This window comes from Anas platyrhynchos, chromosome 30 (assembly GCF_047663525.1).
Source record: "Anas platyrhynchos isolate ZD024472 breed Pekin duck chromosome 30, IASCAAS_PekinDuck_T2T, whole genome shotgun sequence".
Classification (NCBI taxonomy): Eukaryota; Metazoa; Chordata; class Aves; order Anseriformes; family Anatidae; genus Anas; species Anas platyrhynchos.
This window is the reverse complement of record NC_092616.1, coordinates 3,729,664-3,800,120: the sequence shown is the minus strand read 5'-3', so window position 1 is coordinate 3,800,120 and position 70,457 is coordinate 3,729,664. Positions and strand designations below refer to the sequence as shown.

Below are 70,457 nucleotides of genomic sequence, written 5' to 3'. Positions count from 1 at the left end.
GATTCTTCCTCCTCAAGACACTGTAATCCCTTCCTTTCTTACATGCAGCCCCCTGCTCAATTATCAGTTCTCACTAATCACATTATCCCCCATTGATCCTTAGTTTGCTATACCTATACCCACATTTGGTAATTCAGATACCATTGCCTACATCATCTGGGCCTCTAACAGGAAGGAGAGGACAACATTTCACAGATCTGCTCTGTGCCAGGAGTGAGGGGTGGCATGACAAACTGCAGGGCAGGGAGTGTTTTATGGTAACTGGGCTCCATGCAGGAGAGAAAATTGTTATTTTATGGCTGTAGGCCTGAGTTAGGCTGAGGACCTGAGCTGGGCTGTAGGCCCACTGCCTCCATTTTTTTTAACCATTTCAATTATTTCACTTCAATCAGCAGACTTCAATCAGCTGAAATGATTGAACACTTCTAATACAATGTTTGAGTTGTCCCATGACATTTTTTTCCCTTGGATGTTTATTGCAGCAAGAGAAAAAATACCATTCTTGCCCTTTTCTCCCTGCAGGCTACAGGCATGCACTTCACTTCTCCACTTTGCTCTCACCCTGGTATTTCCTTACTTTCACTGAGGTCTCCTGTCCTGGTTTCAGTTAGAACAGAATTAATTTTCTTCCTAGTAGCTGGTGGAATGCTGTGTTTTGGCTTAGGATGAGAAGAGTGCTGATAACACCCCGATGCTTTAATTGTTGCAGAGCAGTGCTTATACTAAGCCAAGGACATCTCAGCCTTTTGCTCTGTCCTGCCAACGGGCAGGCTGGGGGTGCAGTAAGAGCTGGGAGGGGGCAGACCCAGGACAGGTGACCCAAACTAGCCAAAGGGGTATTCCATACCATCTGACGTCATGCTAAACAATATATAGGGGTGGTAGCCGGGGGAAGGGGGCCGGACTGCTCGGGGTTAGGCTGGGCATCGGTCAGCAAGTGGTGAGCAATTGCATTGTGCATCACTTGTTTGTACATATTATTATTATTTCCCTATTATCACCATATTATTATTATTGTTATTATTGTTATTATTATTTTGTTATTATTATTTTCCTGTCTTATTAAACTGTCTTTATCTCAACTCACGGGCTTCACTTTCCATTTCTCTCCCCCGTCCCAGAGAGGGAGGGGGGAGGGTGAGTGAACGGCTGCGTGGTGTTTAGCTGCCGGCCGGGTTAAACCACGACAGTCTTTTTGGCGCCCAACGTGGGGCCCGAAAGGTTGAGATAACGGCAGATCTGACCAGAGTGTGTTAAACTAAAATTGGTGTAAGGATTAGACCAGCTTAATTGTCACTTGTCATAATGCTGATTGCTTTAATCTCAACTCTGCTGCGCCTGTTTTCCAAATTGAGTATTATAGTACATTATTTTCCGTATTTGCTCTCTGTCGTGTTGTTTATCCTCTCCGGGCCCTGGTTTCAGATCATTATGGTACTGTGTGTTGTAGCAATGGCTTATGAGACGATGAAATATGTGGTCATGACTCTAACTTGTTATTTGTATTCAGTAACATCGTCGACTCTGTACTTTGGAAACTGTATCTTGGAAACTATTAGCAATTATACCTATTGTTTTTTTTCATTAGGGAGTCAATCTGTGGAGGGGAAAGGGGAGGATATTTTTCCTTACTTGCTTACTCTCCCTTTCTCCTTCACCCCCCCTGTATCCTCCTGGATCACTCTGCCTTCCTCCTTCACCACTCTCTTATCCCCTGAGCTTGTCACAATAGCTCTCCAAGATATTGAATATTTCTGGAATACTCAGAATACCATAGTCTTGTTGTTCTGCCTCATGAATGCACTTCAGGTTCTGCTTAAAGTTAAACAACTACTTGGGAAGCTCATCCGGATATCTGCCCGGAGGCAGGATAGTTGTGGGTGGCAGGGAGTATGGGCGGATATGGGCAGGCATCTAGAGCAGTTGGCACCCCCAGTGTGTTGGAAATTCACCCCTGAACAATGGCAAAATCCTCAAAAACTGGCAGAATGCTTGAAAAAAAGGTGTCATGATTCTGGCAGTTCCAAAGTAACACAAATCATTGTAACGTGCTGGGGCCTGGCTCATGCCTATCGAGCTGCCATTGATACTGCTATCAACTTAGTGACAGACCCTGCGGCCACTCCAAGCCCTGTGACAGATCCAACGGCCACTGTGACCCCTACGGTGGACTCGGAAGCCGCTCCAGATCCGGTTCCTGCAGCCGCTCCAGCCCCAGCTCCTGCAGCCACTCCAGATCCGGTTCCTGCAGCTGCTCCAGCTCCAGCTCCAGCTCCTGCAGCCGCTCCAGTCCCAGCTCCTGCAGCCGCTCCAGTCCCAGCTCCTGCAGCCGCTCCAGCTCCTGCAGCCGCTCCAGTCCCAGCTCCTGCAGCCGCTCCAGTTCCAGCTCCTGCAGCCGCTCCAGTCCCAGCTCCTGCAGCCGCTCCAGCTCCTGCAGCCGCTCCAGTCCCAGCTCCTGCAGCCGCTCCAGCTCCAGCTCCTGAAGCCGCTCCAGCTCCAGCTCCTGCAGCCACTCCAGCTCCAGCTCCTGCAGCCACTCCAGCTCCAGTTCCTGCAGCCGCTCCAGCCCCAGCTCCTGAAGCCGCTCCAGCTCCAGCTCCTGAAGCCGCTCCAGCTCCAGCTCCTACTGCTGCTCCAGTCCCAGCTCCTGCAACTGCTCCAGCTCCAGCTCCAGCTCCTGTAGCCGCTAAAGCTCCAGTTCCTGCAACTGCTCCAGCTCCTGCAGCCGCTCCAGCTCCTGTGGCCGTGTCAGAGAAACGAGCTGTAGCAGTGCAAGTTGACCCTGCAGAGGGTATTCCAATCCCTGTAACGGGGTCAGAGAAACGAGCAGTAGCAGTGCAAGCTGCCCCTGCAGAGGGTATTCCAACCCCTGTAGCAGACTCTGTAACAAAGTCAGAGAAACGAGCAGTAGCAGTGCAAGCTGCCCCTGTAGAGAAGGTGAAAAAATGGTATAGAAATTCAAGTCGTTTAGAACGCAGAGAGTCTCCTGCCAACCCAGGTAAGGCTTCTGCCAAAACTAGGTATAGAGATGACGAAGATGACGACGACGCTGGGCCATCAAGGATTCAGGAGGAGGAAGATGAGGATGCCGAAAAAGCAACAGTAACTACCCGAAGCCTAAACGAGCGCGAGCTACGAGATGTGCGAAAAGATTTTGGTCGCTGTATAGGTGAGCAGCTTGTCACCTGGCTGCTCCGGTGCTGGGACTCTGGAGCCAATTGTGTGGAATTAGACGGCAGGGAAGCCAAGCGGCTGGGATCCCTTGCTCGAGACGCCGGCATTGACAAAGCAATTGCAGATGGAGCACAATCCACCAGCCTCTGGAGGCGTCTCCTCTCAGCTGTGAGGGAAAGGTATCCCTTCAAGGAAGAACTTTTATGTCTACCAGGCAAGTGGACCACTATGGAGAAGGGAATCCAGTACCTGAGGGAATTAGCCGTACGGGAAGTGATTTATGAGGATCCAGACCAGAGACAAACATCCAAAGATCCAGATGAAGTCAAGTGTACACGACCCATGTGGCGGAAGTTTGTACGGAGTGCACCATCATCATATGCCAGCTCATTGGCAATAATGGCCTGGAAAGAGGATGAGGAACCCACAGTGGATGAAGCAGCTAAACAACTCCGGCAGTACGAAGAAAGTCTCTCCTCTTCCTTACAGGCCTGCGTCTCAGCTGTGGAGAAACTTTCTGAAAAGGTTCACCAACTTGAAGAGAATCTATTGTCCTCCCCACCTGAACCAACCAGTGTCCACCGACCAAAAGAGAACACTTGGGAGAAACTTTCTGAAAAGGTTCACCAACTTGAAGAGAGATTATTCTCCTCCGCACCTGTACAAAGCAGTGTCTCAGCTGTCAGGGGTAGGCGTTCACCCACACAAGGAAGACGATATGGTGGGTACTCACCCCGTGCCACCCTGCGGTTTTACTTACGAGACCATGGAGAGGACATGAGAAAATGGGATGGAAAATCTACCGCGACCCTAGAGGCACGGGTACGTGAGTTGCAAAAGAAAACAATCAGGAAAAAGGGATTCTCTGAAAAGTTTGCTGCTCCAACTTCCAGCAGACAGTCCTTCAAACACAGAAACGAAGAAGATTCTGACCAGGATTAGGGGGGCCCTGCCTCCAGCCAGGGGGAGGAAAGGGACAATCGAGTTTATTGGACTGTGTGGATTCGATGGCCTGGCACATCACGCGCACAGAAGTATAAGGCTTTAGTAGACACCGGTGCACAATGTACTATAATGCCATCGAGCTATAAAGGACCAGAGCCCATCTATATTTGTGGAGTGACAGGAGGATCTCAGCAGTTGACTGTATTGGAGGCTGAAGTGAGTCTGACTGGGAATGAGTGGGAAAAGCACCGCATTGTGACTGGCCCGGATGCTCCATGTATCCTTGGCATAGACTATCTTAGAAGAGGATATTGCAAGGACCCAAAAGGGTTCCGGTGGGCTTTTGGTATAGCTGCCTTAGAGACAGAGGGCATTAAACAATTATCTACCTTGCCTGGTCTCTCAGAGGACCCCTCTGTTGTGGGGTTGCTGAGGGTCGAAGAACAGCAAGTGCCAATCGCTACCACAACTGTGCACCGGCGGCAATATCGCACTAACCGAGACTCCCTGATCCCCATCCATAAGCTAATTCGTCAATTGGAGAGCCAAGGAGTGATCAGCAAGACCCATTCACCTTTCAATAGCCCCATATGGCCAGTGAGAAAGTCTAATGGCGAGTGGAGACTAACAGTGGACTATCGCGGCCTGAATGAAGTCACGCCACCACTGAGTGCTGCAGTGCCAGACATGCTGGAACTTCAGTATGAACTTGAATCAAGGGCAGCCAAGTGGTACGCCACAATTGATATCGCTAATGCATTTTTCTCCATCCCTCTAGCAGCAGAGTGCAGGCCACAATTTGCCTTCACTTGGAGGGGAGTCCAATATACTTGGAATAGGCTGCCCCAGGGGTGGAAACACAGCCCTACCATTTGCCATGGGCTGATCCAGTCTGCGCTAGAGCAGGGGGAAGCTCCTGAACACCTGCAGTACATCGATGACATTATTGTGTGGGGTGACACAGCAGAGGAAGTTTTCGAGAAAGGGAAGAAGATAGTCCAAATCCTTCTGAAAGCCGGTTTTGCCATAAAACAAAATAAAGTCAAAGGACCTGCACGAGAGATCCAGTTTTTAGGAATAAAATGGCAAGATGGACGTCGTCAAATCCCAATGGATGTGATCAACAAAATAACAGCTATGTCTCCACCAACTAACAAAAAAGAAACACAGACTTTCCTAGGTGTTGTGGGGTTTTGGAGAATGCACATCCCAAATTACAGTCTGATTGTAAACCCGCTCTACCAAGTAACCCGTAAGAAGAATGAGTTTCAGTGGGGCCCTGAACAACGACAAGCCTTTGAACAAATCAAGCAGGAAATAGTCCATGCAGTAGCCCTTGGGCCAGTTCGAACAGGACCAGATGTAAAGAATGTGCTCTACACTGCAGCCGGGGAGAACGGCCCCACCTGGAGCCTCTGGCAGAAAGAACCTGGGGAAACTCGAGGTCGGCCCCTGGGGTTTTGGAGTCGGGGATACAGAGGATCTGAGGCCCGCTATACTCCAACTGAAAAGGAGATATTGGCAGCATATGAAGGAGTTCGATCTGCTTCGGAGGTGGTCGGTACTGAAGCGCAACTCCTCCTAGCACCCCGATTGCCAGTACTAGGCTGGATGTTCAAGGGAAGGGTCCCCTCTACGCATCATGCAACTGATGCTACATGGAGCAAGTGGGTTGCACTGATTACTCAGCGGGCTCGAATAGGAAACCCCAGTCGCCCAGGAATATTGGAAGTGATCATGGACTGGCCAGAAGGCAAATACTTTGGGATATCATCAGAGGAGGAGGTGGGTCGTGCTGAAGAAGCCCCACTGTACAACCAGTTGCCAGAGAATGAAAAGAAATATGCCCTGTTCACTGATGGGTCCTGTCGTATTGTGGGGAAGCATCGGAGATGGAAGGCTGCTGTATGGAGTCCTACGCGACGAGTTGCAGAAGCTGCTGAGGGAGAAGGTGAATCGAGTCAGTTTGCAGAAGTGAAAGCCATTCAGCTGGCTTTAGACATTGCTGAACGAGAAAAATGGCCAGTTCTCTATCTCTACACCGATTCATGGATGGTAGCAAATGCCCTGTGGGGATGGTTACAGCAATGGAAGCAAAACAACTGGCAGCGCAGGGGCAAACCCATCTGGGCTGCTGCATTGTGGCAAGATATTGCTGCTCGGGTAGAGAACCTGGCTGTGAAAGTACGCCACGTAGATGCTCATGTGCCCAAGAATCGCGCTACTGAAGAACATCAAAACAACCAGCAGGTGGATCAGGCTGCTAAGATTGAAGTAGCTCAGGTGGACCTGGATTGGCAGCATAAAGGTGAATTATTTATAGCCCGATGGGCCCATGACACCTCAGGCCATCAAGGTAGAGACGCAACATACAGATGGGCTCGTGATCGAGGGGTGGACTTGACCATGGACGCTATAGCACAGGTTATTCATGACTGTGAAACATGTGCTGCAATCAAGCAAGCCAAACGGTCAAAGCCTCTTTGGTATGGAGGACGATGGCTGAAATATAAATATGGAGAGGCCTGGCAGATTGATTACATCACACTCCCTCAAACTCGCAATGGCAAGCGCCACGTACTTACAATGGTGGAAGCAACCACTGGATGGCTGGAAACATATCCTGTGCCTCATGCCACCGCCCAGAACACCATCCTGGGCCTTGAAAAGCAAGTCCTATGGCGACATGGCACCCCAGAAAGAATAGAATCAGACAATGGGACTCACTTCCGAAACAACCTTATAGACACTTGGGCCAAAGAACATGGTATTGAATGGGTGTATCACATCCCCTATCATGCACCAGCCTCCGGGAAAGTTGAACGATACAATGGCCTGTTAAAGACTACCTTGAAAGCAATGGGCGCTGGGACGTTCAAAAACTGGGATACGCATTTGGCAAAAGCCACCTGGTTAGTCAATACTAGGGGATCTACCAACCGAGCTGGGCCTGCCCAATCAAACCTGTTACGTACTGTAGATGGGGATAAGGTTCCTGTAGTGCATGTAAAAAATATGCTGGGTAAAACAGTCTGGGCTACTCCTGCCTCAGGAAAAGGCAAACCTATTCGTGGAATTGTTTTCGCTCAGGGACCTGGATACACTTGGTGGGTGATGCAAAAGAACGGAGAGGTCCGGTGTGTACCTCAAGGAGATTTAATACTGGGTGAGAATAGCCCATAAACTGAATTGTACCATGTTAATTAGTATATTACACTGTATGTTATCACTACCATGATTACTATAGGTGACTAATTAGAATGTATGGAAAAGAGTGTAACCTGAGCATGACATAAATGGTATGGAATAAGGGGTGGATAGATGTCCTGGTTTCAGTTAGCACAGAATTAATTTTCTTCCTAGTAGCTGGTGGAATGCTGTGTTTTGGCTTAGGATGAGAAGAGTGCTGATAACACCCCGATGTTTTAATTGTTGCAGAGCAGTGCTTATACTAAGCCAAGGACATCTCAGCCTTTTGCTCTGTCCTGCCAACGGGCAGGCTGGGGGTGCAGTAAGAGCTGGGAGGGGGCAGACCCAGGACAGGTGACCCAAACTAGCCAAAGGGGTATTCCATACCATCTGACGTCATGCTAAACAATATATAGGGGTGGCTAGCCGGGGGAAGGGGGCCGGACTGCTCGGGGTTAGGCTGGGCATCGGTCAGCAAGTGGTGAGCAATTGCATTGTGCATCACTTGTTTGTACATATTATTATTATTTCCCTATTATCACCATATTATTATTATTGTTATTATTGTTATTATTATTTTGTTATTATTATTTTCCTGTCTTATTAAACTGTCTTTATCTCAACTCACGGGCTTCACTTTCCATTTCTCTCCCCCGTCCCAGAGAGGGAGGGGGGAGGGTGAGCGAACGGCTGCGTGGTGTTTAGCTGCCGGCTGGGTTAAACCACGACATCTCCCCACCCTCCCTGGCTGTCCTTTGAAACAAAATGGCATGGGCTGACCACAGACTCCTTCTGGGTGATGTCAGGTCCCACAGCACTACCTTTTCAGTGACATTTCCTCCTCCTCATTCCCACTCTTCACCTGCCAAGCAGCACTTTATCCCACTTTTGACTCTCTCCTGCTATTTCCCACTGCCAGAGAATCCTCAGCAGGATCTTCCAAGACACATGCCTGCTGCTGGCCTTCCAGTTTCTCAGGTAGACATAACCAAGTTGTGTACCCATTCCTGTCCCACCATGTGCTCAGGCAGAAGGGATGTAAAAACCCACACCCAAGGCCTCTTCCTGCATGGGGCCTATCAGGCTCTCAGACAGAGGGCATCTCACAACCAGTGTGCCAAGCAGGTGCCTTCTGCTGCCTTATCAGGGATACTGGCAGGTGTAAGTGGGAAAGCACAGATGTCAGCCAGGAGGCAAGGGCTGACACATCAGCTGCTTCAGGAAGCAGTCACCTCACAGGCCTTGTCCCCAGCCATGTTACTGCTGCTGGCCTGTCAGCTCCAGAGATTGAGCTGACCAGAGGCTTCCTACTAGTTGTTAAGTTTCTGAGGCACCACAGATCTCAACTTATTCCCCCGGCACTGTCATTGTCAGCTAGGACCTGAGGAGATAAAAAAAAAAGTAAGCTTATCAAGTAAATTTTCTACCCTTAGTTTATAAAGTAAATTTTCTACTACTGCTTCAAATTGTTCTTTGCAGGATCTACCGTGGTCATAGTAACACAAGACATATCTCTGCCTCTGCCTCTCTCTCTTTTCTTCTTCCTCTGCATGCTATGTCTTCAGAGAGCTCTCTGAAAGACAGGTCATTGAATCACAATAAACAAATAAATGTTCCAAGAGACTTCTGATTTTTATCTTCTTCAACTCTTCTGATCAAGGTAGACTAAATAGATAAGATTGCTCAAGGGCTCCTCGGACCTTGACACCATCCAGAAAAGATCTGAAAGTGTGCTCCATCCGGTAATTCAGAGAGTCAATAACGACATTCAGCAGTGCTGCTCCAAGTGCTGATCGCTGAGGGATGATGCTAAGAACTGACTGACAGCACTATGTGTCATGGATGATATCTGGGCCTGATTGTCCAGCAAACAGGCACACCCACGGCCTCACCAATTTGTTAAATACACATAGCACCATTCTGGCTATAAGAATTCTTTGAGACAAAGCCAAAGGCCTTGCTAAAGACAGGTAGGCACCTTCTCTTCCCTTTGCTTCCCTTTGCTTCCCTTTCCTTCCCCTCCCCTATGGGTTCAGCAATCCTGTTTTTTTCCTTCAAGTGCCTGGAGGTGGCTGTGGAAAAGCTTGCCCCATCACCTTCACAGGGACTGAGGTGAGGCTGACCAGCCTTCGTTCTCCCAACCCTCCACAGCATGAGGAATGGACACTGGCTGAGGGCATTTGTGCAGCCTCAGGTTCACCTCAGCACATGTACACGATGTGTATGCTGAAGCCTTAACTGTACCAGGCACATCTGGACTTCTGACTGAGCCATTCTGTGTCCCACTGCGGAGGAACAAACCACCTCTCTGAGCTGGGCTGAGAGCCCTGGTCCTGGAGCTCCTCAGGCAGCTCCTGCTGCCGCCGAGCCCTAGCAGCCTGCTCCAAGCTGCAGAAGTACCCAGGGGTTTCTCTTTCCAGGGATCCCCTGCACACACACGGGGCCCCACTCTCCTCCCAGGACTTCCCACCTCAACAGAGAGCCTTTCCCAGGAAGAAGCATGCCTGTGCTGGCCTGGCCAACCATTCCTGCACCCTATCTCCGCACACCTCACAGCCCCAGCTGGTGGTTCTGCTTTGCAGAGCAAGGGGCCTGTGGTGTCCAGGACACAGGGGCACTCTGCAGGGCTGTGCTGGGCAGGCTGGGAGGCAGAGACAGCTCATAGGGCTCTTCCACTGACTGCTTCCCACACCAGCTCTTCTGTGGCTGTCGAGGGTGCTCAGAGGTAGCCTGCCTTCTTTCCAGTGCCACAAGAAGTGTTTGGGTGCTGCACCCTATGGCATTCCACTATTCACATTCCGCATTCGCCCACCAGACTTCTTTCCCCATTCCTGCTATGTCCCCTGGGTCACGGGGCTCTTCTTTTCCTGCTCACATCCAGATTTAACACTTCATTGCAGGGGGACTCCACCTGGAAGAGGCTCATGCTCTGTGGGCTCCATTCACTGCTGACCCCCTGGGACACACTGTCCCTGCAGCTCCCCTGGGCTCTCCTGATTCCTTCCAAAAACTGCTCACCTGCCACCAGCCCCAGCACATGTTGTAGTGCCCCAGGCAGGTTAATTGGAGACTCCTCACCATCTGCCTGAGTGCTGAACACCAACAAGCAACACCTGAGTGAGTCCCCATGCCCTCAAACACCCAGCTGGGGCTCTGATCACGTCACCCTGAGCCCATGGAGAAACAGGCAAAGCCAGGTCCCCCTTTAGAATCCATTTCTGGACTGCAATGTTCTTGACAGAAACTGTGAAGGAAGACTTGAACCCTAGCCGCTACCCTGAGCTGAATCACATTATGGGATGGAAATGCTGTTCTGGAGGCTATCTGTATCACAAAAATGCCCGTTGCCTGTCGGTGGGATTGGTCACAGATTGCCACACAGCAGTACTGTGACCAAGCTGCAGGAACAACCAGGCTTATGCCAACAGAAAAGGCTCAGGAGAGTGTGGAGATGGAGCAAGAGCTGCCCCAGACAGACCAAACACCGGTGCTTCCTGGCAGTGCTGTTCTGATGGGACTCTATTGCTTTCTGCTTCTACCCATGGGCATTACCATGGAACCCCCAGCAAAATTCTCAGAAAAAGCATCTCAGAAACACTCTTCAGTGCAGGTTCCTTTATTTTGTTTAAACACAGGAGTGGGATAAACAATGACAATTTATATGGATTACGTTGATGGCCCTCTCCCCAGTAACGAACAACAAAAAAAAAAAACACTCAAGAACAAAAGACAAGTTTGGCATGGCATGAGTTATATTACCAGTGCTATTCAGGAGAAGACAGGCAGGACATTACTTCTGATGTACACCCACTCATGAGTTTCTGCAGTGCATCTTTGAGCTCCTTGTTCCTCATGCTGTAGATGAGGGGGTTCATGGCTGGAGGAACCACCGAGTACAAAACTGTCACCACCAGATCCAGGGATGGGGAGGAGATGTAGGGGGGCTTCAGGTAGGTAAAAATGGCAGTGCTGAAAAACAGGGAGACCACGGCCAGGTGAGGGAGGCACATGGAAAAGGCTCTGTGCTGTCCATGCACATAGGAGAAAAGAATGAAAATAAAACGTGGATGCTAAAGAGAAACCAATCATAAGTACCCAAACATTCCTGAGGTAGGAATATGAGCAACAGATCCTGAGGATTTGCACATAGGGCAACAAAATGAATGCAAAACACCCCCCAAACAAAACAAAAACATTAAATGTGAGAAGCCCCATTTCCCTGAGGTAGGAGTCAGAGCAAGAGAGCTTGAGGATCTGCGGGACTTCACAGAAGAACTGGTCCACAGCATTTCCTCCACAGAGGGGCAGGGAAAATGTATTGGCAGTGTGCAGCAGAGCACAGAGAACCCCACTGCCCCAGGCAGCTGCTGCCATCTGGGCACAAGCTCTGCTCCCCAGGAGGCTCCCGTAGTGCAGGGGCTTGCAGATGGCAACGTAGCGGTCATAGGACATGACAGTGAGAAGAAAAAACTCTGCTGACATTAAAAAGAAAAAGAAAAAGACCTGTGCAGCACATCCTGCATAGGAAATGGCCCTGGTATCATGGGGGTGTGGAGGCGGTGGTTGCAGGCTACAGCTGTGAGGATGAGGCCGTTGCCCAGGAGGGCAGCCAGGTTACTTTCCTACAAAGTATAATAACAATCTATATTCTTTTATTTTAAGACTATTCCCCCTTTTCCTATCATCATATAGCCAAATAAGGAGTCCCTCTTCACCCTTTTAAATACTGAAAAGTATTTTTAAAAAAGTACTTTTAAAAAGACCTCTTTAAGGATCTTTTTTTTTTATAAAAAAAAAAAAGGAAAAAAAAGAAAAAAGAAAAAAAAAGGAGCCCTTTCCACTCTTTTTTCTCTGGCTGCTCCTTTGAGGAGGGTATGAAAGTGTGATGAATGTGATGTGCTGGAGTTCAGCTGCCAATTGGTGTGAAACCACCACACTGCTCAGCCGTGTTACTGGCATCTGGCATCAGCTTTGAAAGAAGAAGCAGGATTTCAGGCAGTCCGCTGGGGAGATCCTGTTTTATTAAGCAGATGTTAAGAGAGAGTACTGAAAAAGCAGTTTCATTCCTCAGTGTACAGTAGATATACATATTAAAAATAAATAATTCTAATAAACTAATGAACGGGAATGACAACAAAGATAAATGTAACAATAATGATCATGAAACAAATACCCAGGAAGTCATTTGTGGAGAAAAAGTGGTAATTTATCACTTTTCAGAAACATCCCTGAAATCATTTTCCTAATGGCACACTTGAGCTCCTGGTTCCTCATGCTGTAGATGAGGGGGTTCACTGCTGGAGGCATCACTGAGTACAGAAATGACACCATCAGGTCCTGGGCTGGGAAGGAGATTGAGGAGGGCTTCATGTAGGCAAAAAGTCCAGTGATGACAAACAGGGAGACCACAAACAGGTGAGGGAGGCACGTGGAGAAGGCTTTGTGCTGGCCCTGCTCAGAGGACATCCTCAGCACGGCCCTGAAGACCTGCACATAGGAAAAAATAATTAAAAAAAAGCACATGGATGCTAAAGGGACACCAATCATAAGTACCCAAGCATTCCTGAGGTAGGAGTGTGAGCAGGAGAGCTTGAGGATCTGGGGGACTTCACAGAAGAACTGGTCCACAGCATTTCCTCCGCAGAGGGGCAGGGAAAATGTATTGGCAGTGTGCAGCAGAGCACAGAGAACCCCACTGCCCCAGGCAGCTGCTGCCATCTGGGCACAAGCTCTGCTGCCCAGGAGGGTCCCATAGTGCAGGGGCTTGCAGATGGCAACGTAGCGGTCATAGGACATGACAGTGAGAAGAAAAAACTCTGCTGATATCAAGAAAAGAAACAGAAAGACCTGTGCAGCACATCCTGAGTAGGAAATGGCCCTGGTGTCCCAGAGAGAATTGGCCATGGCTTTGGGGAGAGTGGATGAGATGCAGCCCAGGTCGACGAGGGCAAGGTTGAGGAGGAAGAAGTACATGGGGGTGTGGAGGTTGTGGTTGCAGGCTATGGTGGTGAGGATGAGGCCGTTGCCCAGGAGGGCAGCCAGGTAGATGCCCAGGAAGAAAGCGAAATGCAGGATCTGCAGCTCCCACGTGTCTGCGAACGGCAGGAGGAGGAACTCGGTGATGGAGCTGCTGTTGGACATCTGATCCTCCTGGACAAAGGGGAACAATCCCAGGAAAATAAAAGACAATGATAATTAGGAAGGACATCTTTGATAAAAACCTGCTCCACTTCTCTCTGAAGTCCCCCACAGTGATTTTCCTCTTTCTGAGACATTTTTTCTGCTCCCTTGCTTGAGCTCCGGTTGGTGATCGTGGTAAGGGGTGCCACTGGCAGCAGGGGGCTCTGCTGTGGGCTCTGAAGGAGTCAGGCTTTCCCTTCAGGTCTAGGTAAATAAGAAATACGAGTGATCTCTGCTTAATCTATCTCTGATGTATGTGGACTTCACAGCATTACCACTGTGAATGCTCTTGACTGCCAAAATTTTTGGTTTACTTTCTTGCAGCTAGCTGTGTCATACTCAGGAGCATTTCTTAAGGGAAGAAAACCCCGGCACTTTTCAGGTATTCCAACTGAGATCTTCTGAGTCCCTCAAGACAAAGGCACTCTCCTTCATGCAGTGAGGTTGGCCAGTCTGTCCATCTACCCTCGTCTCAGCCAGAGTCCTTGAGGGCTCAGTCCACTGGCCCAATTACTGTGGCCTCAGGAACTGCCTGTAAGACGATTCAGATTTTTCCTGCCCCATAAACTGCATTGCCCTGAGCCCCACAGGTTTTAAGGGGAACTTTGGGCACCTTCCTCCTATGGACACATCTGTGTGGTGGAAGTCAGTGCTAGAGCTGCAGCTGAAAGCCAGACCTGCAGCAAGCCATAAAACAAGAACAGCAACAGCAGATGAAGGAACAAAGAGAAACAGCCCAGGGCTTCTGCCAGGGGAGGCAAGGCCAGGGAGGGACTGAAAGGATCTCAGGAGAGCCAGCTCTGCCGGAGGTTCCACTCATGAGGTTATGAGACATCCTGATTCCTGTGGGCTTGAGGTCGGAAAAGGAGGTACCAGACTATGTTCGCACTGTCCTGCCATTTCCAGCCCAGGGATGTGCTGCCTGCAGCTGTCCCTGCCTGCAGCTGGGTCTCTGTCCCCACGCCTCCTGCCTGCACCTCAGAGCCCCCATCCCACCCGCTGGGTGCTCAGCTCTGCCCTGCAGACACCTCCTGGCAGCAGGGCTCTGCCCAGGGGCAGCTCGCTGAGGGCACGTCCTAGAGACTACTTCCCACAGAACGTGCTGACACTGCACGGGTGGTGGTGGAGCTTTCTATGGGCTGAAGGGCAGGAAAGCAACTTGCTAGGGTTGCTTGTAACATTCCATGGGATGGATTAAGTGTGTCAGACTCATCTCGGAAATAACAGTATTTATTTCTATTTCCACTGAGCCAGATAAGACAAAACTGAAAGGTCAGGAGTCTCAGGAAAGCTGAGACTGATGCTGAAATCCCTTTCCTTAAACCAGCTCTTGCTAAGTCCCCTTTTATACACCCAGTTGTGCTGTGGAGCTGTGAGCAGGCTGCCCCAGGCAGCAGCCTCCCACCAGCAGCAGGACCCTGCCCTGCCGGGGGGACTCCTTCCACCCGCAGCTTCTCCCCGCAGTGCCCTGGGCAGCTCCCCGGGCAGGCTGAGTGCTGAGCCTGGCAGGCGGCAGAGGCCCTGCCCCGCCACACAGCCCCTGGGGCACAGCAGGGACCCTGCTCTGCACCACAGCCCTGGACACCCCTGCCTGCACCCCCGGCTTCTCCTGCCTCCACGAACTGCGGCTGCATTGCCCTCCAGACAGAGACTTACCGGGTGCAGGGCTGCGAAGTCTTCTCCCGCAGTGAGCTCTGGGCATGCTGCCACTGCTGCCTGCCTTTAAGCACTGTGTCTCTGCAGGCAGTGCCCCCAGCCCTGCTGCGCTGTGCACAGGAGCTGTGCCTGGGCAGAGCTGTCTCTCTGCAGCTCTGCCCGCTTGCCAGGAGCTCCCCTTGGGCCCAGGAGCCCGGCCCAGCTCAGCAGCAGAGGCCCAGCCCAAGGCCTCCCTTGCTCTGCCCCCCACCAGGCTCCCAGCACATGGCCCTGGGGCTCCAGGGCTCATGACTCCCGGATGGCAGCAGGGTCTCTCCTGGGGAAAACACTTGGAAGCAGACAAAGCAAACACTGACTGGCCCTCTCTAAACACTGTGCTGACTGATTCCTGTAGCAGGAAGTGCCCTACTTGGGTGTGCAGGGCTACGGGATGTGCCAAAGTTCCTCTCTTTTGTTCAACTTATTCATCAGTGAAGTGGATGATGTAACTGAGTTCACCCTCAGCAACTTTGTTGATGACACATAGCTGGGAGGAGTGGCTGATACCCCAGAGGGCTGTGCTGCCATTCAGAGGGACCTTGAGAGGCTGGAGAGATAAGCTGAGAGGAACCCCAAAAAGTTTAAGAAGGGCAAGTGCTGGGTCCTGTCTCTTTCCTAGGGAGTAATAACCCCCAGCACCAGTACAGGCTGGGAATGACCTGCTGGAGAGCAGCTCTGCAGAGAAGGACCTGGGAGTCTCAGGGGACAGCAGGCTGACCATGAGCCAGCAGTGTGCCCTTGTGGCCAAGAAGGCCAAAGGGATCCTGGAGTGCATTTGGAAAAGTGTTGCCAGCAGGCCAAGGGAGGTGATCCTCCCCTTCTACTCAGCCTGTACTGGTGCTTAGGGTTATTCCTCACAGGGAAGGAGACACCACCTTTTCTTTGTGATGTCAAATGCATAAGAATCCTGACAGGGTCAGAAAAGTGGCTAGGAGGGAGAGGAAGGTAATTGTCCCCTTCTACTCTGCTCTTGTGAGACCCCACCTGGAATACTGCATGCAGGCCTAGGGCCCCCAGCACAAGAACCTTGTGGAGCTCTTGGAACGGGTCCAGAGGAGGGCCACTCGGATGATCAGAGGGCTGGAGCATCTCCCCTTTGCAGAAAGGTTGAGGGAACTGAGCTTGTTTAGCTTGGAGAAGAGAAGGCTCAGGGAGACCTCAACAGGGAGGGAATGCCTGTTTACATGTGTTGATAGCAATAAGACAAGGGGAAATGGTTTTAAACTAAGATGGAGGAGATTTAGGTTAAGTATTAGGAGGAAGTTTTTCACTCAGAGGAAGGTGAGACACTTTGCACAGAGATGCTGAGGATGCCCCATCCCTGGAGGCATTCAAGGCTAGGCTGGATGCATCTCTGGGAAGCATGCTCTAGTGGTCAGCAAAACCTGACAGCCACAGGACCACCCCTTTGGGAAGGGGCTCCTGACACCCTCACCTTTGGGGGAGAGATGCAGGAGCACTGGGAACAGGGAAGTCATGTCAGAGGCGATGGTCACCCTCCAGCAGCCCTCCATCTCGCTTGCTGCTGGCCCTCAGCTCAGGACAAGGGATGCCCGCCCTGGCTCCTCAACCACAGCTCCTCTGCAAGGTGCCCCTGCTCCTCTGCCTGTCAGCGAGGGTCGCCCAGTGCAAGCTTGCTGCCTGCTGACCCCACTCCTGGCCACAGAAGGACAGCGCTGGGGAGCACCCAAGCAGTGCCCAGCAGGGACCAGGCCTTGCAGGGAAGTGCCGGCACTGCTGCTGCTCCAGAGACGATATCCTGGTGATGCAGTGCACCCCCTGTGACATCAGCACGTGACATTTGAAGTCCTATAAGGTCAGTAGCAAGGAGACAGAACAACCTGGGAGAGAAATGAGGGGTTTGCCTTCTTCTCCTGAGAAAAAAATACCTCCTTTCTACCCTGTTATATTCCAGCATTTCCTGACAAATCTGCCAGGAGCATCTTCAAATGTTGACAAAACCCACGGAATAAAGGAAGTGGAGCACTGGAGAAGTCCCTGCTGTGTACCTGCACCAACATGCCTCTGTTTCTGGGAGCCCTCCCAGGAAGTTGGGGTTTGAAGCTTGTCCTGGCACTGGGCTTTTTTCAAAAGATGGGAGTGAAGGCACCTGGGATGCAGCAGGCCCTCAGTATACCTGAATTCCTCTTCACTGCATGTCGCTCACTTGGAGAAGTAGTAGGTCTTATATGGAGGAATTGCAGCACATGCCAGGGCCTTCCTTCCCAGATATCACTCAGGATTCTGAGAATTCAGAAGGCCTCAGCACCATCCCCCGGTCTGCCATGCAGGAGGCAGAGGTGGTACATGAGGGAATGGCAAATGTATTCGCTGTTTATCATTCCTGCTTGTCTCTTCTGAAGAATCTGCACCCATCCAGCACAGCACCCCAGGCTGAGGGACCTGTCCCCCCACACCTCAGCAGCTCTTCCATCAATGTTCCAGCCCTGTGACAGCAGGCGGGGATCCAGCTCCTCCTGCCTGTGCCCCAGGCTGAGGGCATTGGGGCACATCTGGGCTGCAGCAGCTCAGCTGTGGCACAAGGGCCAAACTCAGACTTGTCCCAGACCTCGTGCCAAGAACCTGGGCATGCACAGACTTTCCATCACAGCTGCCGTGGATGCCAGATGGCCAGAGGAGGATGAAATTAGGGGTCCCATGGAGGGCAATCCCTGGTGTTTCTAAGAAGAGTCTGAGACTCACAATCTGTCAGAGTGAGGGTTACAAGGACACTTTCCTTGTAACCACCACCACCCTTGCAATGTCAGTAGAGTCTGTGTGCCCTGGGCTCTAGGACACGCTCCCAGCGAGCTGCCCCTGGGCAGAGCCCTGTTGCCAGGAGGTGTCTGCAGGGCAGAGCTGAGCACCCAGCGGGTGGGATGGGGGCTGTGAGCTGCAAGCAGGAGGCGTGGGGACAGAGACCCAGCTGCAGGCAGGGACAGCTGCAGGCAGCAGAGCCATGGGCAGGGAATGGTAGGACAGTGCTAACAGAGTAGTCTGGCACCTCTCTGCCTGTGCTATAGCCTACAGGATTCAGGAGATGACTCACAATCTCAGTAGCAGGACCTCACTCACAGCAGACATTTCTCAGTTCCTGTTGGTCCCCCGCCTTGCTTCCTCTGGCAGAAGCCCTGTGATATTTCTCTCTGTTCTTCGAGCTGCAGCTGCTGTTCTTGCTTTATGGCTCCCTGCAGATGGGGAGATGGGGCTACAAGTCAAGCACTGACCCTCTGGGTCCCACCACGTAGATGTGTCCATAGGAGGAAGGTGCCCACAGTTCCCCTTCTAACCTGTGGTGCTCTGGGCACCAAGGCAGGGAGAGAGCTGCATCTCCTTCCAGAGAGTTTTTTTTTCCAATTTTGCAATCATTGAGCAGCTCAATGTGGGTAACTCAACTGAGACCTAGAGGAGTTTGGCTGAGACCAGGGTAGATGAAAATTGGCTATCCTCACTGCACTAAGGACAGTCACTTTGCCTTCCGGGACTCACAAGAGCTCACCTGGTACACCTTACAACTGCCAGGGTTTTCTACCCTCTAAAAATGCTTCTGAGACACAACTGGAACAAAGTAAATCACAAGTACATCAGTAATGAGTGTTAAGAGATGTAATGCTGTGAAGTCCATATATATCAGAGAGAGATTTAATCAGAGATCACTCCTGGTTTCTTTTCATGTAGAGCTGTAGGACAGGTCTGAATCCTCCAGCACCCACAGCAGAGACCACTGCTTCCAGGGCTACATTCCTCCAACACCAACCAAACATCAAGCAAGGGATCAACAGAAATGCCTCAGAAAAGGGAAAGTCACTGTAGGGGTGTTTGGATGGGAAGAGAAATAGGTTGTCTCTCCTAATTATCACTGTCTTTTCTTCCTTGGGTAGTCCCCTTTGTCCAGGAGGATCAGATGTCCAACAGCAGCTTCATCACTGAGTTCCTCCTCTTGCAATTTGCAGACACACGGGAGCTGCAGCTCCTGCACTTCGCGCTCTTCCTGGGCATCTACCTGGCTGCCCTCCTGGGCAACGGCCTCATCCTCACCGCCATAGCATGCGACCACCACCTCCACACCCCCATGTACTTCTTCCTCCTCAACCTCGCCCTCCTCGACCTCGGATCCATCTCCACCACTGTCCCCAAAGCCATGGCCAATTCCCTTCATGATACCAGGGCCATTTCCTATGAAGGATGTGCTGCACAGGTCTTTCTTTTTCCCTTTCTTATGTCAGCAGAGTATTTTATTCTCACTGTCATGGCCTATGACCGCTACGTTGCCGTCTGCAAGCCCCTGCACTACGGGAGCCTCCTGGGGAGCAGAGCTTGTGCCCAGATGGCAGCAGCTGCCTGGGGCAGTGGGGTTCTCTGTGCTCTGCTGCACACTGCCAATACATTTTCCCTGCCCCTCTGTGGAGGAAATTCTGTGGACCAGTTCTTCTGTGAGATCCCTCAGATCCTGAAGATCTCCTGCTCACGCTCCTATCTGAGGAATTTTTGGGTGCTTGTGATTGGTGCCTGTTTAGCGTCAATGTGTTTTGTTTTCATTCTTTTTTCTTATGTGCAGATCTTCAGGGTTGTGCTGAGGATGCCTTCAGAGCAGGGGCAGCACAAAGCCTTCTCCACGTGCCTCCCTCACCTGTTTGTGGTCTCCCTGTTTATCAGCACTGGCTTTTTTGCTTACCTGAAGCCCCCCTCCATCTCCTCTCCATACCTAAACCTGGTGGTGACAGCTCTGTACTCGGTGATGCCTCCAACATTGAACCCCTTCATCTACAGCATGAGGAACAAGGAGCTCAAGTGGGCTATTAGGAAAGTGATTTCATGGATGCTTCTGAACAGTGACAAATTTCCCCTCTTTTTCCAGAAATGACTTAACATGGTACCTCCCCTCAGGCCTGGTCCTTCTTTCATTGTCAATATTGTTATTTTTCTCTTTGGTATCATTTGATTTATTGTGCTCTTAGAGTAATATCTCTTTTTTACCCTACTTCTCTGTTTTTTCTTGAGGCTCTACAAGTATGTGTCCAACAAAAGGTCAGAGCTGACTCTTACATAGTATCTGCAAAATAAAATGGGATCTCTGCAGTGCACTGTCTGAAGGCTTGGCTGTTTTTTCAAGGTTGTTGCTAAGGTTTCCAGAAGCTTATGCCACTTTCCATCACCTATCAGACACTTTCCATCATCTATCAGTGGTCATGGTCCTCCAAAGAGGTCCCAGATGACTGGAGACTTGCTAACGTGATGCCAGTCTTTAAGAAAGGTCATAAAGAGGACCCAGGGAACTACAGGCCTGTCAGCCTGACCTCGGTGCCAGGAAAGGTGATGGGACAGGTCATCTTGAATGCAATCATGCAGCATATGCGGGACCACCGGGGGATCAGACCCAGTCGGTATGGGTTCAAGAAAGGCAAGTCCAGCCTGACCAACCTCATCTGCTTCTATGACCAGTGCCGTGCCTGGGGGATGAGGGAAAGCCTGTTGACATAGTCTACCTAGACGTCAGCAAGGCCTTTGCCATGGTCTCCCACAGTATTCTCCTGGAGAAGCTGGCAGCCCATGGCTTGGACAGGTACACGCTTTGCTGGGTTAAAAACTGGCTGGATGGCCGGGCCCAGAGAATAGTGGTGAACGGAGTGAAATCCAACTGGTGACCGGTCATTAGTGGTGTTCCCCAGGGGTTGGTGTTGAGGCCCACCCTCTTTAACATCTTTATTGATGATTTGGATGAGGCAATTGAGTGCACCCTCAGTAAGTTTGCAGATGAAACCAAGGTGGAGGGAAGTGTCAAACTGCTGGAGTATAGGAAGGCCCTGCAGGGGGACCTGGACAGGTTGGATCAATGGGCAGAGGTCAGTGGGATGAAGTTCACCATGGCTAAGTGCTGCGTCTTTCCCTTTGGCCACAACAACCCCATGCAATGCTACAGGCTTGGGGAAGACTGGCCTGAAAGCTGTGCAGAGGAAAAGGTTGGATGTAGTACTTAGGGACATGGCTTAGTGGGTGATATTGGTGGTAGGGGGATGGTTGGACCAGAAGATTTTGGAGGTCTTTTGCAACCTTAATAATTCTAAGATTCTATGCTTCTTATTATGCAGAAGTCCATGGTTTCCTGGTGCTTTGCCAAGCCTAGGAAGTGTCTGAGGAAGAACTGGTTGGTGCCCTATATTCTCCAGCCCTTAATGCAACCATCTTTCCAGTTGGGTGGCATCAAAACTATGCCTGTGCCCTGTGTCAGGGCTTTGACTGATGGAAACATGGTCCAGCAGCCGCAACAGTTTGCTGCTGTTCCTCTGGCTGTGTCCAGCACATGTCCATGAGACAGTTTTCCCCACCTGCGTGCTGAACCTCAGCCCAAAATTCATCAACAAGTCCTCATCTTGGGTCCACCCCAAGGACTGGAATGCAGCAGTGACCGCAGGAAGGACGAGCCCTCTCCTTGGGCCTGTCCATGGCTGGATGCCTTTGTATGCTCCACAGGCAAAGGGAGAATATCCATAGCATGCTAATGCCCCTTTCACTTTCCTGTGCCTTTGGGAGCCTCAAAAACTGTCCCTCAGACCGAAGATCTAGCCCAGCATCTTTCATCAGGAAGCTGGAGAAATTCTCTCAGAATTTCTAATACTCTCCTTGTTGCAGGAAGAATGACCAAAAACACAACAGACACCCATGTAGTCAGATCACACTCTCTCTTTATTACCTGAATAGCCTGACTTTTATAGCAAACTTAACAGGGGTGGATAGTGTCTCACACAATATTATTGGTCAAAAGCAGTCAAAAAACTGCAAGAAAACAACCCCACCTGCAAGAAAACAACCCCCTTGTGATTAGCGGTCACGTAGATCCCGTCCTTGAAGCCAGCTGCTGGCAACAATATTTTTTAAATTCTTCAATCAGGCGATGTGGGAACACTGTCATGGGAACTTCTCATAGTCGTCCTGGCAACTCAGTTTGCTCAGCTGCAGCAAGTCATGGCCTCCTTGCTGTTTCAAAAATCCCTCAACACATCACCTTCGCAGGATCTGAGGAAAGGCTGTCTGACTTCTGTCTTGCCTTCGCGCAAGATAGGAGTCACATTTGCTTTCTTCAGTTGTGCTCTGGGCCTCTTTCTAAGGCTGTTCTCTGGGTTTCTGGGTATTGCTTGGAGTCTGGCACATGGAGAGCCATGGTGCTATGCAACTGTACACCCACAAAGATTTGGCCAGCTCATAAAGAGGAAGGACGAAAGGGAAGTCCTAGCAGGTGTGACCATTGGTGGACAGCAAAGAGCTAAAGGCAGGACCTATCCTGCCCCTCTAACCTTCATCGCTCTCTGCTCCATTTAGATCTGAGGTGGAGATTTGCAATGTGCCAATACATGCATGTCCTGGGAACACAGTTTCACTATTTAAGGTTTTGGGAAGGAACATGTTTGGGAAAATGTGTGCAAATTTGGATGAGAATTCATAGACAAGCCTAAAAATTCTGAAAATTAGTGCATTTCATTTGTTTTGTCTCTTGTCTTCCTTCTGTAAATCAAGAGAGCTCCAGATTTCAACATGTGACTCTCTGAGTACAAAAAAAGAATATCAGGAAATGAAGTCCTGGGAAAAGAGTGGTTTTAGTGGCCTTGAAATCTGTGCCTGACACAAAAATATATATAATTTCAATTTCTCTAAGGTTTTCCATTGTGGAAATTGAGCTAAGTGGAGGTAATATGGGTTTAATATGGAGCTGAAGAGTGTCTTTTATTTCTTACTGGACTGTGCCTTTTATTTTTCATTGCTGTCAGTTAAGACATTACCTTCAGTGCCTGCATGTAGCTCATTCTCTGAGGAAAGCAGCTGGGAATTGATGCCAAAGGGCTGGAAAACATTCCAATGCAATGCTAGTGGAAAAATATCAGAGCTTATCACAGCTGCTGTCAGTCCCAGGAGGCTGATGAGAGAAAGGGTGGGGCTGAGGAGTAGGGATGAAGACTGTGCATAGAGTGCCTGACAGAAAGGGTCTTGGTTTCCCTACAGGCTCAGAGTCCGTTAGAAGACATTCAGGATCAATACCAGTTGGAGATTGTTGATATCACTTTAACTGTAGGCAGACAACTAAAGAAATAGCAGAAATAATAAATCCTTTTCTATATTTTGTATTATTCTTATTCTTGAAGTCTGTCCCTTTAAGGAGACTCCTGACATCTCCCTAATGAACCCCATAAGAATTGAAGACTTAGAAGAATTATTCCTTGGTTTGTGAGGGAGTTTTGCATGTTGATTCGCCCTCTGCTGCCAAGTTCCTGAACTGCAGATCCTGAAAGCTTGAGCAAGGCTCTCAAGAAGTAAAGACAGAAGCAAGCCTGCAAATGTCTGAGGGTCTTGGCCAACCCCGATGAGGGCCATCCCAGAAGAAACCACGAGAAAAATAACCAGACAAGGTGCCTGTCCCTGGGAGATGGTGGAGGAGGAAATCAGAGGCACTGTTTACAGGTGACAAATCAAGTGGGGAGGTGGCTCAGAAAGCCCTTGATGTGTTCAACCAAGGAGGATGGCCAAGGCCTGAGCACATCCCCTGGGAAGGGGGATCCTGTACTTCCTGGGCTGCTCAGGGCTCTGGCAGGGGCAGTGTGATGTGGGGTGTGCAATTCCAAGTGTAGGGCACTGGTAGGACAGTTGCCAGGCTCTGTGTTGTTGAGGAGGTAACAAGGCCCTGGGGCTGTAAGGGACCAGTGTCCTCTGGTGGGCCTTAGTGGAAGAGGCTGCAGCTGTAGCCCTGAGGCCATCAGTTCCACTGGGGGGGCTCCAGCCCCAAAATGGCCCTTTGTCATCCCCCTCCACAGCCTGTCCTACATTTTCCTCTACCTGTGCTTGCATCCCTGCAGACTTTTACCATACGCTCACATTCTCAGTTCAGTTCTCTCCATCCTTACTGGCTGTGGCTTGAAATGCAACCCTGTGTATTCTGAGGATTTACCAATACCTGTGGTTTCCCCACAACTAATCAGGCTTCTTCCAATGCCTGATCCTAATGGTCCTCTATCAGCCAATACATGTATGTCCCAGACCCACATTTGCTTGAATTGTTTTTGTATTGAATCTCTACATTGCAGGCCAGAACTCCAAGTCATGCTTCTGGAATGGAAAAGGCCACACTAGATCAGGTAGGCCTGTGAAGTGAATTTGGCCCATGGGTAAGTGCACACCTCTGAAGGCACACCTGCAAGCATCCGTGGCCGCTGGTAATTCCATGACACAGTAGGTAAAGCTCTGAAGGGACTGTGGCTCGTAAATAACAATGTGTTGGAACAGGTACATCTCTAAAGGACTGTGGCCTGTGGACAAGCCCAGGCTGGAGCAGGGGTGAGGGGAGGAGCTCATTGCAATGTTAGATTCTGCAGCCTGGTCTGTGCTGTGGTTTAACCCAGCAGGCAGATAAGAACCACACAGCCATGTTCTGTAGGAGGTACCACTCGAACCAATGGCAGAGGAGCCTCACAAGAAGTAGTGCAAGTGCAGCAGTGACCTAACCTGAGCTGGCATTGGTATCCTGTCACTCCATGTAACATAAGTCTTCTCCTGTCCTGTGGGGCCACAACAACAGATAGAACCCAATTCATGGACTAAATGGACTCCTTGAACATTTTATGAAGATTTCAGAGAGGTGGCCCATAGACTAAGGGAATGATATCTGTGTTTTAATTGTGGGGTGCTGATTAATGAAGACTTATTGGAAAGTCTGGGACCTGTCATGATATAAACGGTACAGAACAAGGGCTGGATATTGTCCTGGTTACTTCTTGGGTGACTTTTTTTGGCTCTCAACCCAGCTCAGAGAGGTTGTTTTGTTCCTCCACAGAAGGACACAGAATGGATCAGTCAGAAGTCCACCTACGTGCCTTGCACAGATGAGGCTTCAGTGTGTACATTTTGTGCATGTACTTAGCCAAACCTGAGTGAGCACAAATGCCCTCAGCCTGTGTCCATTCCTCATGCTGTGGGGCATCTCAGATGAGTGCAGAGCAGAGAAATGCACTGCGGGGCTGAGGTGCCTCCAGCATCTGGGAGAGGCAGCAGGAGCCAGAGGGATACCACAACCACTGCAATGCCTTGCCTTTGGGTGTGCAAGGGAAAGTCTTGTGTGTGCTTGCCTGTCTCCTGCATCACCCTCCCCTGCCTTCCTGGACTGTGTCAGCAAATGTGCCAGAGGGACCAGAAAGCTTTCTGGAGACTTGGAATGACATCCAACCTGTCTTCAAGAAGAGGAAAAAAAGAATGTGTGGAAAGAATTAAGGCTGGTCAGCCTCATCTCAGTCCCTCAGAAGGTGATGGGAGATGTTCTCCACAGCTACCTCCAGGCACTTGAAGGACAAAAACAGGATTGCTGAACCCATAGGGGAGGGGAAAGAAAGGGACGCTGTCTACCTGCACCTTGGCCTGTGACTTTGTCTCTCAGAGACTCCTCATAGCCTGATTGGTGCTATGTGGACTTATCAAATGGATGAGGCTGTGGGTGGGAATTTGGCTGGACAATCAGGTCCAGGTGTCATCCGTGCTGCAAAGTTCTCCTGTCAGGCAGTTCCTGGCAGCATCCCTCAATGATGAGCACTTGGGCCAACACTGCTGAATGTCATTATTAACTCAAACTACAGGATGGAGCACACTTTCAGAACCTTTCTGGATGGTGACAAGCACAGAGGAGCCATTGAGCAACCGCATCAGAAACTTCAAATCCATTGGAGCCATCAGCTCACCTCTGACTCTGGAGCACACAGGCCAGCAGCAGTAACATGGCTGGGGACAGGGCCTATGAGGTGACTGCTTCCTGAAGCAGCTGATGTCTCAGCCCTTGCCTCCTGGCTGACATCTGTGCTTTTCTACTTACACCGGCCAGCATCCCTGATGAGGCAGCAGAAGGCACCTGCTTGGCACACTGACTGTGAGATGCCCTCTGTCTGAGAGCCTGATAGGCCCCATGCAGGAAGAGACCTTGGGTGTGGGTTTTTACATCCCTTCTGCCTGAGCACATGGTGGGACAGGAATGGGCACACAACTTGGTTACGTCCATCTGAGAAACTGGAAGGCCAGCAGCAGGCATGTGTCTTGGAAGATCCTGGTGAGGATTCTCTGGTGGTGGGAAATAGCAGGAGAGAGTCACAAGTGGGACAAAGTGCTGCTTGGAAGGAGAAGAGTGGGAATGAAGAGGAGGAAATGTCACTGAAAAGGTAGTGCTGTGGGACCTGACATCACCCAGAAGGAGTCTGTGGTCAGCCCGTGCCACTGTGTTTCAAAGGACAGACAGGGAGGGTGGGCAGATACCAGTGAAAGTAAGGAAATGCCTGGATGAGAGCAAGGGGGAGAAGTGAAGTGCGTGCCTACAGCCAGTAGGGAGAACAGGGCAAGAATTGGACAGTGCAGTACAGCCTGTGGTGGAGAAGACCGAGTGCACTGGCAAGGCTGCAAGGCCCCAACAGCACCATGGTCTTTGTCCCCTTGGCTATGGCAGTTGTCTCTGCTACTGAGGCTCATGAGGACACATGCTGTGCTCATGACACTGGGGTCTTGTTGCCTCCTTGCAACCCAGTGGGGAGGCCAGCAGGTGTCGTAGCATTGTCCTTCACACAACATCACACACCCCACATCCCACTACCCCAGGAAGAACCCTGAGCAATGGGTGAGGAACAGGACATCCCTGCCCAGGGGCTGGGGGCCAGGGCTTGGCCTTTCTGCTTCACCAAACAAACCAAGGCCTTTACTCAGCATCAGAGTCTCCTGCCCAGTGCCTTTGCCTACCTGCAATCATGGCCTCCAATTGTGTTCTCTAACAAGTCCATGGGGAGGCTTTGTCAGTATTGACCCTCACTGGGGCCCATTAATACTCCCAGACAATTCAAAGTTTCCTTCTGACTTTTACTTCTCCTGCAGTTACATCATTCTCTTCTCACTACCTGAGGTCCATGGGCTCAGCACCAAATTCACCATGGGGCTCATTACCATTCAGCCATTTTCATCTGGTCTTTCAGACTTACACAGTTAATTAGTGAGTTTTCAAGAATGCAGTTTAAAGAGAAAGTATTCAATGACCAAATTTCTAAGAGAATTTTCTTTATTTCATATCATTTTACATTAGTTTAGAGTTTTCAGAAGAACTGATAGCATCATTCTCTAGTTGTCATGAATTCAATGTGCCTCCTAAGGAGGTCTGTATGGGTGGAAAAGCAGTCCCTTGCAGTCCTAGACTGTATGGACAACCGTGCTGCTCAGCTCTCCATCCCCACCACTTCTCTCATCAGCCACCTGGGACTTGCATCACTTTTCCTTACTCCAGACTTCTCCACTGAAGTCCACAGAGGGATGTTACAGCATCTTTTCTCCAAGTCCCAAGTCTCCTTTCCTCAGACAACTGGCTGCACACAGGCAATTTTTGATGTCGTTGTTATTAACATTTAACCACAAACAAGCAAACCCCATAGTCCTCAACAGTGAGCCAAATCCAAGTTGCCTCTGATGAGGTGCACCTTCCACAAGGAATGACTATACAAGAAATGTTTGACATGGGTAGGAAATGATGACTAGAAATGCAATTACAGAGTTGGTATTGGGATGATGAGATAGAAAAGTGAAATATGGGCATGGTTGAAGATCCCCCAGGTTCTGAGAACCAACTGTGCAGGTGAGAGTTATCTGAATGATCTAAGAGTGAGGGGAGGGGAATCTGGAGAAGAATGGGGAGTGCACATGTCCAGATAGTATGCTGGAAAAGAGACTTCCAACATGGTTTGTTTCATAAAGCCAGGTGGAAATACCAGAAAGATTGGGGAGATGAAATGCAGTGCATAAGAGACAGAGTTCTGGCAATGCAAGTACAGGGGAATATTGGTATTTTTTCTCTTGCTGTAATAAACTTCCAAGGGGAAAAAAAATGTCATGGGACAACTCAAATATTGTATTAGAAGTGTTCAATCATTTCAGCTGATTGAAGTGTGCTGATTGAAGAGAAATGTTTGAAATGGTTAAAAAAATTGGAGGCAGTGGGCCTACAGCCCAGCTCAGGTCTTTAGCCTAACTTGGGCCTACAGCCATAAAATGATGATTTTCTGTCCTGCATGGAGCCCAGTTACCACAAAACACTCCCTCCCCTGGAGATTTCATGCCACACTTCACTCCTTGCACAGAGCAAATCTGTGACATGTCGACCTCTCCTGCCTGTTAAAGGACCAGATGATGTAGGCAATGGTATCTGAATTACCAAATGGCAAGGGCCTTGCTGAAATCTAGGTAGACTATGTCAAGAGGCTTTCCCTCATCCCCCAGACACGTCACTGGTCATCAAAGGAGATGAGGTTGGTCAGGCAGGACTTGCCTTTCCTGAACCCATACTGACTGGGCATGATTCCCTGGTGGTCCCGCATATGCTGCATGATTGCATTCAAGATGACCTGTCCCATCACCTTTCCTGGCACCAAGGTCAGGCTGACAGGCCTGTAGTTTCCTGGGTCCCCCTTATGACGTTTCTTAGAGATGGGCATCACATTTGCAAGTCTCTACTCACTGAGAACCTCTTTGGAGGACTATGACCACTGACACATGGTGGAAAGTGTCTGATAGGTGACGGAAAGTGGCACAAGTTTCTGGAAAGCTTGGTAACAACCTTGAAAAAACAGCTAAGCCTTCAGACAGTGCACTGTGGAGATCCCATTATATTTTGCAGATACTATGTAAGAGTCAGCTCCGACCTTCTGTTGGACACATATCTGTAGAGACTCAAGAGCAAACAGAGAAGTGTCAATCCTCAGCAGAAGTAGGGTGAAAAAGAGATATTACTCTAAGAGCATAATAAATCAAATGATACCAAAGAGAACAATAACAATATTGACAATGAAATATGGACCAGGATTGAGGGGAGGTACCAAGTTAAGTCATTTCTGGAAAAAAGAGGGGAAATTTATCTCTATTCAGAAGCATCCATGAAATCACTTTCCTAATAGCCCACTTGAGCTCCTTGTTCCTCATGCTGTAGATGAGGGGGTTCAATGTTGGAGGCATCACCGAGTACAGAACTGCCATCACCAGGTTCAGGGATGGAGAGGAGATGGAGGGGGGCTTCAGGTAAGCAAAAAAGCCAGTGCTGATAAACAAGGAGACCACAAACAGGTGAGGGAGGCATGTGGAAAAGGCTTTGTGTCACCCCTGCTCTGAAGGCATCCTCAGCACAGCCCTGAAAATCTGAACATAAGAAAAAAGAATGAAAACAAAGCACACGGACGCTAACCAGACACCAACCACAAGCACCCAAAAACTCCTCAGGTAGGAGTGTGAGCAGGAGATCTTCAGGATCTGGGGGATCTCACAGAAGAATTGTTCCACAGCATTGCCTTGGCAGAGGGGCAAGGAAAATGTATTGGCAGTGTGCAGCACAGCATAGAGAACCCCACTGCCCCAGGCAGCTGCTGCCATCTGGGCACAAGCTCTGCTGCCCAGGAGGGTCCCGTAGTGCAGAGGATTGCAGATGGCAGCATAGCGGTCGTAGGCCATGATAGTGAGAATAAAATACTCTGCTGACATAAGAAAGGGAAAAAGAAAGACCTGTGCAGCACATCCTTCATAGGAAATGGCCCTCGTATCATGAAGGGAATTGGCCATGGCTTTGGGGACAGTGGTGGAGATGCAGCCCATGTCGAGGAGGGCGAGGTTGAGGAAGAAGAAGTACATGGGGGTGTGGAGGCGGTGGTCACAGGCTATGGCTGTAAGGACGAGGCCGTTGCCCAGGAGGGCAGCCAGGTAGATGCCCAGGAAGAGCGCGAAGTGCAGGAGCTGCAGCTCCCGTGTGTCTGCAAATTGCAAGAGGAGGAACTCAGTGATGAAGCTGCTGTTGGACATCTGATCCTCCTGGACAAAGGGGACTACCCAAGGAAGAAAAGACAGTGATCATTAGGAGAGACAACCTATTTATCTTCCCGTCCAAATACCCCTACAGTGACTTTCCCTTTTCTGAGGCATTTCTGTTGATCCCTTGCTTGATGTTTGGTTGGTGTTGGAGGAATGTAGCCCTGGAAGCAGTGGTCTCTGCTGTGGGTGCTGGAGGATTCAGACCTGTCCTACAGCTCTACATGAAAAGAAACCAGGAGTGATCTCTGATTAAATCTCTCTCTGATATATATGGACTTCACAGCATTACAACTCTTAACACTCATTACTGATGTACTTGTGATTTACTTTGTTCCAGTTGTGTCTCACTCAGAAGCATTTTTAGAGGGTAGAAAATACTGGCTTTTGTAAGGTATACCAGGTGAGCTCTTGACAAGCAAAGTGACTGTCCTTACTGCAGTGAGGATAGCCAGTCTGTCCATCTACCCTGGTCTCAGACAGACTCATCTAGTGCTCAGTCAAGTTTCCAACACTGAGCTGCTCAAGGATTGTGAAATTGGAAGAAAGATGCAGCTCTGTCCCTGATGCATTGCCCAGAGCCCTGCAGGTTAGAAGGGGAACTCTGGGCACCTTCCTCCTACGCACACATCTGCGTGGTGAGACCCAGAGGGTCAGTGCTTGAGTTGCAGCTGAAAGCCAGATCTGCAGGGAGCCATAAAGCAAGAACAGCAGCTGCAGGGCCAAGGAGAGGAATGGCACAGGGCTTCTGCCAGGGGAGGCAAGGCGAGGGACCAACAGGAACTCAGAAGGGTCTGTTGTGAGGGAGGTCCTGCTGCTGAGGTTATGAGTCACGTCCTGAATCCTGTGAGCTTGAGGGCAGACAGAGAGGTGCCAGACTACTCTGTTAACACTGTCCTGCCATTCCCTGCCCATGGCTCTGCTGCCTGCAGCTGTCCCTGCCTGCAGCTGGGTCTCTGTCCCCATGCCTCCTGCCTGCAGCTCACAGCCCCCATCTCACCCGATCAGAGCTGGGTGCTCAGCTCTGCCCTGCAGACACCTCCTGGCAGCAGGGCTCTGTCCAGGGGCAGCTCGCTGGGGGCACGTCCTAGAGCCCAGGTCACACAGACCCTGCTGACACTGCACAGGTGGTAATGGAGCTTACTATGGGCAGTAAAGGGACTTGTTACAGTTCTTGGAATGCTCCTCGTGAAGGCTTAGGAATCTTAGTATCTTAGAAAAAAAAAAAAAAGCCGCTATTTTCAATTCCACAAGGATGAAGAAGAGAAAACTGAAAGCAGAGGCTAAAGAAATATGATAGTGAAGTTCCCTTTGAAAATGCCTTGGTGTGCTGTGGATCTGTGAGCAGGCTGCCCCAGGCAGCAGCCTCCCACCAGCAACAGGACCCTGCCCTGCCGGGGGGGCTCCTTCCACCCGCAGCTTCTCCCCGCAGTGCCCTGGGCAGCTCCCCGGGCAGGCTGAGTGCTGAGCCTGGCAGGCGGCAGAGGCCCTGCCCCGGCACACAGCCCCTGGGGCACAGCAGGGACCCTGCTCTGCACCACAGCCCTGGACACCCCTGCCTGCACCCCCGGCTTCACAGCGTGCAGCCAGCCCATGATAAGGGAGCCGTCAGGGCCTGGACACTGACCCTGCAGCTCACAGCCCTGCTATGGAGATTGTGCTTCTCTGCAAGAAATAAACATGCAGCGAAATGCAAGAAATAAACATGCATCAGAAGGGACAGGCAGCATGGAAGGGGTGGCGGTGTGGCTCTCTATATTAGAGAGTCTTTCGATGTTGTAGAACTCGAGGCTAGGAATGACAAGATCGAGTCCCTTTGGGTTAGGATCGGCAGGGACAACAAGGCTAGTGTCCTGGTCGGGGTCTGCTATAGACCGCCGAACCAGGATGAGGAGACGGATGAGGAGTTCTACAGGCAGCTGACAGAAGTTGCGAAATCGTCAGCGCTTGTACTCGTGGGGGACTTCAACTTCCCAGACATATCCTGGAAGCACAACACAGCCCAGAGGAAGCAGTCTAGGAGGTTTCTGGAGAAAGTGGAAGATAGCTTCCTGACGCAGCTGATTAGTGAACCTACCAGGGGTGGTGCCCTGCTAGACCTTCTCTTCACAAACAGAGAAGGACTGGTGGAGGATGTGATTGTCGGGAACAGTCTTGGGCAGAGTGACCACGAAATGGTGGAGTTCTCTATTCTTGGCGGGGCCAGGAAGGGGACCAGTAAAACCACTGTATTGGACTTTCGGAGGGCTGACTTTAGGCTGCTCAGGACACTGGTTGGTGGAGTCCCATGGGAGGCGGTTCTGAAGGGCAGAGGGGTTCAGGAAGGCTGGGTGCTATTCAAGAGGCAAATCCTAATGGCACAGGAGCGGTCTATCCCCATGTGCCCAAAGATGAGCCACCGGGGAAGACGACCAGCCTGGCTCAACAGAGAATTGTGGCTTGAGCTTAGGAGGAAAAAGAGGGTTTATAATCTTTGGAAAATTGGGCAGGCCACTAGGGAGGACTATAAGGATGTAGCGAGGCTGTGCAGGGACAAAATTAGGAAGGCCAAAGCTCATCTGGAGCTCAAGCTGGCTACTGCCGTTAAAGATAACAAAAAACGCTTTTATAAATACATCAACACAAAAAGGAGGACTAAGGAGAATCTCCATCCTTTACTGGATGCGGGGGGAAACTTAGTTACAAGAGATGAGGAAAAGGCGGAGGTGCTCAATGCCTTCTTTGCCTCAGTCTTTAGTGGTAAAACCGGTTGCTCTCTGGATACCCAGTACCCAGAACTGGTGGAAGGGGACGGGGAGCAGGATGTGGCCCTCACCATCCGCGAAGAACTGGTTGGTGACCTGCTACGGCACTTGGATGTGCACAAGTCGATGGGGCCGGATGGGATCCACCCAAGAGTACTGAGAGAACTGGCAGAGGAGCTGGCCAAGCCCCTATCCATCATTTATCAGCAGTCCTGGCTATCGGGGGAGGTCCCAGCTGACTGGCGGCTAGCAAATGTGACGCCCATCTACAAGAAGGGCCGGAGGGCAGACCTGGGGAACTACAGGCCGGTCAGTTTGACCTCAGTACCAGGGAAGCTCATGGAGCAGATCCTCTTGGGAGTCATCATGCGGCACTTGAAGGGCAAGCAGGCGATCAGGCCCAGTCAGCATGGGTTTATGGAAGGCAGATCCTGCTTGACGAACCTGATCTCCTTCTACGACAAAGTGACGCGCTGGGTGGACGAGGGAAAGGCTGTGGATGTGGTCTACCTTGACTCCAGCAAGGCTTTTGACACCGTTTCCCACAGCATTCTCCTCAAGAAACTGGCTGCTCTTGGCTTGGACTGGCGCACGCTTCGTTGGGTTAGAAACTGGCTGGATAGCCGGGCCCAGAGAGTTGTGGTAAATGGAGCCAAGTCCAGTTGGAAGCCAGTCACTAGTGGCGTCCCCCAGGGCTCGGTGCTGGGGCCGGTCCTCTTTAACATCTTCATCAATGATCTGGATGAGGGCATTGAGTGCACCCTCAGTAAGTTTGCAGATGACACCAAGCTAGGTGCGTGTGTCGATCTGCTTGAGGGTAGGAAGGCTCTGCAGGAGGATCTGGATAGGCTGCACCGATGGGCTGAGGTCAACTGTATGAAGTTTAACAAGGCCAAGTGCCGGGTCCTGCACCTGGGGCGCAATAACCCCAAGAAGAGCTACAGGCTGGGAGAGGAATGGCTGGAGAGCTGCCAGGCAGAGAAGGACCTGGGAGTGATGGTGGACAGTCGGCTGAATATGAGCCAGCAGTGTGCTCAGGTGGCCAAGAAGGCCAACGGCATCCTGGCTTGTATCAGAAACACTGTGACCAGCAGGGCTAGGGAGGTGATCGTCCCCCTGTACTCGGCTCTGGTGAGGCCGCACCTCGAGTACTGTGTTCAGTTCTGGGCCCCTCGCTACAAGAAGGACATCGAGGTGCTTGAGAGGGTCCAGAGAAGGGCGACGAAGCTGGTGAGGGGCCTGGAGAGCAAGTCCTACGAGGAGCGGCTGAAGGAGCTGGGCTTGTTCAGCCTAGAGAAAAGGAGGCTCAGGGGTGACCTTATCACTCTGTATAAGTATATTAAAGGAGGCTCTAGCGAGATGGGGGTTGGCCTGTTCTCCCATGTGCCTGGTGACAGGACGAGGGGGAATGGGCTAAAGTTGCGCCAGGGGAGTTTTAGGTTAGATGTTAGGAAGAATTTCTTTACTGAAAGGGTTGTTAGACATTGGAACAGGCTGCCCAGGGAGGTGGTTGAGTCACCATCCCTGGAAGTCTTCAAAAGACGTTTAGATGTAGAACTTAGGGATATGGTTTAGTGGGGACTGTTAGTGTTAGGTCAGAGGTTGGACTCGATGATCTTGAGGTCTCTTCCAACCTAGAGATTCTGTGATTCTGTGATTCTGTGATTCTGTCTCCAGACTGATCTGCTGTGGGACAATCCAGGTCTAGGACACCTCCAGGATATTCCACTGCAGTGCACTGCACTTAAACTTACCATGTAAAGGTTGCTAGAATTGCTCCTCCAGTGTATTCTCAGCTTTCTAACACTCCACACAGTCTTAAACATCTCTCCCTTCTCTCCCCTTCCCAGTACAGCTGAAGGCAGTGCCCCCAGCCCTGCTGCGCTGTGCAGAGGAGCTGCTCCTGGGCAGAGCTGTCTCTGTGCAGCGCTGCCCGCTTGCCAGGAGCTCCCCTTGGGCCCAGGAGCCTGGCCCAGCTCAGCAGCAGAGGCCCAGCCCAAGGCCTCCCTTGCTCTGCCCCCCACCAGGCTCCCTGCACATGGCCCTGGGGCTGCAGGGAAACCTGCTGGGAAAGCAGCCTGAAGGAATCCCTGGAGTTCCTTCCCTCACATGGGTACACACTCTTCTTGACAGCAGTGTGCTGGAGTAGTTGGCTGTTCATATTCCCCTTGGCATTCCTCATACCCACAGGGGCTAGATTCCTCTGGCCTCCATTGAGGTGTCCTCAACATAGGCACCTGAATGTGAGATATCTCACTAATGCTGATAACTGAGCCACTACAGCTAATTAATGGAAATAGAGGACAGGAAAGAGCTGCTCAGATCCTCCTGGGGCCATCTGCCATCCACAGCAGCAGGTGTCTGTTCTGAAGGAAAGCCTCATCATGCCCAGGCTCTTGGCACAAGGTCTGAGACAAGTCTGAGTTTGGCCCTTGTGCCACAGCTGAGCTGCTGCAGCCCAGATGTGCCCCAGTGCCCTCAGCCTGGGGCACAGGCAGGAGGAGCTGGATCCCCACCTGCTGTCACAGGGCTGGGACATTGATGGAAGAGCTGCTGAGGTGTGGGGGGACAGATCCCTCAGCTTGGGGTGCTGTGCTGGATGGGGGTAGATTCTTCAGAAGAGAGAAGCAGGAATGATAAACAGCGAATACGTTTGCCATTCCCTCGTGTACCACCTCTGCCTCCTGCATGGCAGACCAGGGGATGGTGCTGAGGCCTTCTGAAATCTCAGAGCCCCGTGTGATATCTGGGAAGGAAGGCCCTGGCATGCACTGGAATTCCCTCCATATAACGCATCCTACTTCTCCAAGTGAGTGACATGCAGTGAAGAGGAATTCAGGCACACTGAGGGGCTGCTGCATCCCAGGAGACTTCGCTCCACTTCCTATATTCCATGGCCTTTGTCACAATTTGGACATGTTCCTGGTGGATTTGTCAGGATCCTGTGGAAAAGAACTGGGCAGAAGGGAGGTGAGAATTTCTCAGGACAAGAAGGGAAATCTCTCATAATTCTCGCGAGCTGTCCTGTCTCCTTGCTGCTGAACTAATAGGACTTTAAATGACATGGGCTGATGTCACAGGGGGATACACTGCATCACCAGGATATCGTCACTGGAGCAGCGGCAGTGCCGGCACTTCCCTGCAAGGCCTGGTCCCTGCTGGGCACTGCTTGGGTGCTCCCCAGCGCTGTCCTTCTGTGGCCAGGAGTGGGGTCAGCAGGCAGCAAGCTTGCACTGGGCAACCCTCGCTGACGGGCGGAGGAGCAGGGGCACCTCGCAGAGGAGCTGAGGTTGAGGAGCCAGGGCAGGCATCCCTTGTCCTGAGCTGAGGGCCAGCAGCAAGTGAGATGGAGGGCTGCTGGATGGATGGGTGACCATCTCCTCTGTCCTGACTTCCCTGTTTCCAGGTGCTCCTGCAGCTCTCCCCCAAAGGTAAGGGTGTCAGCAGCCCCTTCGTAAGGGGTGGCCCAGGAGCTGTCAGCTGTCCAGAGCTGCAAGTCCTGGGCTTTGGGGGGAGGCTGGACAAGGCTGTTGGCTGCTGTGAGAGCCCTGCCTGAGTGTCCCTCTGAGCTCAGGGGACAATGTGGCAGCCAGGACTCCTGGTTCCGGATGCTAGGGATGCCCTTATCCCTAGGGCTTCTCTAGGAATGCCTCCTTGCTATGGGGGACAATCCAGGGCCAGGTGTCCCTGGGAGCTGGTGCCTCTTTGGAATCTGGCTCTGTGTGGAAAGATGGCCAGTGTCCCAGGGCCTGGTGTGGCCTGCAGCTCCCACTGGCTTCTCAGGAGTGCACCAGAAATGCCTGTGTTGGAAATCAAGCCTCTTCTGGAAATCAATCCTCTTCTACTGCTCTCATTCAGGGGAATCTCTCTTCATTCCCATTTGTGTGGCCAAGCTGGCAGAGCATGTCCTGGCTGCTGAGATGCCATCTCTTGAATGCCATGGCCCTAGTTCTGAACCTTTCCCATACCCCTACTGTGGTGGATTTACCGTGCTACACAGGTGATCTCTTCCACACTACCCCATCACAACCCCTCCCCAGAGGAAAAGAGATTACAGAATTACAGAATCTCTAGGTTGGAAGAGACCTCAAGATCATCGAGTCCAACCTCTAACCTAACACTAACAGTCCCCACTAAACCATATCCCTAAGTTCTACATCTAAACGTCTTTTGAAGACTTCCAGGGATGGTGACTCCACCACCTCCCTGGGCAGCCCGTTCCAGTGCCTAACAACTCTTTCAGTAAAGAAATTCTTCCTAACATCTAACCTAAAACTCCCCTGGCGTAACTTTAGCCCATTCCCCCTCGTCCTGTCACCAGGCACATGGGAGAACAGGCCAACCCCCACCTCACTACAGCCTCCTTTAATGTACTTATACAGAGCAATAAGGTCACCCCTGAGCCTCCTCTTCTCCAGGCTGAACAAGCCCAGCTCCTTCAGCCGCTCCTCATAGGACTTGCTCTCCAGGCCCCTCACCAGCTTCGTCGCCCTTCTTTGGACCCGCTCAAGCACCTCGATGTCCTTCTTGTAGCAAGGGGCCCAAAACTGAACACAGTACTCGAGGTGCGGCCTCACCAGAGCCGAGTACAGGGGGACGATCACCTCCCTAGCCCTGCTGGTCACAGTGTTTCTGATACAAGCCAGGATGCCATTGGCCTTCTTGGCCACCTGAGCACACTGCTGGCTCATATTCAGCCGACTGTCCACCATCACTCCCAGGTCCTTCTCTGCCTGGCAGCTCTCCAACCACTCATCTCCCAGCCTGTAGCTCTGCTTGGGGTTATTGCGCCCCAGGTGCAGGACCCAGCACTTGGCCTTGTTAAACTTCATACAGTTGACCTCAGCCCATCGGTGCAGCCTATCCAGATCCTCCTGCAGAGCCTTCCTACCCTCGAGCAGATCGACACACGCACCTAACTTGGTGTCATCTGCAAACTTACTGAGGGTGCACTCAATGCCCTCATCCAGATCATTGATGAAGATGTTAAAGAGGACCGGCCCCAGCACCGAGCCCTGGGGGACGCCACCAGTGACTGGCCTCCAACTGGACTTGGCTCCATTTACCACAACTCTTTGGGCCCGGCTATCCAGCCAGTTTCTAACCCAACGAAGCGTGCGCCAGTCCAAGCCAAAGAAGTAAACATTTTTTGTGTGGTTGTTTGGGGTCCCAGGATTTGGAGTTTTCTTCAGCAGTAGCTCTCCACGGGCCACAGCTTCCTCCAGGCCAAATCTACCTGCTCCACCAGGGCCTCCTCCATGGGCTGCAGTATGGAGATCTGCTCTACCGTGGGACCCATGGGCTGTATGGGACAGCCTGCTCCACCATGGGCCTATTCATGGGCTGCAAGGGAACTTCTGGTGTCTGGAGCACCTCCTGACCTTGGTGTCTGCAGGACTGGTTCTCACTCCTCTCTCAGCTGCTGTTTCCCAGCAGGATTTCCCTATTTAAATCTGCTCTCACAAAGGCCCAACCAGCATCACCCATTGGCTCGGCTCTGCCCAGCAGCTGCCATGGCCTGGAGTGGGCTGTGCATTGGTCAGCAGGTGGTGAGCAATTACGCTGTGCATCACTTGCTTTTTGCATTCTACTATCATCATCATCAACAACAACAACAACACTAACATCTTTATTATTATTATTTCCCTTTATTCGCTCTCCTATTAAACAGTCTATCTCAACCCATGAGATTTTATCTTTTTTTCCCCTTCAATTCTCTCCCCCATCCCACTGGTAGGGTGTGGAGCAAATGGCTATGCGGTGCTGAGCTGCCTGCCAGGTTAAACCACAACACTCCCTTTGGCACATAAGGTAGGGCCCAAAGGGTAGAGATAATGACAGATCTGCCCAGAGCATGTTAAAATTAAATTGTTATAAGCTTATTATTTGTTGAAAACGATGTTGATTTTTTTTGTGGATCTCAGGGTTGTAGTTGTTTTTGGTCTCTGAATTATGTTCAATAGCACATTACCAACTGTGTGTTCCTTGCAGTATTGTTTATCACTTTTGGGAGCTGGTTTAAGGTTATTATTTTGCTGTAATGTGTAACACTGGCTTATGGTATGATAAAATTATTGGATGTGAGACTGATCTGGTAGTTGTACTCAGCATTGCTGTCACCACCACACTACAGGAACCATCTATGAGAAACTATTCTGCTCTTGTGAGGCCCCACTTGGAGTACTGCATCCATGTCTGGGGTCTCCAGTACAAGAAAAATATTGATCTGTTAGAATGGGTCCAGAGGAGAGCCACGAAGTTGGTCAGTAGGCTGGAAAACCTCTCCTATAAAGTAAGGCTGAGAGAGCTGGGAATGCTGAGCCTGAAGAAGGGAAGGCTCAGGGGTGACCTCACTGCAGCTTTTCAAATTTTAAAGGGGGCTTATAGAAAAGATGGGGAGTGACCTTCTCCTCCTGCAGCCAATGAGAGGACAAAGGGGGATGATATTAGACTAAAAGTGGGAGACACTCCTTTTGGCACATAACGTGGGGCCCAAAGGGTAGGTTTAAGGTTTAAAGGAGAGATTAGGAGGAAATTCTTCACGGTGAGGCACTGGAACAGGTTGCCCAGAGAAGTTGTGGATGCCTCATCCCTGGGAGTGTTCAAGACCAGGTTGGATGAGGCCCTGAGCAACCTGTTCTAGTGGGTGGCATCACTGCCCATGGCAGGGGGTTTGGAACTAGATGTTCTTTAAAGTCCCTTCCAACCCAAGTCATTCTATGAGTCTGTGATTCTCCTCTGGGACTTCCTGTGGCCTCAGCTTCCCTTCAGACTTCCAGGAGGACCTGAGCTGAAGAACCTTGTCTGGGGGTGATCTCTAGGGTAAGGGCCAGCACGTGGGTTGGGAGAGACTGTCTGACTGTCTCAAAGATATGTGCTGCATACAAGTACAGCAGGAAGCTCACATGTCTGCTGGCTCATGCTTCCATCAATGCAAACCCTGACCCGGGATCCCAGCCTTGCTTTCCAACCCACCCTTCGGGAAGTGCGATGATTTTAAGAGATGAGGAGTGTACAGCAGCAATCCTTCTTCAGTCACTGCTCAGGCCAGGTGGTGCACCAGGAAACCATGGATGTGTGGTGCTGCATGATGAGCATGAATTAGGGTACCCATAGTCCCGACCTTGTCTTGGATGAGATGAACACCAGTATTTGAGGCAACTTCTAGACTAGGTCAGCTCCCATCTGATCTCTCCCCATCCCTCCTCTCACCTCTCCAGCTCTTCCTGGCCTAATGAGGTTGCTCAGCTTACTCAGCCTGGAGAAAAGAGAGTGTTGGAGAGGAGGAAAGCAATAGCAGAGAATGGCCAGGGGACTGTCAAGGAGATAAAGCCACCAGTAGTGCTTCCAAGCAGGAGGATGAGATCCAGCTGGCAGAAGTTGACCTCTGGAAGTTCTTTCCAACTTGAATTATCCTTTCATCCCATGACGTGTATCAGTGGGACCATTTCTGATGGTCATGGGCCTTTGAAAGGACCAAGATGTTTGAAGGATAGAACACAGGGCTATCTCAGGTATTTTTTATTCTTTGCAAAGCTGAGGTGATTCTCAGCTTCACAAAGGGGCAACTGGAAGCAGAAATAATGCTGTGAGAGTTGGGGTGCATATGGGAAGGTCTGCTATGCACCAGCACTGCCAAAAGTATGAAGAGTGGCCCCGTCAATATGCAATGTGCACACCTTGTGTTGGCAATTGCAACATCTTACTCTTGGGAACTCTTCTGACATTGTGTGGTGAGTGTGGATGAGTCTTGATGATTGCCCTGCCTCCATTTAGCTTCTGGAGGAGCCTGACTCAGACTGCAAAGGGCTCAGGGACCGGAGAAAGGGAGACACTGCTTGAGAAGTTTACAGACTTTCCAGCAGTTCAGAAGTTTCAGCCTCCTTTGAGAGCACATCAAGCAATGCTCCCTCTCTGCAGTCCCTGGGGAGAGCAGAGCTATAGAAGGAACCTTCAGAGAGTTGTTGGTGCTATAAACCCCAGAACACTGCACAGAGCAGGGGGCATGGGATGCTGCTGGAGACCCACCACAGGAAGTGCTGGGAGGAGAAAACAAGGACAAAGCAAGGTGTGAATCCTGGGGCCAGCTTGGCAGAAAAATCAGGGAAGGGAAGGGAAAAGAAGGACATAGTGAGGAAGAGGCAGAGAGACCCTGGTGAGACCCTGGCCTTGGTCTTCATTCCCAGGCACTAAGAGTGAAGAATTCACCGCTTCATGCTGAGGACTTCAGGTGAGTGCTGGATGTCCTGAGTCAGGCTGGTGGTTGTTTTGCTGCTGGGTGTCTTCACAGGGTAAGTTTTGGAGGCCTCAGTCTCAGTCCTGTCCTTTGCTGTGTGTCTTCCCACCTTCCCCTAGACATCCTGAGCCCTAGTACCAAGCAGAAGAGATGCTGAGATGGCAGTGCTGAGTTAGAGGTGGGCTGGGGAGGGTGTGCATGGAGGCAGATTACCTAAGTCCCCTCTTGAAACTTTCTCCTCTCCTCTCTCTCTCTATACAAAAAAAATCTATATTTGGTACTTTTTGCTTTATTTTTTTAGCTGTGAAGTCCACCATAACTCTCTCTGTCCTGTTTTCAGCTGGGAGAGAGAGAATTTTGGTGCCGTGCTTCAGATCTAGGAGGAAAAATATTGATGCCTCACTGATATTTTAGTTTCTGCTGAGTAGTGCTTGCTCAGAGTCAAGGATTTGTTTGGCTCCTCACACTGCCCTGCTAGTGGGGAGGCTTGGAGTGCATGAGAATCTGGGAGGGACAGATGATCCAAACTGCCCAAAGGGATATTCTGTACTGTATAATATCAAACTCAAAAATAAAACTAGGGGGGGAGTTAGCTGGGGAGCTACTGTTGCTCTGAGACTGGCTGGGCAGCAGTCTGCTGGTATTGACCAATTGCTTTGTGCATCACTTGTTTTGTGATTTTTTTTCCCCTCCCCCTTTTTGTTCCTACTAAACTGTCTTTATCTCAACCCATGAGCTTTAATGATTTTCACTTTTTTTTAACCCCATTCCACTGGCAGGGAGAAGTGAGCAAATGGCTGTGTGGTGCTGAGCTGTCTGCCAGGTTAAACCACAACACTTTCTTAAATTTAACACAGAAGTATTCTTTCTCACAGGTCTCCTTCCTGGCAAGTGAGAAAAGAAAGATAAAAAACACTGCATGGGGGAAGGACAGCTTGACAATTGGACATCACCAATGGATTTTCTGCTGCTGGGACTGGGAAATGTCCCTGAACTCCAGTCACCACTTTTCTTCCTGACATTCATGATCTACTCAGTCACCATGGCTGGGAACATCCTCATCATCGTGCTGGTGGTGGCAGTGCAGCATCTGCACACCCCCATGTACTTCTTCCTGGTCAACCTGTCCTCCTTGGAGACCTGCTACAGCTCCACCATCCTGCCCTGGCTGCTGGCCAGCTTCCTGACGGGGGACGGGACCATCTCTGCTCATGGCTGTATCACTCAGTTCTACTTCTTTGGCTCCTTTGTAACATCTGAGTGTTACCTGCTGGCAGCCATGTCCTATGATCGATACTTGGCCATCTGCCAGCCCCTGCTCTATGCAAGCTTCATGACCTGGAAGGTCTGTATCCAGATGGCAGCTGGATCTTGGTTAATGGGTTTTCTGCTGTCTGCTGTAGTCATACACCTCTTATCCCAGCTGAAGTTCTGTGGCCCCAAGGCAATTGACCACTTCTTCTGTGACCTTATCCCACTGCTAGAGCTCTCCTGCAGTGAAACCAGAGTGGTCATGCTTGTAACTTTTATGCTGTCTCTCCTAGATCTGGTTTTCCCTTTCTTTTTTATGCTGGCCTCCTATGTGTGCATCATAGCTGCCATCCTGAGAATCCCATCCAGAGTGAGCAGGCAGAAGGCCTTTTCCACTTGCTCCTCTCACCTCACAGTCATCACTGTTTTCTACGGCACCCTCATCATTGTCTATATGATGTCCCGATCGGTCTCACTAAGGCAACTCAACAAAGTGCTCTCCTTCTTCTACACTATCCTCACGCCCCTGGTCAATCCCCTCATTTACAGCCTGAGGAACAGGGAGGTCAGGGAGGCCCTGAGCAAAGGGCTTAGGAAAGCTGTGGTCTGCATACAGAGATCATAGTAGGTGAGTGACCCTTGGCACAGGCTACCTGTGGGTCTTTCACAAAGGCAAGTGTGTACTTGTACATACAAGTACTGTATGTATCTTTAGAAGTCTGTGCCTTTGAGCCTGCTTGCAGAGTGACGGGAATGAATGAGAGAGCTTCTTGGTGAGAAATACTGCTTTATATAGATAGATAGTGAAAAATGTTGTGGGTTTGCTTTTCCCTTCTTAATGAACTGTTCAATGCTCCTCTGATACCAGCTGCACCTCTGATCTTATCTTCACCTTCTTGTAGGGAGGTGGAGATAGATATCTCCTGTTTCTAGATCATTTAGCCTTGGAGGACCACCCGTGTCTGTTGTGTCCATGGTAGTAACTGGTAAGCGATTTCCCTGTCCTGATCTGGACACATGAGCTTTCTCCTCTTCTCCCCTTCTTCTGCTGTGGACAGGACTCAGAGAGTGACCCACTGTGCACCTGGTGGCCAGCCAAGGTCAACCCACCGTACTGGAGTTTCATGGATGCTTTTGAAAAATGATAAATTTCCCTTTATTTAATAGTTCCCCCAACATGTGTGCTGAACCCGAGCCCAAAAGTCCTCAGTAAATCCTCAGCTTGGGTCCACCTGGAGCACTGGAGTGAAGCCATAAACACTGGAAGGATGCACCCTCTCCTGGGACTGCTGGAAGCCTCTGTATGCTCCACAGGAGCTGGGAGATTAGAGAGGACACCCTGATGCCCTGTTCACCATCTCCATGTCCATGGGACCCTCAAAAATGTCCTTCAGTCCTAAGATACAGCCTAACTTCTTCCTATATCAGGAACCTGGAGAAATTGCCCCAGAAGTCTCAACACTCTGGTTCACACAAGTAAATACACACAAATACACACAAATATGCATGTCCAAACACACAAACACACATCTCATCCACACACAGAGATGTGTACACAAGGCATGGGCACAGCCAACCAGACACAGACCAGCTCCAACAGGGAACAGCACCTTCACAGCCACCACGCCACCACTAGCACACAGAGCCGTGAGCAACACACCTGGCCCCATCCCCTTCCTCACCTCAGCCTGTTCTACTGTGAAGGTCACCAGCACTCCATGCATCCCCTGCAGCACTTACCCATGGGCACAGATGCACCCATGGCTCCCCGAGTTTGGGCCTGGTGTTTGGGACCACCCTGATGTCCCACCCAGGCTCTGAGCTGTTCCCCATTTGGCAGCTCCAACCCTGGCTCTCTTCAGTTCCTGCTCTCCTCCTCCTCCTCTGACCAGCCCCACCTGAGCTTGGCCAGCAAAGCAGGCACATACATTCACCTCCAACACACCAGGAGTATTCAGCAAACAGCATCACCAGAGCTGAATAAGAAGGCAGGACAGAGCCTAGTGACTGGGCATGGGGTCTGGACAGACCAGCCCTGACCAGCCCCCTGTCCACATGGAGCTGCCCATGTGCATCCCCTCCTCTCCTCTTCCACAGGATTCTTCCTCCTCAATCCATTTTGATCCCTTCCTTTCTCGGCCATAGTCACTTCTCCACTTATCAACTCTTTCTATATTTCCCCTGCTGATCCCTAGTTTGCTGTACCTGTCCACTCATTTGATAGTTCAGATACCATTGCCTACATCATTTGGACCTTCACTAGAATCACACATGGGTTCCCTGGACATGGGTGCCTTTGCTAGACTTGATGCCCAGAGGGTCCCCACTGCTCCCCTCCGTCTCTCTGTGCTGTTTGGCCATTGCTCACATCTCTGCCCACCAAGGGCTCATGACATGCTGCTGTCCCTCACAGCCCTGCCTGTACTCTGCTCCTTTCTCCCGCTGTGCTTTGTCACACCCAGCACTTTGTCATGCCGCATCCCACAGGCTCCCATCCCATGTCCAGCTGGCATCACTGCAGGGCAGACCTCCCCAGGGCCCAGGCATCTGCCTGCAACTTCCACAGCTGCTGCTCTTGATGGCCTCCTGAGGCCTGCCTGCTCCTAGCCCATTGCACTGTTGTGAGGAGGTGAACTTAGCAGCAGCCCAGCCATGGTGGACAGAGGTGTCCCCTGCCTGAGCTGCCCCCTGTGTCCCATGGGGTTTGTGATTCACTCAATGACATCGCCATGTCTGCCTGCCTGCCACCAGGAGGAAATTTAGCCATTCACAGAATCACAGATTTACAGAATCACAGAATTGAAGGGGTTGGAAGGGACCTTGAAAGACAGTCAGGTCCAACCCTCCTGCCAAAGCACGTTGCTTAGAGCAGGCTGCCCAGGTGGGCATCCACATGGGCTTTGAATATCTCCAGAGAAGGAGACTCCACAACCTCCCTGGGCAGCCTGTTCCAGTGCTCTGTCACCCTCACAGTGAAGAAGTTCTTTGCATGTTGGAGCAGAAATTCCTGTGCTCTATCTTGTGGCCATTACCCCCTTGTCCTGTCCCTGCAAACCACTGAAAAGAGGTTGGCCAAATCCCTCTGTCTCCCACACCTCAGGTATTTATACACATTGATGAGATCCCCTCTCAGTCTTCTTTTCTCCAGACCCAGGTCTCTCAGCCTTTCCTCATAAGAAAGATGCTCCACGCCCCATATCATCTTTTTTTTGGCCCTCCATTGGACTCTTTTGAGGAGATCCCTGTCTTTCTTGTACCGGGGAGCCTGGAACTGGACACAGTACTCCAGGTGAGGCCTGACCAGGGCAGAGTAGAGGGGGAGGATCACCTCCCTTGACCTGCTGGCCACACTCCTTTTAATGCACGCCAGGATACCATTGGCCATCTTGGCCACCAGGGCACAGTGCTGGCTCATGGTCAACCTGTCGTACACCAGAACCCCCAGGTCCTTCTCCTCAGAGCTCCTCTCCAGCAGGTCATCCCCCAGCCTGTACTGATATGTGCGGTTGTTCCTTCCCAGGTGCAGGACTCTACACTTGCTCTTATTATAAAATAAAATAAATATTTTATTATAAAATAAAAACATCATACGATGGGTGAGCAATTGGCTAACGGGCAGGGCCCAAAGGGTTATGGTAAATGGGGCTGCGTCAGGCTGGCGGGCGGTCACCAGTGGGGTCCCTCAAGGCTCCATTTTAGGGCCGGTACTTTTCAATATTTTTATAAACGATCTGGATGTAGGAATAGAAGGTATTTTGAGCCAAATGATGACACCAAACTTGGAGGAGTTGTGGACTCTGTTGAGGGTGGAAAGGCCTTGCAGAGGGATCTGGATAGGTTGGAGAGCTGGGCAATCGCCAACCGCATGAAGTTCAATAAGAGCAAGTGCCGGGTCCTGCACCTGGGACGGGGAAACCCTGGCTGCACGTACAGACTGGGTGATGAGACCCTGGAGAGCAGCCTAGAAGAGAGGGATCTGGGGGTGGTGGTAGACAGCAAGTTGAATATGAGCCAGCAGTGTGCCCTGGCAGCCAGGAGGGCCAACCATGTCCTGGGGTGCATCAAGCACGGCATCGCTAGTAGGTCAAGGGAGGTGATTGTCCCGCTCTACTCTGCGCTGGTGCGGCCTCACCTCGAGTACTGTGTGCAGTTCTGGGCACCACAGTATAAAAAGGACATGAAACTGTTGGAGAGTGTCCAGAGGAGGGCTATGAAGATGGTGAAAGGCCTGGAGGGGAAGACGTACGAGGAACGGCTGAGGGCACTGGGCCTGTTCAGCCTGGAGAAGAGGAGGCTGAGGGGAGACCTCATCACAGCCTACAACTTCCTCGTAAGGGGGTGTCGAGAGGCAGGAGACCTTTTCTCCATTAACACCAGCGACAGGACCCGCGGGAACGGGGTTAAGCTGAGGCAGGGGAAATTTAGGCTTGACATCAGGAGGGGGTTCTTCACAGAGAGGGTGGTTGCACACTGGAACAGGCTCCCCAGGGAAGTGGTCACTGCACCGAGCCTGTCTGAATTTAAGAAGAGATTGGACTGTGCACTTAGTCACATGGTCTGAACTTTTGGGGTAGACCTGTGCGGTGTCAAGAGTTGGACTTGATGATCCTTAAGGGTCCCTTCCAACTCAGGATATTCTATGATTCTATGATTAAATCTCATTTGGTTTCTTCCTGCCCATCTCTCCAGCCGGTCCAGGTCTCGCTGAATGGCAGCACAGCCTTCTGACACGTCAGCCACTCCTCCCAGCTTTGTGTCATCGGCGTACTTGCTGATGGCAGACACTATTCCCTCATCAAGGTCGTTGATGAAGATGTTGAACAAGACTAGACCCAGCAGCCACCCCTGGGGAACACCGCTAGTCACAGGCCTCCAGCCAGACTCTGCTCCTCCGATCACCACCCTCTGAGCTCGGACAGTCAGCCAGTTCTGAACCCACCTTCCTGTCCCCTCCTCTAGCCCACACTTTCTCAGCTTTGCTAGTAGGATGCCATGGGAGACAGCATCAAAAGCCTTGCTAAAGTCAAGGTAGATGACATCCACTGCTCTCCCCCCATCTACGCAGCTGGTGATGCCATCATAGAAGGCAACAAGGTTGGTTGAACACGACTTCCCCTTGGTGAATTCATGCTGACTACCTCTCATAATCTTCTTCTCTTCCAATTGCTTGGAGATGGCATCCAGAACAAGGTGCTCCAATACCTTTCCAGGGACAGAGGTGAGACTGACTGGCCTGTAGTTTCCTGAATCCTCCTTCCTGCCCTTCTTGAAGACCGGAGTGACATTGGCTATCCTCCAGTCTTCAGGCACCTCTCCTGTTCTCCAGGACCTTTCAAAGATGATAGAGAGCAGTCTGGTGATCAACTCTGCCAGCTTCCTTAGCACACGTGGATGCATCCCATCGGGACCCATGGATTTGTGTGCGTTGAGCCCACTCAGATGCTCCTGAACCACTCTCACGTCCACTAGGCAGGAGCCCTCCGTTTCCCAGACACATTGTCCTATTGCCAGGGGCGAGGAGTCCCGGGGGAGTGTCCTTGAAGCAAAGACTGAAGCAAAGAAAGCATTCAGTATCTCTGCCTTCTCAGCGTCTCCCGTGACCAGGACACCCCCCTCATTCAGCAAGGGATCCACATTATCCCTAGTCTTCCTCTTGCTGTTTGCATACTTGAAAACACCCTTCTTATTATCCTTTATCTCTTTTGCAAGCCTCATCTCTAGGTGGGCTTTAGCCTTCCCCTTACTCTTTGATTATACAGACACTTACACAGGTGGTTCTCAGAACTAGGGGGACCTTCAAGCTTGCCTGTATTTCAGTTTTCTATCACATCTTTGCTACAGACAACACTCTACTTGTGTTCCTATTTCATCATTTCCTACCTATGTCAAACATTTCTTGTATAGTCATCCCTTGCAGAAGGTGCAACTTGTTGGAAGCAACTTGGATTTGGCTCACTGTTGAGGACTGTGGAGTTTGCTTGTTAGCTTGTTTGGTGTTAAATGTTGACAAAACAATAACAACCGAGTCTGTGTGCAACCAGTTGTCTGTGATAACGAGTTGGGAGTTGGTGCAAAGAAGCTGTAGCATCCACCTGCAGATTTCAGTAGGTGATTTTCAGTTCCTGAAAGCCTCTTCAGTGCTGTACATTTTCTTTACAACGTGAATATTAGTTTTATTTTACTAGTTACTTTAGGCAGTTATACCATATAATCCATCCCGTGACTGTAGTCACTCAAACTTCATGACATTTGGAATGTGTTGGGGATATCACATATATTCTCAGGATGAGGTTTATTGAGTGTATGCACATTGTGTAGGGATGCTAAATGTTGCATCGTAATCCAGCGTTTAACATACAAACTAATTGTCAGCATAAAGCATAATACAGTAAGTATTAACAGAACAACAACAGGGTGAAGCATCTTGTTGAAGATTCCCGTGGCAGCTGGTGACCATCCAAAGTGTTCCACCAATGGTGTTTTTCATCTCTCTTTCCATCACTCAATGTATTTCTTGTACATCATGATGGACAGTAATCAGAGTCTTTTGTCCATTTTCTTGAACTTATTCCATCAGCAGCTTTCAAGGTTTTCATTAGGATTTCTCTCAAAGTGGCAAATATTTTGTTCAGTGTGTTAGAAATGGCTCAGTTTTCAAAATAGGATTAAATAGAAAAATAGGATTTATTAAAAGAATAGAGGTAAGCAAACAGCGCTGGGTGCACCGGGAGTCTCCGCTCCACCAGGACGCACACCAGTTACATCAAGTAGCTGATTTTTATGCTCCTAGACTAATACATATTCATTACTACTTCTAAAAAAACCAGTTTATTATAATTAGCTGCCGGGGTCCAGTCCCTCCTACTGGAGCATGCACATCAGTCTCCGGTGGTCTCTCTGGGGGTCTCTAGGGGTCTTTCATGCTGAAGGCTCGTAGTCTTCCTCTCCAAGTTTTTTTTCTCGTCCTTCCCCTTTGTACTCCCTTGGCACCGTATCAAGTTTATAGAACATCCTCTGCAGGTCTTGTCTCCCAGCCATCCTTCAGCTTCTTTTTTTCTTCTTCTTAATCTCTTGGCCACCTGGCCAGATATCAGAGGCCTGCATAGAATCCCATAACAGTCACTAGTTGTTATTAGTTGTTCTGAAACCCCCAGACATCAAAGACTTCATACAAACACAAATAGCTTTCTTATTGACACTTCACGAGTACTTAAAACATTCTTCACCAGCCATTCACAGGGACAGTCACACCTATAGCAGTGTTAAGTTAATCTCACATAAGTTAATGTCTCATAAGAAGACAGAAAAAAGGCTGTAACTGTTAGAAATAGAAGTCCGGAACAACTAAAGCAAACAGGTTCATAAATTTAAGGAGTATTTTCTGAAGACTTGATAAATTGACTAGAATGAGGGGGAGACTGGGACACACTGCATCTGTGGTTCAAGAATTAAATTGCCAGTGCAGGACCCAGAGTCACACAGGACTGTTCTTTATGGACACGAATTGTTAAAACATTCCTAACACTCTCAAAGCCTTGAGCAGCCAGTTTCTCCAGGACAATGCTGTGGGAAACAGTTTCAAAAGCCTTACTGAGGTCTAGGTAGACCACATCCACAGCCTTTCCCTTGTTCACTGAGCACATCACCTTGTTTCAGAAGGAGATCAGATTTGCCAAGCAGGACCTGGCTTTGACAAACCCATGCTGACAGGGCCTGATCACCTGGTGGTCCTGTAAGTGTTATGTGATGGTACTCAAGATAATCTGCTCCATGAGTTTCCCCAGCTCAGAGGTCAGACAGACAGGCCTGTAGATAAGAAAAAGAATAGCAGTTCTCTAACCATTTCCTCATGGATTATGAGGGCTTCATTCTACCAGCTCAGGGGCTGAGTACTAGGGGAACAACTGGTCTTGCTGTAAAACAATGAGGTAAAGAATGCACTAAATACCTCAGCCTTTTCATCATCTCTTTTAATTCTGTTTTCCCACATCCAATAAAGGATGATGATTCTCCTTAATTCTCTCTCTCTTTTTTTTTTTCTTACGCATTTATAAAAATAATAATAAACAAAGAAGGAAAGAAAGACAGAAACAAACAAACATCTTTTATTGTTCTTTAACAGTAACAGACATATTGAGCTCCAGTTGGGCTTTGGCCCTTCTAATTTTTTTCTTTGCACAGCCTAACAACATTTAGGACTCAGCTTCAGAGAAAATGACAGCATACATGAGAAGCGCAGAAAAAGTGGAATTGGGCAGCTTTCCGTCTCCACCCTTCTGTGAGCCTCTTCTGCAGCTCAATTCAAATAGTTCCTCCTGTATTGTCCAAACTCTCCTGCAACTACTCATCCTGCTATCTTGTGAGAGCACAGTTAGAATGAGACATCTCCCTGCAGACATTAACAGCTGACAGAACGGGTCATCTGTCCAGGGGAACCTTGACAAACTGCAGAATTTTCCCTAGAGAAACCTCTTGACGTTTACAAGGAGAAGAGCCCAGTCCTGCAACGGAGAAAGAGTAACCCCACACATCAGGGCAGACTGGGACCCTGCTGAGTGAGCAGTGTCTAGGAGGAGGAGGGCCTGGGCACCACGAGGGATGCCATACGAGCAGTGGTACTTGCTCACCAGGAACCAGGCCAGCTTCCTACAGAGCTGCCTTACGAGGAGCATGGCCACCAAGAAAATCTGAGTTATCAGACTCACCTCCAATATGGTGTGACACCACCTGCACATGGGTGTCCCAGTGTGCAGCTCCTCATTTTCAAGGGCATGGGATAGTGCCCAGAGAGGTTGTGCCAAGGAGGGGTTCAGGGCCTAAACCACCTTTCCTGTGTAGAGAGGCTGAAACACCTGGGTTTCTCTGGCCCAGTGGCATGGAGCATCTAAGCAGACCAAAAGTAGCCTGAGACTGCCTGAAGGGTGGTTTTGGAGACGATGTAGCTTTCCTCTGTAGGGGAAAACAGTGTGAGATAGAAATAATGCCACAAAGTTGACTTCAAGATGTTGAGACTGGACAAGAAGAGAAAGAAATCCCCATCTCTGGCTACCGAAGGAAGAGCCCTGAGCAATGTGTGAAAGGAAAGGATCTCCCTTCCCAGGGGCTTGGGATCAAGGCCTGGCCCTAGTGCTTGGTGAAACACATCCAGTTTTCCTACACATCAGTGTCACCGTCACATTGCCTTTGTCTCCTTGTCCTCACTGCCTCTAGTGTTCTGCTCTAACGAGCTCCAAGGGAGGCTGTGTCCGTGCTGGCTCTCAGGGGGACACTGCAGGAAACTTGTATCTGATTTGGACTTCTGGAGAGATTTCTTCCATTTGCTCTCAGTGCCTGAGATCTGTGGGATCATCACCAAAGTCCCCAGAGGGCTGATAACACTGCCTTGGGCTGGGCCTCTGCTGCTGAGCTGGGCCAGGCTCCTGGGAAAGACAGAGCTCCTGGCAAGAGGGCCCTGGTGCAGAGACAGCTCTGCCCAGAAGAAGCTCATCTGCACAGCGCAGCAGGGCTGGGGGCACTGCCTGCAAGTACCCAGGCAGAAAGGGATTCCAGGCAGCCTGGAGGGTGTGAGCAGAGGAGAGCTCGGTGCAGGAGAAACCTTCACAGCTCTGTCCAAGGTAAGTCTCTGGCTGCAGGACAGTGCAGGAGAGGTTCCTGGAAGGGGCTCCTGGATCCAGGACATCTCTGCCTGGCCAGGAGCTGCCAGGATGTCTCTCGTGGCTTGTGCGGTGTGGAGAAGAAGGTGCTGCAGGGCAGCTGCAGGGATGCCCAGGGCTGTGCTGCAGAACGGGGTCCCTGCTGTGTCCCAAAGGCTGTGTGCTGGGGCAGGGCCTCTGCTGCCTGCCAGGGCTTGGGCAGGGGAAGGGCAGGGCAGGGGATGCCTGCAAAGAGAAGGCACTTTCTGCAGTCTCTGCTCTGATTTTTGAGCAGGCTCCATGTTAACAATGTGGTTGGATTTGCACAGGTGACTGAGCATCCTATTGCCTTGAACATTGAGACATAAACAGGTTAGTGACGAACCTGAGAATATCCCTTCCCTTCTCTCTGCTGATAGACTGCACCAGAGCTTTTCTGAGCTGTTCTTTTAGGACCTGCAGACAGGGAGATGTCCCCAGAGCTGTCTCCATCCCCGGGAGGTGTCTGCAGGGCAGAGCTGGGCACCCAGCGGGTGGGATGGGGTCTGTGAGCATGAATGGGAGGAGACGTGGGGACAGAGAAAGAGGGGCTGGCAGGGACAGCTGAAGGCAGCAGGGACATGGGCAGGCAGTGAGAGGGAGCTGCTGCAGAGCATACTGTAGAGTCTTTGTTATACCTGAGACCCTTGGTCTGCCCTTGTGAATCAGCACCCTTGCCACGTACTTGTCATTGAATTCTGCACAGCTGTGCTAAAAGGGAGGCATTTCCATCTCCGCTTGGAGCTGGTACCCTCTCCTCCCAGCACAGCCCAGGTGATTTTTCAGCACAACCTCTGAGTGCAGCCATCCCTCAGCTGAAAGTACTGCAAGCACCCAGCCTTTGGGCACGAGGGGATGGACAGAGCAGCCCTCCTGGATGTGACCTCTGGCTGAGGTTTTCCCCCACAGCAATGACATTTACCACTGCAGTGGAGCAGAAGTGGCCCACTGGGGGCTGATGGGCAGAGGTGGCTGCTGTGTACAGGACACTCAGCCAGCACAAAGAAGGGCTCCAGACAGGGAGATAGACAAAGATCCTCTTCAGAAAAGAGAATGTAAGGCTTTAATTGGGAATTAACTGAATTTTGCTCAGAGACCTTACTCTTAACACTCTCTTTCTTTATATATATCTTTGTTTCTCATTTCACAGTCTCCTTGACCAAAGGCAGCAAATGCCCAACAGCAGCTCCAGCACTGAGTTCCTCCTGCTGGCATTCGCAGACACACGCGAGCTGCAGCTCCTGCACTTTGCGCTCTTCCTGGGCATCTACCTGGCTGCCCTCCTGGGCAACGGCCTCATTCTCACCACCATAGCCTGCAACCACCGCCTCCACACCCCCATGTACTTCTTCCTCCTCAACCTCGCCCTCCTCGACCTGGGCTGCATCTCCACCACTCTCCCCAAAGCCATGGCCAATTCCCTCTGGGACACCAGGGCCATTTCCTACTCGGGGTGTGTTGCACAGGTCTTTCTCATTGTGTTTTTGTTTTCAGCAGAGTATTCTCTTCTCACCATCATGGCCTATGACCGCTACATTGCCATCTGCAAGCCCCTGCACTACGGGACCCTCCTGGACAACAGAGCTTGTGCCCAGATGGCAGCAGCTGCCTGGGGCAGCGGGGTTCTCAGTGCTATCCTGCACACTGCCAATACATTTTCCCTGCCCCTCTGCCAAGGCAATGCTGTGGACCAGTTCTTCTGTGAAATCCCCCAGATTCTCAAGCTCTCCTGCTCAGATGCCTACCTCAGGGAAGTTGTGGCACTTGTGTGTAGTGTTTCTTTAGCCTTCGGTTGTTTTGTTTTAATTGTTTTCTCCTATATTCAGATCTTCAGGACCGTGTTCAGGATCCCCTCTGAGTTGGGCCAGCACAAAGCCTTTTCCACATGCCTCCCTCACCTGGCTGTGGTCTTCCTGTTTATCAGCACTGGCATATTTGCCTACCTGAAGCCCCCTTCTATCTCCTCCCCATCAATGGATCTTATTGTGGCAGTTCTCTACTCAGTTGTTCCTTCATCACTGAACCCCCTTATCTACAGCATGAGGAATCAGGAGCTCAAGGATGCAGTGAGGAAACTCTATGGATACATGCTTCTTCGGAATCAATAATGACTTTAAGTTCCCTGATAATTTCAGACACCGTGAATTTTTTGTTATTATATTTCTCTATAAATATTTTCTCCAAGTTGTTTTGATTTAAATAATGTTATTCTTAACCTGTAACGTGATATTTTTTTGATTTACAATGACCAGTCATCAAATCTACCTAAAGAAGCAGGCTTACCATGTACATAAAGACAATAAAGACGCCATCAGGACTACATTGGTCTCAGCTGCTCTCCCATCTCCTCTGCAGCTGGAGGTGCAGCCCCAGCAAGCAGGAAGGGCTCAGGGCCCCTGCTGCTTCTCTGGAGCCATGGCCACGGCCAGCAGCAGGACGTGGCCTTTTCACTGCTGCTCTCTTTTGGCTCTCCTGTGCTCTTGTATCTGTGTTAGTCTTGAGGTCTCATATGCCTTGGTGACAGTCCTGATGTCTCTACAGTGACATCCCTGTGGCTGCAGGCAGCAGCAGGCAATGTGCAGCCCTGTGTCATAGCTGGCCTACCCGCTAGCACAACAGTAACAAAAGGGGCTGCTCTGGGCAAACCCAGAACCCTGGACACCTCTTCCAAATGTTGTATCAGAAATAGAGCCAAGGGGTTGTTCCCTGCTCTTTTGTATTCTGGGGTTCATCATGGAGTGAAGGACACAGGCTGAAAGTCCCAGGGTGGTCCCTAAGGAACCAAGCACTGGGCCAAGAACTCCCTTTGTGGCAGCACATGCCCAAATAGACAACACTGTCCCTTGAAGTGGGGCAGATGGCCAGTGCCAGCCTGGAGAGGAATATGGAGCTGCCAGGAGATGTCAGGGGATCTGCAGGGACAATGTGCTCAGTGGGAAGTGATTAGAACATCATAAAATGAGTGATCATCCAAGAAAAGGTCTGGTAAAGGAAAAGGCAAATCTGAAGAGTCCATGGGCTAACAGAGGGCTCTGCAATGCCAGAAGAGGTGGTGAAGAGCCAGCAGGCAAAGGCCCATAAGACTGCAGAGTAATTAAGGATAACCATTTTGAAGCTCCGTGGGTGAAGTCTGGTGCAGCACTCACCTGCCCTTTGTGCCCTTAGAGACACCCCATGGCCCTGCCCAGCACTGCCCTGTGCTGCTGAGCCATCAGGGCAGATGGAAAGGGGCTCAGCAGCAGAGATCCCCACAGAGTTGAGTCTGCTCCCCACCCTGAGCAGCACAGGCAGAGGGGAGTCCTCTGGGGGTCCCAGGGCACCATATCCGTCTGGCTCTGCACAGCAGCACTGCCAGCATGGGGCCCTGAGGGGAATAAGGGGAAGGAAGAAACAACAGCCAGCACAGACACAGTACCCTGGGAAAGGCTCTCTGGGAGCAGGGATGGCCCCGGGGAAGAGCAGGGCAGCATTTCTGGGCCTGCACTGACGAGTAAAGGAGAAAGGACAAGCTCTTTGTGCAGGCATCTGCTCGGGGCAGGCTGCTCTGTGCCTGGGCCAGGTCTTTTGTGCTGGCCTGGGGAGCGGGGCTGGCCCTGCGGGGCACAGGCACTCTGTGCTGGGGATCTCCCAGGCAAGAGAGCAGGGCTCCTGCAGCTTCATGGACCTCCATTTCCTGGCACCATGGACACCTCCTTGCTCAACGTATCCAACAGATAAACACGTATTGGCCACCTGCTTTCTCTTCTTCTAGAAGAATTGGAGGCAGAATAGCAAAAGTAAGTAAAACTCACAAACTGCAAACCACAGAAAGCATTGATGCTGTGCAAGCACTGCTCAGAAAGAGCAACCACAGCTGTGGGTGACCAACACGTCTCTGATCACTTTTAAAATACACAGCACCATAGGGGCTGCTCTGCAGAGAGTAACTCCGTCCCAGCCAGAGCCAGTGCAGGGCCCCTGATGGACAAGAAAGCTCCCTCTGAGCTCAGGAAGGAGACAGGAAGGTGCTAATAAGCAGCAGGACAATTGAGAGCAAGGGGTTGTGGTGCCCAGGGCACAGAGGCACTCTGCAGGGCTGTGCTGGCCAGTGGGGAGGGCCAGGAGACAGACTTGTGAGAAGGCTGTGAGAAACAAGGAAATGTCTCTGCCATTGCCCCAGGGCTGCAAGAAATCACTCAATGGATTCCTCTGTCAGGACTGTGTGAGCCCAGGGGACAACAGTGAATGGAGCCCACAGAACGTGACCCTGTCCAAGGTGGACTGTCCAGAGCTCAAGTGCTCAATCTGGTGTGAGCGGGCTGAAGAGAGCTCTGCAGCTCCAGGGCACACAGCAGCCCCAGCAGAAGAGTCTGGTGAGTGATTCCTTGCAGCCCTGGGGCAATGGCAATGACCCCATGAGCTGGGTCTGCCTCCCAGCCTGCCCAGCACAGCCCTGCAGAGTGCCTCTGTGCCCTGGGCACCACAACCCCTTGCTCTGCACAGCAGCACCGCCAACTGGGGCTCGGGCTGGGGCTGGGAGAGCACTTCCCCTCAGTGTCTTCTAGGCCAGATTCAGGCACATGGCTTCTGGACGTGAGCGTGATCTTCTCTGTGAGTAAGGAGCTGAGAGACCACCTATAGGACCCTTGTCCTTACCTTTACTCTCTTGATCACCCTGATCCCTGCCCTTAATACTAGCAATAAAATGCTCTGCTTAACTCTACACAATTTCCTGACAGCCTTAAACAAAACCCTAAACCAAAATACTTGCCCATACCCAATAATACACAGACCTGACACCACAAGCAAAAGACCAAACCCTCCCACTAAACCTTTGCTTAATCTTTAACCCAGAAAGGTGAGCTCTAGTCCCTAATCCCATACATGAACACCTAGCACCCAAAGCCCTCATTCCTGTGTATTAACTTCCTCACCTTCAACCCCTCTCCCAACCCTTAACTTGAGGTGCCTGGCCCCTTGGGTCAGGGCAGGAACCGTGAGGTTGCTGTGCAGTCACATGGCATTCAAAGGTGAATGTGAGGGGCCGTGGATCTGATCAGCTTGTGGGCCACAAGGAAGAGATGGGTGGGAATGCTCTGATGAGCTCAGCTCTGCCTCAGGATCTCTTGCCCCAGCAGGAGGAATGTGACTGTGGCAGTGACTGTGAGGTCACTTCTGTCCCTGCAGATGATAGGGCAGCAGCAGGAATGTGTCATGGAAAGGGACTCTGAGGTCACTTCTGCCTGAAGTAGCTGACATTTCACCCTTGACTTAGATCTTGGACATGCTGAAAGGAGGTTGGTGGGTTGGGATACTTACTTTAGGAGGGGACTCCACCCTGATGAGGCTTCCTTTGGTAGTAGGAAAGAGCAGGAGAGAAAAAACAGCCACAAAGTGCACCTTGGAAGGTTGGCACTGGCTACAAGGAGGAAGAAATGTCCCGTAAAATGTCATACTGTGGTGCCAGATGTCACCCAAAGAGTATCCATGATCAGATCATAGCTTTGTGTTTCAGGTAACAGCTGGTGAGGGTTGACAAGACATTGGTGAAATGATGTAAATGCCGCGATGAAATCAAGGTGGTGAACAGAGATGGGTATCTGCAGACTTCGAGGAAATATGACAAAGTGTGGAACAGCACAGAAAGGCCTGCAGAGGAGAAGGTGGATGGTGGTGGCAAGAATTGAAGGCCCCAACATCCCTGACATTTTTGTCCCTTTGGCTAGAGCTTATGAGGTGTTATGTTATACTTGTTGTGATGGGGGCCCATTGCTTCCTTTCAACCCTGTGCAAAGGCTGGGAGGTGTCTTACCATTGTTCTTCTCATGACATCACAGTACCCACCACATCCCACAGATCCCCAGGAAAAGCTCTGAGCCAGACATGGGGTACAGGATCTCCCCTTCAGTAGCTGGTGGCAGGCCTTGGCCCTTTTGCTTCATCAAAGCAAACCAAGACTTTTCTCAGCACAGTGCCTTTGCCTATCGGTAATCATGGCCTCCAGTTATCTGCTCTAACAAGTCCCTGGGGAGGCTGTCTTAGTAACAGCCCTCAATGGGGCCCATTAATACTCCAAACCACATCAACTTTTTCTTCTGACTATACTTTCTCAAGCAATTGCATCATTCTCTTCTGAGTACCTGAGCTTCATAGACTCTGCACCAAAATACACCAAGGAACTCATTAAAATGAAGAAACCCCTACCACGTTCTCTACAGTTTTGTTGAAGACTTCAAGACTTGTACTGCTAATTGGAGAGCTTTCCTGTTGTAGTTAAGGAGGAAGATTTCAAAAACCACCTAATAAAAAATTTATCATCTTAAAGGATGTGTTTAGTTGAATTTTGTTGTGGAGCTTTATTCTCTAATTGATATTGATCCAGGGTGTCTCCTTTGGAGACTTGCATGGGGAGGAAAAGCAGACACTTGAGGTCTGACACAGCATAGATAACCTTGCTCCTCACCACCACAGTCTTGCCATTTCTCCCATTGGCCACTTCTCTTTTCCTTACATTAGTCTTTTGTACCAAAGTCTGCAGCTGGATGTTACGGCTCCTTTGCAACAGCTCCTACCTGCTTTACTAAGAGACTTGACTGCACACAGATGCAGAAGGGTTTTCCTATATCCAGCCAAAGAACATGAAATCATGCATCAATTTTCCAAAAAAAAAAAAAAAAAGCAGAGCAAGCTCCTCATCTTGTATGCCTCCTGTGAGCTTTACCTTCCCAAAAGAGTACAAGAAGTATTTTACACTGATAGATAGTAAATTATAAATAATAGTGTTAGTATTAGCCCATATCATATGAATTCAATGAGAAATGATGAGATTCTTCCTAAGGAAACAATTAGACAAACTGCTGATACATGGGTGAGCTTGAACTCACTGAAACTCAAAGCAGCAACTATGTCTGTGAGAGCAGTCTGAAAGATAAAAGAGTAAAGGGACGGCAAACCAGCAGAACCATGGGAAGTGCATAGGTCCAGACAGGCAGCTTGAATGGGGACATTAAACAGTGTCTGCTTAATCAAGACATGGATGTACCTGAAAGATGAGAGAGCATACTATAACAGACAAAGCGATGACAAAGCAAGTACAGGTGAACTTCAGAATTTCTTCTCCTGCGATGAATATACATCCTGAAAATTACATTTCTTCATAATAGTTATTGCACTTTGTGTGTGATGTTTTATGGAAAGGATTGAACCATTCGAAGTCATGAGTAGTTACTCTATTACTTAAGTATTAAAAAAAAAAATACTGGGTATTCAGGCAGAGCTTTGCATTCTGAACATAAGCAACCAGGAAGTGCAAGACACCAGAGCCTTTTGGAGGATTCAGATGGAGCCAGGTGCAGATACCAGGTCACCTCCACTGCCAGCAGTGGTCTTTGTCCCTGTAACTGCAGCCCAGGCCAGCACAGGAAACTCCTTCAGAAAGAACACCCCCGTCCACTTTGTTCTCAGGATTAACCCAAAGTGGAAATGGCCATTGGGAACCCAAGATACTCTCTTTTGTTCCTAGTAGACAGCTGAACATCCATTTACCATCCTGGGTCATCTGTGGCAAATTCAGGCTGCAAGACTCAAGAACGGGACACTTCAAATGGCTGAGACAGAACCCATCAGCTTGCCCCACTTCGGGTTATCGTCCCCTTCAAATTATGGGTATGAAAGAAAAAAATGTGAAATGACCCATCAGGTCAATGCACAGAGTAAGTCATACATATTGTGCTGTAGTGGCAGAAGACTAATCAACTAATCAGACTAATCATACTAATCAAGGAGACCTAATCCATTTCAACTGTGAGATAGAGAAAACACACTAAAAATAGCGAAGGACATTCAGTTGTGGCCTAACATGAAGAAGGATGTAGAGCACTGGTGAAGGAACTGTCTTTTTGTGCCATCACCAATGTGGATTTACAAACACTACAACACCTAAAGGCAGTATGTCCTATGGCTCAGTCATCACACAGGACAGGGGGAGGGAGCTGCCAGCCAAGGGACACATTTGGGTGTGGACGGTGGGGCCCAGCAGAGACAAGGAGGCAAGGCAGTGGGGTGGGGGAGGCCAGGAGAAGCAGCACAAGGGGTGGTGCTGCTTGTGAGGACACGGTTGTGCCAGTAAGCTGAGTGTGCAGCAGCTGTGCGCAGGGGAGGAGGGGAGGCCAGGAAGCGCATGCCAAGAGCGCTCTTGCCAGCAGAGCCAAGGCCGGGGCCGAGGCCAAGGGGAGAAGCAGGCCCAGGGCAGGGGGCTGCAAGGGCCATGCTGAGCTCCCTGCCCCTGCAGCAAGCCGCACTGGCCCTCAGCAGATGTGCTGGCTGGCATGCACTGGGAGGTCCTGGACTGCATCAAAGAGCAGCAAGGAGGGCACTGGAGAGGGCTGGGGCGAGGTGGGTGGCAGAGCCCCATGCAGGGGCTGGCTGGGGGTCCCCTCTGCTGCAGTCAGCGCACAGAGCATGGCAGGAAGAGGGCAGGCAGGGCTCGTGGCCACGGGGCAGAGCCTGGCCCTGGGTGCTCCATGACTGCCTTGCAGGTCCTAGTTGTTATAAGTTGCCCCCTTAATTAATTTTCAGAGAGCATTGCATTAATAATAGAAAGGAATGTATTGAGTAAACAACAGCAAGCAAAACAGCGCTGGGCGGCCGGGGAGTCTTGGCTCCACCAACGGCGCGCACCTCACCCCCGCCAGGGTCCCTTTTTATATCTTGGTAATTCCGGGATTACGCAGCACGTCCTGGTATATTCTGCGACTGCGTGCACTGTTGCTGGGGGGTCGTCTCTGTCCCTCTGGTGGTCGTGAAGATGAAGGCCGTAGTCTTCCTCAGAGTTGTGGTTCAACTTCTTTTTTTTATTTGCTCATGTTGGCCCAGCGTGAGACAGGAAGGCAGGATGTTGATACGCTAGGTTAGCAACTGATCAGGAGATGGTTACATGAGCTTTGCAGCAGGGTCTTTGAACAAAAGAGGCAACTGAGATGCAGAAGGAGAGAAGGGGAGGGGGTTCTCTTTTTTGTTACATTAAGCAAAAGAATTTTCATAGTGTCTAGCCAAGCATTATACAGCTCTTTACTTCAGCAGGAAGCTTTTGTAACTCCCGCTCCTCAAACAGAACTCCTTGTTTTTATAACACAAAAGACAATGAACAAACATTTATTGTGTATTACACTAGTAGTCTGCGGTGAGGGGACGAATGCCCTGGGCCCCCTTCCTGCTCTGCCCAGGCCAGCAAGGGCCCAGAGCAGTCTCCTCTCCCCTGCCCCTGCAGCTCTGGGTTCCCTTCACGCAGCCCTGGCTCTGCAGCACCAAGCCCTGCTGGGAGCCCTCCCATGCATGCTGCCACCGCTCCCTGGAACTGCTGTTGCCCTCTGCCGGGCACTGCCCAGACTAGACCAGCCCCAGCACACCTCTCCCCAGCTCCCTGCCCTCTCCCCAGCCCAGCCCAGCCCAGCAGCCCAGGGCAGTGCCCTCCGCAGGCTGCTGCAGGGCTCTGGACATGGCCACCAAAGCCCCAGCCCCTCGCAAGGCACCGCAGCTGCTGGGACAAAGGTGGCTCTGGGCCTCTCCAGCAGCCCCTGGGCTGGGGCCAGCCAAGGCTCAGGAAATGGAGATCCATGAAGCTGCAGGAGCCCTGCTCTCTTGCCTGGGAGATCCCCAGCACAGAGTGCCTGTGCCCCGCAGGGCCAGCCCCACTCCCCAAACCAGTACAGGAGACTTGGCTCAGCACTAGGCAGTGCTTGGCAGGACTATGAGGTGTCTCTAAGGGCATAAAGGGCAGGCAAGTGCAGTGCCAGAGGTGGCCCACAAGATTTCAAATATGGCCTCTTCTATTATTCTTCAGTCTTATGTGCCTTCGCCTACTCACTCTTCACCACCTCTCCTGGCATTGCAGAGTCCTCCTTAGACCAAGGAGTCCTCAGATTCGCCTTTTCCTTTACCAGACTCTTCTTTGGATGGTCATTTTATGAGGTTCTAATCCCTACCCACTGTACACATTGTCCCTGCAGATCCCCTGACATCTCCTGGCAGATCCAGATTCCTCTCCAGGCTGGCATCGACCATCAGACCCAAAGCAGGTGTACATTCCCACATAGAAGTGTCCAAGACCGGTTGTTTTCTGATTTGGTAAGTATTGTCATAAAGCGAAATCTTGGTCCAGCCCTTGTCTCCTCACAGACCACCCTGGGACAGGAAGGACAGGAAGCCTGTGTCCTTCACTGCATGAAGAACCCCAGAAAACAGAAGAGCAGGGAGCAACCCCTTGGCTGTATTCCTGACTACAGCTTTGGAAGAGGCAACCAGGCTTCAGGGTTTGCCCTGAGCAGCCTTTTTTGTTTCTGTGGTGGTATCAGAGAAGTCATCTGTGACCCAGGGCTGCACATTGCCTGCTGCTGCCCACAGCCATATGGACACCTGTAGAGACAGCAAGACTGTAATCAAGGCACACAAGACCTCAGGGCTTACCCAAATACAAAAACAGAAGAAAGCAATGAGAAGCAAAAAGAAAGCAGCAGTGAAAAGGCTATGTCCTGCTGCTGGCCATGGCCATGGCTCCAGGCAACCAGTGGCCCCAACACAAAGGCAGCAGAGAGGCAGAGCCCATTGGGCAGTGAGGGGCAGCCCCAAGGGCCATTGGGGCTGCTCCTCCATGTGGCATCTGTGCTCTTTGCCCTGAGCCCCTCCTGCGTGCTGGGGCTGCTCCCCCAGCTCTAGAGCAGGTGTGAACAGATTGAACCTTAGACCAGTGATGTTCTGATGGCATCTTTATTGTCTTTATCTGCACAGGAAGCCTGTTTATATAGGTACAGAAGATGATTAGTTTAGAATAAACTAATGAATTTACATGCAGGACACTAAGAAAAAAATATTAAAGTCAAAATCATTCATTTGAGAAAATAATTAAATAAAAATATTGACAAAAGATTTTCTGAGATATTGTAAGAATCCTTTAAGGAATATATGGACGTTATTGATATGGAAAATTTTCAAAGAGTTTCCTCACTGCATCCTTCAGCTCCTGGTTCCTCATGCTATAGATGAGGGGGTTTACTGCTGGAGGCACCACTGAGTATAGAAATGACACCACCAGGTCCAGGGATCGGGAGGAGATGCTGGTGGGCTTTAGGTGGGCAAACATGATTGTGCTGAGAAAGAGGGAGACGACGGCCAGGTGAGGGAGACACGTGGAAAAGGCTTTGTGCCGTCCCTGCACAGAGGGCATACTGAGGACCGTCCTGAAGATCTGCACATAAGACACCACAATGAAAACAAAACAGCAAAAGAATACATAAAGGCTAAAACCAATAACCGCATGCTCCCTGTGGTAGTCTGAGTCTGAGCAGGAGAGCTTGAGGATCTGGGGGATTTCACAGAAGAACTGGTCTACAGCATTGCCTCGGCAGAGGGGCAGGGAAAATGTATTGGCCGTGTGCAGGACTGCAGTGAGAACCCCACTGCCCCAGGCAGCTGCTGCCATCTGAGCACAAGCTCTGCTGCCCAGGAGGGTCCCGTAGTGCAGGGGCTTGCAGATGGCAACATAGCGGTCGTAGGCCATGACGGTGATGAGGGAATACTCTGCATCAAAGAACAAGACTAAAAAAAGGACTTGAGCTGCACATCCTTGATAGGAGATGTCCTTGGTGTCCCAGAGAGAATTGGCCATGGCTTTGGGGACAGTGGTGGAGATGCAGCCCAGGTCGAGGAGGGCGAGGTTGAAGAGGAAGAAGTACATGGGGGTGTGGAGGCGGTGGTCACAGGCTACGGCGGTGAGGATGAGGCCATTGCCCAGGAGGGCAGCCAGGTAGATGCCCAGGAAGAGCGCGAAGTGCAGGAGCTGCAGCTCCCGTGTGTCTGTGAAGGCCAGGAGGAGAAACTCAGTGATGGAGCTGCTGTTGGGCATTTGTTAGTTCTAGGCATGGGATCCCGGCCATGAAGGAAAAAGGCAGTAAGGAAGTACAACAGAATTATTTAAGAACTAATTCAATTTCGAAGTATTAATCATATATTTTGCAGATCCTTTTCTTGAGTTGTGACTGATGCTGCCTGAGGGTGTCCCTGGGAGTAGGATATTCTACTGCAGGCAATGTTGTAGTCAGTCCTCACCTATAACAATAAGGAAAGGGGAATGTGGTAATCACAAATAAAATTCACTCCTCATATCAGGTTATTATCCACGTTGCCTTTCCAAATTCACCCAACTGCAGAGCAGGGCTCTCTGGATTTAATTTCTCTATACGGTCATTCCTGCTCTACTCCAAGTGAAACCTTGTGGCTCCACAGAGACAAATGGACTGTCCCTTTAGTGCAGAGTGTTCCTTCAGAGGGGACAGCCAGTCTGTCCATAAAGGCTGCTCTCTTCTGCTGGCATTTCTATGAGCTGTGGGATAATTACACTCACATGTTCACCTGAAAAATAGCAGGGCACTGCTGAATCCATGCACAAAATGAACATCTCCAGACCCCTCAGCCTGTCCCCATACTTCCCTTCCCCCAAGCACACTGAGGGCTCACTCCATGTGCATGTGAAACCCTTATCCCCAGCCAGCCTGGAAACAAGAACAGCAGCAGCACAGCCACGTGGAGAAGCCAGGAGGAACGGCACCGTGCTGCTGCCAGGGGAGGCAAGGCTAGGGAGGGACAGACATTACCATGACATTACCTGACAACCCATTACCATGAAGCCTGCCTGTCTTCCACTGCAAGAATCTGCAAACACAGACTACAGAAAAATTCTTACCCTTTGGCTAGCCCCTGCCTTGGTCTTCCCCTTGAAAAATCCAATCATCAATGCCCTTCTCTACAGCATCTTCTACTCTGTGCTGGAGAAACAGAAAGAGCCATCCTGAGAGAAGCTATCAGCCATCAGATGTGCCAGCTGTAGAAGACCCATCTGGAAATCCTACCTGCATTGCCCTGCTGCCAGAGACTCACGGTGTCAAGAGTCTGCAGATCTGTCCTGCCACACACTGCCCTCTGTTGTTGCACTCCTCGTTGCCTCCAATCACTCTCTCCTTCTCTCCCTGTGCCACCTGCGGTCAGGGTCTGCTCTGTGCAGAGGAGCTGCTCCTGGGCAGAGCTGTCTCTTTGCCACACTGCCCTCTTGCCAGGAGCTCCCCTTGGGCCCAGGAGCCAGGCCCAGCTCAGCAGCACAGCACCCGACCATGGCATCACTTGCTCTGTGCCATTGGGCTCCCTCCAGGTGTCCCAAAGGCCTCAGGGCTGACAGCTCCTGAAGTCATCGGGGTCTCTCCTGGGGTGTGGTGTTTGAAGCAGACTGAAGTCAGCAGCGACTGCTCCTTGCTCAACATGGGAGAGACTGATGTTAGAAGAGTGATTTGTGCTATTGATGTACAGTTGTCAATATGTTGTGGTTTAACACAGCTGGCAGCTGAGCACCACACAGCTGTTAGCTCACTGCCCCTACAGCTCCACAACTGTAAAGCTCATGGGTTGAGATGAAGACAGTTTAAAAGGACAGAAAAGGAAGAGATTAATAATAATAATAACAGCAACAATAACAACAATAATAATTAGGTGTACAAAGCAAGTGATGCACAATACAATTGCTCATCACCCAATGATCGATGCCCAGCCTGTCCTCGATCAGTGGTCCCCTCAAGCCTGGCCAGCCTGCATGGGAATCAAGTGTTGCGGTCCCTTGACATTTGTTTTAGGGTAAAACCAGCTTTCAGAAGGATTTGGATTATTTCTTTCCCTTTCTCAAATATTTTTTCTGCTCTGTTGCCCCACATGATGATGTCACCAAGGTATTACAGGTATTCAGGAGCTTCCCCCATTGCAGGGCAGTCTGGGTCAGTCCATGGAAAATGGTAGGGCCAATTGCTTTGTCAATCACCCCTTCCCTAGAGGGGGATCCCAGCTGCTTGGCTTCTCTGCCCTCTAATTCCAGGCTATTGGCCCTGTTCTCCCAGCACTGGAGCAGCCAAGTGACAATGTGCTCATCTAGATGATGACTGACATTTTTTCACAAATCTGGGATAGGTTACTGATGCTGTTCTGATCTCTTCCTCTTTGCCCTCCTTCTTCCTTGATGGCCCAACTTTGTCGAAGCATTCCTTGTCTTCTTCCTCCTTTCTTGTCTGCATAGGAGTTTCCTTTCTAAAAAAAAAAAAAAAAAAAAAAAAAGTTTTTTTTTCATCCATTTTTTTCTCTTGCATATAGGTGTAACCATTAGTGGCACAGGTTGGTTCTCTGGCCCAGCTATGGGGCCCATCAGAGGATCAGAGGGGCTGGAGTGGCTGCAGGGCCTGTCACAGGGGTTGGAGTGTCTGCAGGGCCCATCGCAGGATTTGCTGTGGCTGCAGGGCCTTTCAGAGGAATTGGAGTGGCAGCAGGAGCCGTCACACAGGCTGGACTTGTGGGAGGGCCTGTCACTGGACTTGGAGTAGCATTGACTGTGTCTTCTAAACATAGGAAAAACCCCAGCTCTTTGCAGCGATTTGTGTCTTTTCACAACCCTTTTTCATGCATTTCACCATTTTTTTTAGGATTCTGCACTTGCTCAGGGGTGAAGTTCCAAAGCATTGGATGTGCCCACTGCTCTAGGTGCCTGCTAGTATCTTCCCATACACCTAGCCTCTACTAAATCTCCTGCCTTGGGGCAGACTTCTGGATGGCACTCTCAAATACTTGTTTAACCTTAAACAAAAGATGAAGCACATTCAGGAGAAATCACAATAGGAACAGGCTAGTTTGACCATCCCCAGGATACTGAAAGCTTTGAAGCTATTGTAACTAGCCTGGAAGAGAAAGGGGAGGAGAAGGAGAAAGAGAAGTGAAGAAGTTTCTATTTTTGTCCTTGCAAAGCCTTCCAAGATTTAAGACAAAGCTCCAAACAAAATGACAGAAGGCATGAGAAGGAAGCACAGAAAAGGTGGACTCTGGCAGCCTTCCATGCTCGAGCCCTCTGTGAGTCTGTGCTGCAACTCCATTCAACTACTTACTCCTGTATTGTCCAAACTCTCCTGCAACTGCCAATGCTGCTATCTTGTGAGAGACAGCACAGTCAGGGTGAGCCATCTGCCTACAGACACTAACAGCTGACACAGTGGAACATCTATCCAGGGGAACCTTGAGAAACAGCAGGATTTTGCCTACAGAAACCTCTTGACATTTTGAAGGAGAAAAGCCTAGTCCTGCAATAGAAGAACCCCACACATCAGGGCAGAATGGGACCCTGATGAGTGAGCTGTGCCTAGGAGGAAGAGGGCCTGGGCACCATGAGGGATGCCATACGAGCAGTAGTGTCTGCTCACCAGGAACCAGGCCAGCTTCCTACAGAGCTGCCTTACAAGGAACACGGCCACCAAGAAAATCTGAGTTGTCTTTCTCAGCTCAGATCCGGTGTGACATGACACGGACAAGGGTCTACAGCCAGCAGGGAAAGAGGTGTATGTCTGGGAGTCCCTAGGGTATCCTGGTCTGGAGAGGAACAAGGACTTTGCAAGGCTGAAAGTCCCAACAAGACCAAGATAATTATACCTATGGCTATGGCTGTTGTCTCTGCCACTGAGGCCTATGATGAGACAGCTCATCACTAGAGCACCACGGTCTCATTGCTGATATTTTGGAATTGCCTGATCCTGTGCTTTTAGGAAGCAGTGCTTGAAGACTGACCAGCACTGATGGACGCCAACGCATTCAAAAGCAGTTTCCCAGGGGACCTTGCTAACTAGTTCCCCAGGCAGCCTGAAGTCTGCTCTCCCCATATTCAAGACTGAAGTTTTGGTGGCAGTTTTCCTCCTGTCACCAAAAATTTCAAATTCAACAACTTCATGGTCATTATGACCAAGATGGCCACCAATTGCCACGTCCCCTACAAGACCCTCTCTGTTCTCCAGCAACAGATCTAGGAGGGCACCTTTCCTAGTTGGCTCCCTTAGCACCTGAACCAAAAAGTTATCTTCAAGGTGCTTTAGGAACCTCCTGGACCTGCTTGTGTTGGCCATGTGGTAATCACAGTTGATGGCTGGCAAGTTGAATTCCCCATCAGGACAAGGGCAATTGATCTTGAGGTATTTCTTAGCTCTTCAAAGAATAATTCATTGGTGTCATCATCCTGGCTGGGTGGTCTGAGTTATCACACTCAGCTCAGATGCGGAGTGGCACCACATGCACACGGGTCTGCAGCCAGCAGGGAAAGAGGTGCAGGTCTGGGAGTCCTTAGGACAGCCAGGTGTGGAGAGGAGCAAGGGCTGTGGCAAGCTCCTGTACTATGGGACCCTCCTGGGCAGCACAGCTTGTGCCCAGATGGCAGCAGCTGCCTGGGGCAGTGGCATTCTCAATGCTGTCCTGCACACTGCCAATACATTTTCCCTGCCCCTCTGTCATGACAATGCTTTGGACCAGTTCTTCTGTGAAATCCCCCAGATCCTCAAGCTCTCCTGCTCAGATGACTACCTCAGGGAAGTTGGGGCACTTGTTTTTAGTGTCTGTTTAGCCTTTGGTTGTTTTGTTTTCATTGTTATTTCCTATGTGCAGATCTTCAGGGCTGTACTGAGGATGCCCTCTGAGCAGGGATGGCACAAAGCCTTTTTTCCACGTGCCTCCCTCACCTGACCGTGGTCTCTCTGTCTATCAGCACTGCCTTATTTGCCTACTTAAAGCACCCCTCTATCTCCTCCCCATCCCTGGACCTGGTGGTAACAGTTCTGTACTCGGTGGTGCCTCCAGCACTGAACCCCCTCATCTACAGCATGAGGAACAAGGACCTCAAGACTGCCCTGTGGAAATTGCTGACTGGATATGTTTAAGACACGGTATATTTCCAATCTGCTTCTGTCTCTGACTCATAATGTGAATTACTACTTCTGTAGGCAATATCCTTTTGTTTGTTTGTGTGCTTGGACGCATTTTTATTAGAGGTTTTTCATAGTTTTAATTTGGCTTGTTTTGCCCATTAAAATAATATAGTTCATGACATTTCCATTTCAGTGTCTACTTGTCAAGTGTAGCTCAAAGACTCTATACATGAGGAGCCGGGCTCTCTGTGAATTGAAACAAAATAAAGGAGCCTGCACTGCCTTCTTTGTCTGGTGTCCTTCCTCTGAGACCTGGTCTGGCTCTGCAGGGACAGTGCCTGTGTGCAGAGGAAAAGAGTCCCATCCCAGCAGCATGGCCAGGGAGCACCAGTGCTTGGTGCATGCAGAGCTGCTCTCTTGCCACTTCCACCCTCTCCTGCCGGGCACTGCCTGGGGGGTCAGGCGTGGCTGCTCCTGTAGCTTGGTGCCAGTGCTGCTGTGGGGCTGAGCTGGGACTGCAGGCAGGGACAGGCGGTGGGCACAGCAGTGGCAGAGCTGGCCTCCACTGCAGCACTTCCTGCCTAAGAGGGGATCTCCTCGGGGCACTGCCTGAAGGCTGAGGCCTTCTTGCAAAGCTGCTGTCAAGAACAAGCCCAAGGAAGAAACTCCAAAGAGGCTCCATGCTTTAATGCTTTCCACATGGGCTTGGTGTAGTGAAAGCGGAGTCCCAGAATGGACTTTTAGGGATCTGGGGTTGGTTCACAAGTTCCCTACTAGTTGCTAGTAGCCAGGCAGCTGATGAGTATTTCCAATTCCTAGGCACTCGGGCTCCACAGAACATGATGGGGCTGATGGCAGATGAGATTTTATTTATTTATTTATTTATTTATTTATTTATTTATTTATTTAACCTGGAGGGAAACAGGAGCTTCCGGGAGAGCCCAGATGATCTGCAGGGGCAATATGAGCCTGGGAGACAATCACAGAGTGTGAGCCTGTTCCAGGTGGACTGACCAGAGCTCAAGTGGTAAATCTGGTGTGAGCTGGCAGAGACAGCTCTGCAGCCCCACGGCATACAGCAGCCCGGCAAAGGAGTCTGGCGAGTAATTTCTTGCAGCCCTGGGGCAATGGCAGAGACCCAATGAGATGGGTCTGCCTCCCAGCCTGCCCAGATTGGTCCTGCAGAATGCCCCTGTTCCCCAGGCACCACAACCCCCTCGCAACATTGATGTTGCTGAAAAGCAACATCGTCAGCTGGGGATGGATCTGGGGCTGGGGCTGGGGGTGGGGATGGGCACGAGATGGGGCTGGGTGGGCACTTCCCCTGAGTGTCTTCTAGGCCAGCTGCAGGCACATGGCTTCTGGACGCCAGTGTGATCTTCACTTTGTGCAAGGAGTTGAGAGACCACCAATAGGCACAGGGCTTGGACACTGCCTGCAAGGTCCCTCCTGCCCTGGCACCTCCCAGGACTGGCACCGAACTGGCTCCTGTTCGTCAGAGAGGCTGGGAGTCCAGCAGCAGTGTCATGGGCCGGAAGGATCACAACCAGCTCACTTCTACCTGGACAGGTCCTGGGACAAAAAGGAGGTGTTATGTAGGTGAGGTATTATGAGGACAGTGGTGCCTCGGAAACTCTAAGTCCAGCAGGAAGTGAATGGCTGTTAAACTGCTGTGAGCTAACTCCTTTCTGAAGTAGCCAACGGGTCATCCCTTGACTCCTGGCTGGGATCTGTGCCTTTAGGCTCACATCTGCGAATGCACCTGAAAGGCAAGCAGAAGGCACCTGCT

General features: G+C 50.6%; 3 protein-coding genes, 1 long non-coding RNA gene and 1 pseudogene across 4 annotated transcripts; 3 read left to right on the top strand and 2 right to left on the bottom strand.

Annotated features, from left to right (window-relative positions):
• Positions 1-12,221: 12,221 nt before the first annotated feature.
• On the bottom strand, positions 12,222-15,546 carry LOC113841664 (uncharacterized). The gene is made up of 3 exons (XR_011805341.1): positions 15,145-15,546; positions 13,156-13,458; positions 12,222-12,795 (listed from the first exon to the last, which is right to left on the bottom strand). It is a non-coding gene; the product is annotated as an uncharacterized lncRNA (long non-coding RNA).
• A 3,541-nt stretch (positions 15,547-19,087) lies between these two features.
• On the top strand, positions 19,088-21,878 carry LOC119716006 (olfactory receptor 14A16). The gene is made up of 2 exons (XM_038175199.2): positions 19,088-19,974; positions 21,788-21,878. The coding sequence occupies exons 1-2, from the start codon at positions 19,088-19,090 to the stop codon at positions 21,876-21,878; spliced, it is 978 nt and encodes a 325-aa protein (XP_038031127.2).
• Positions 21,879-29,055: 7,177 nt separating this feature from the next.
• LOC113841556 (olfactory receptor 14A16-like) lies at positions 29,056-30,021 on the bottom strand (annotated as a pseudogene).
• Positions 30,022-41,926: 11,905 nt separating this feature from the next.
• LOC113841557 (olfactory receptor 11A1) lies at positions 41,927-42,883 on the top strand. The gene has a single exon (XM_027448221.3). The coding sequence runs from the start codon at positions 41,927-41,929 to the stop codon at positions 42,881-42,883; it is 957 nt and encodes a 318-aa protein (XP_027304022.3).
• A 10,218-nt stretch (positions 42,884-53,101) lies between these two features.
• On the top strand, positions 53,102-54,037 carry LOC119715691 (olfactory receptor 14C36-like). Its single transcript, XM_038173582.2, has one exon. The coding sequence runs from the start codon at positions 53,102-53,104 to the stop codon at positions 54,035-54,037; it is 936 nt and encodes a 311-aa protein (XP_038029510.2).
• Positions 54,038-70,457: the final 16,420 nt, after the last annotated feature.

Bases quoted from the DNA above. Each gene is read 5' to 3' on its own strand.
- LOC119716006 (XM_038175199.2), top strand. From the start codon at position 19,088: ATGTCCAACAGCAGCTTCATCACTGAGTTCCTCCTCTTGCAATTTGCA. The intron at 19,975-21,787 runs GTGGGCTATTAG...AAATTCTCTCAG, and splicing joins ATGAGGAACAAGGAGCTCAA to AATTTCTAATACTCTCCTTG.
- LOC119715691 (XM_038173582.2), top strand. From the start codon at position 53,102: ATGCCCAACAGCAGCTCCAGCACTGAGTTCCTCCTGCTGGCATTCGCA.
- LOC113841557 (XM_027448221.3), top strand. From the start codon at position 41,927: ATGGGGGAAGGACAGCTTGACAATTGGACATCACCAATGGATTTTCTG.